The following is a 72,089-nucleotide window of genomic DNA, read 5'->3' on the forward strand; positions in this document are numbered from 1 at the left end:
TTTGAGGGTGTGGGATGTTGAAACAGGCAAGCAGGTTAAGAAGATGGCTGAGCACTCATCGTTTGTCAACTCATGTTGCCCGTCACGCAAGTGGCCACCTCTTGTTGTGAGCGGATCGGACGATGGTACAGCGAAGCTATGGGACCTGCGCCAGAGAGGGGCTATCCAAACACTTCCAGACAAGTACCAAATTACTGCGGTGAGCTTCTCAGAGGCTGCAGATAAGGTTTTCACTGGTGGCCTGGACAACGACGTCAAGTGGTGGGATCTTCGCAAGAATGAAGTCACGGAAACTCTCAAAGGACATCAGGACATGATAACTGGAATGCAGCTCAGTCCTGATGGGTCGTACCTCCTGACCAATGCGATGGACAATGAGCTGAAAATCTGGGATCTGCGCCCTTATGCACCAGAGAACCGGAACATCAAGACCCTTACAGGCCACCAGCACAACTTTGAGAAGACTCTGTTGAAGTGCAGCTGGTCACCTGACAATCGCAAGGTCACTGCTGGTAGTGCTGACCGCATGGTCTACATCTGGGACACAACATCGAGGCGGATTCTGTACAAGCTTCCCGGCCACAACGGTTCTGTCAATGAGACTGCTTTCCACCCCACCGAGCCTATCATTGGATCCTGCGGCAGCGACAAGCAGATTTATCTTGGGGAGCTTTAGATCACCGTTACTTCCTCAGCTAGGAGTTCCTGTAATATTTGGGGTATGAAAGAGGACAGACAACCATTGGTACCGTGTTACTCGGTCTGAGACTTGAATGCTGGATCGCTGATTGAATCTCTCCTTTGTAGATTGTATTCTGGCATTTGCAAACTGCTCCTTGCTCTGCACCTTCAGTTTTTCTGCTAATTGTTTGGCTAATGTGCTGAGTCATGTGCCTGTTTGTTTTCCAGAGTTTGCCTCACTATATTTAGGCAACTTTCAGACAGTAGGCCAATGTTCTGATCCTATCTATGTTTAGACATGTCGTTTCTTGGGAACACAGATGGAGAACAGAACAAGTTTATGGTACGATTTCATTTGGTATGGTCAGTTTGTGGCTTGGATTTTTAACTGCGACAAGTTAAAGTCTTTGTTAAATTGTGTTATCGTTGGTAAACACATCGTAAGCACACGTGCTTTCTGAACTCCTAGCTCATTTTTGAGAGGAGAACTTCCTTACTCATTTGGGTTTGTAGATTCCACACTTCCGAGAATTTAGAGTATTGTAATTCCTAGAGAAGCTTTCTTTATGTGTTCTTTGACTTGTAGGATAGTTTTGTGACACACCAGAAATTCAGTTTTCATTGACCCAGGCCTCTGAGTGATCCGTATGTCTTTCTTATGATGCAATGGGACATTTAATTCAGAAAGAAGTCCAAATAACCCCCTAAGTATTGGGTTTGGGAGTAGAGCTCCCAGAAGCAGAGGTCGGCAAAAACCACTTTCCACGTGGACCAAAACAGCTACTAAAATAGCCAGCGGGGTAAATTGCCTGGTACTTGATACTTAGGGGGTTAAATGCTCCAATCTAAACTTACGAGGGTTAGCATCCCAATACTTAGGGGTTATTTGGACATCTTTCTTTTAATCATGTAGTAGTTCTATGATACTATAATTAAGATAACATGGTTTTGTTCAGAATTTTCTTTTTTTCCTTATGATCTTTCGGAATCATGTGGATCAAAAAGTTTTTTTTTTTTGCTCTGTGTGGTCTGCTGTTCAAATAGCCTCTGATCTTTATCCACCGCATTTTGGTTCGTACGTTTGGGAGCCGGCTGCGTGGTTTAGATAAAAGATGTGAGGTCTCTTATTCTTGTTGGAGCAGCATGATTTTTTGTTGGGTGCTGTGACTATGCAAGAACGAGGTGGTGCTTAACAGAAGGAATGTTTGTTCACACACAAAAAATATGAGTACGTGTCATCAAATAGTAAGCAAGCTTTTTACTGAGCTTAAATGGAAGTCTAGTCTTTGAATATATAGGCGCTTTGCATCTTTCTTCTTCATTTTTTTATTTTTAATTTAAAACTTGTGTGACTGTGTAACTTCTAGTCCGAGAGCTGGCCTGAAGCCCGAACTCTTGCGATTATATCATTTCGGTTGAGGCCAATAAAGACTTTCACCGAAAAAACTGCAATTTTCTCGTGTTGAAATGTGAAAGGCCGCCCACGATGTACTCCTAATTTAATCAAGAGGAAAGCCGGCCATAAAGATAGCAATGAGTAGGGTATGGGCAGGTATAGCAATGTCATCGGGCTGGTCACGCTCGCCCACCTCTTAGCCATCGCCGGGTCCTGCTTCACCGGCCAGTTTTGCAAAGTGGAGTACATCTTCGACGTCATCTTCGCCAACCCTTTCCTCTTAGCCTTCATCTTATGCATATCTGTGCTGAGTGTGTGCACCCTATAGATTGCAGGTATAGCAATGTCATACCTATACATGTATAATCAATGGGTATAAACTGCTACCCATACTACCTATGGCTATAAAATTTTAAGGATGGGGACTTCTTGACGGCAAGATGTCCTAAGAGGGCCTCATATACGTGGAAGGGCATCATCCATGGCCGAGATCTTCTCAAAGCGGGACTCATTTGGCGTATTGGGGATGGGCGCTCGGTCAGTGTCAGCGATGACAACTGGATACCGAGGAGTGGGTCTCAGCGTCCACTGGGACGGAGAGAGTCAGAGTGCCCGGATGAATTACATGAATTCATCAATCAGGAGGAGGGTACGTGGAATGAAGAGATGGTGAGAAAGTTTTTCTTTGATGTGGATGTGGTGGATATTTTGCAAATTCCAATTGGAAGGCCGAGTACCCAGGATTTCCTTACATGGAATTACACAAAAAATGGGGTTTCCTCGGTTAAGTCTGCGTACCATCTTGCGATGGAGAGAAAGCGTGCGGCTAAGGGGACAGTGGAATCTTCGCGCTCTTTCAATGATCATAGAGGATGGTTAGCTTTGTGGGCTGTCCAGGTGCCGGGGAAGATTAAAGTTCACATGTGGCGCTTAGTGGAGAATGGTCTAGCGGTTGGATCCGAACTCAGTCATAGGAAAATCAAAGACGACGTTGTCTGTCTCGTGTGCGGCAGAACAGAGAGTTTGATCCACCGTTTTTGGTCATGCCCTCAATCAGCGGAAGCATGGGAATTTCTGAGGGAGAGAACAGGGATAAAGTTTGAAGCCCCGCCAAAAAACTGTCGTGTCATGCGGAGCTAAAGGGCTGGCTGCTTGATTGGATTGGAAAGGAGCCAAAAGGCCAAGCGGAGCTTTTCTTCACTTTGGTTTACAACCTTTGGCAGGCTCGAAATGATGGTCGGGAGTCTGGTACAATCCAAGATCCCACTGCTGTAGTAGGAAGAACGGTGGCAGGGGCAGAGGAATGGCGTAATCTGTACACCAAGTCACATGCGATAACGGCTAGAGGAGAGGAAAAATGGACACCGTCGGAAACTGGGTGGTGTAAAATCAATACAGATGGAGCTTTTCGCCAAGCTGAAGGCAACGGAGGGGGGGGGGGGGGGCGTGGTCGTTCGTGATCACCATGGCGGCTTCCTAGCGGGGGCATGCCATTTTTTCACCCATGTTGCAGATGCGGAGGCGGCTGAACTCCTTGGCTATCGAAGTGGTTTACTCCTGGCGCGGGAATTGCAGGTGACAAGGGTGGTGCTGGAGACGGACAGTACAGTGATGGCTTCGAAAATACGGCAGAGGGACAAGGATAGATCACTCCATGGTCCTCTGGTGGAGGAGGTGAAGGAACTCATGTGTGAGTTTGATGAGATCACGGTGCTGGCTAAGGAGGGCTGCGATAATAAGCTGTCTAGGTCTTGGCTTGGTGTTCCACCGGCTGTTATTGTAAGTGTTTTGGATTCCGACGTTTCGGTGAATTAATATATCGCAGCTATCTTTTCAAAAAAAAAAAAGATTTATACATACCTACACCCATACCCAACGGTAGGGGTGGGCATTCGGTCATGACCGAAAATTCGGTTTTTGTATTTCGGTCTATTTCAAATTCGGTCAGAAAAAAATGAAGACCGAAATATACTTGTTACTTTTACTACCCGACAAATTCGGGTACACAATAATTCGGGTTCGGGTTCGGTCATGACCGAACAGTGTGGCCGACGTTGTCAACGCAAAACTTAGACATTATTTAGTAAAAGGTTGGTAACATTTTAGATATTTTTTGGATGTTTTTTTCATTGCATATATTATTATCAATTGGCACGAATAAATGTTCCACAATCTAAACAAAATGTAACAACGCTAGAAAAGTTTATCAGCATTCAACAATATCACATCTCACACACATCACAAAATCTATAGATTGGGACAGTCTTACGTAAAATTCGGTCAGTTCGGTCTATTCGGTTACTCAGAACAAAATGATCGAATTGGCCAAACTTAATTCGGTCTATAAAATTTTCTACCCAATATTTTATCGGTCATTTCGGTCTCGGTCTTTTCGGTTTCGGTCTTCGGTCATCGGTTTTTTTGCCCACCGTGACCCAACGGGTATCCGTACCCACTGGGTATCCGGCGGGTAGGTCAAATACTACAAACTTATTCATAATTTTACATTTGTCGATAGAAATTTGATGGAAAAAATAATTATGTCAACTCAACAACAGGCAGTTGAGCATATAACAATAATAAAAATGTAGAAGATCACATTCGCATATTCTAACTCATAAGTCAACAAAAGTAGACGTGTCACATGGCAAAATTGACAATAAACAGGTAGAGTATGGGTATACCTGTGGGTACGAGGCTATGTCCGTACTCTATCCATGGCTTAGCGGGTAGGATATAGGTACTACCCATGGGTATAAAAGTGTATCATACCCTTTCCATGGCGGTACGATACCCGATACCCGTGGGTAAAATTGCCATCCTTAGAACATCTCCAGCAGGCCGACACATTTCGGACGTCAAAGGTGACCGTGCACTTCCGTTTGCGTCAGCCTGCAGACGCGAAATTGGCCTTCGGGCCACGATTGTCCGTTTGCGTCAGACTGCAGACGCGAAATTGGCCTCGGGCCACGATTGTCCGTTTGCATCCGAGGGTGCCCCAGCGGCAGGACACATTGTACTTTTTTTGACTTGATTTTCATTGATAGATAGGCATATTACATACGTTTTGAACGAATTTAAAACAGTGTAAAATGATGAAACCTAACTAGCGCCATCTTCGCTACGGAAAAAGAACATCCAGTCACCCAAACTAGAGGGGTCTGTGCTTTCTCTCTGAACTAGCTCGGATGGAAGAATATCAAAAAACCTACACTAGTGACCTTAATCGTCCTGCACATCTTCACTGCAAAGAAGGGACACCCTAGGAACCTGCAGCTGGCCGTCACCGCTGTCACTGGTGCCGTCGGCGTCGTTGGAGTCATCAAACACCTTAACACTCATCTCGCCGTTAGCTTCGTAGAAGAAGTGCAACATGCACCCGATTTCCAGGTTGTGATCACGGGCAAACTTGTCAAAGCCCCGTCCGAGGTACATGGCTCCTTGCCCGTCGAAAAGGACCTCGACAGGCCAGCGGCAAATGCCGCAGCTGGCTTCCTGGAGGTGCACCTCGGCCGGCTCCTGACCGGCAAGAAACTCCGCGAACTTGTCTAGGAGCCTCTTCCTGCCGAGAGGGTCATCCGTGATGGGGAGGACGAACTCGGAATACATGGCGTGTGGGCACCCCTAGTCAGTAGGGGAGGGAGAGCGCGCAGGCGACGTGAGCGTGAAGGCGCGACAGATCCAGCAAGGCCGCCCTTGCCCCTTCCCTGGCCACGGAAGCAGCGGCTGCAACCTCGGCCCCTAGGACCCACCATGAAGATCGTGGGGAGAGGTAGACGGAGAGAAGGTGGGTGGCGGCGCTAGGTTTGGGGAATGGGGATGCGGCTACGGTTGTGTGAGTTGTGTGAGGGAATGGATGTGCCAGCGCCCCATTCTATACGCTGGAGGCAGCCAAGGTGGCGGTTGCCCGCATTAAGGCCGGCACCCATTGCTAGGCCTAAGGAACCTACATCGCTGCGATGTGCGCCATTAATTTGGTGTGCAGAAGGCAGTACTGCGGTGCCGCTTAGAAGAGGAAGCGAACGGTGTCGCTGAGGTTAAAAGGAGCGGTCATGCGTTGCGTCCGCACGCGCATTCTCAACGCAAATTTAGGCCTTGTTTGCATCCGATGAACAGCCCGTCAATTATGCGTTGGACTGTTGGACTAGGGTGCAGACCCATTTTTAAACAATGCGGACACAAACCGATCACTTTACGTCTATTTATGTCGGGTGTTGGACATGCCATTAGCCGGCCGGCTACATCATGTGATGTGCACCTACAATATAACAATAATTTTTTTTGGCCTCAGTTCATTTGCAGCCAACTACGACTAGGTTCCTATCTAGTACCAAGCTGATTGCTCTCCTTCATTCTCCTGAGCCAGCGACCGCCGTTGACTAGCAGCTCGCAGGCCGTCTTCAGGTTAGTGCCTTCCCCATGCCTCTCCTTCGAGTCTATCAGATGGTTCTATGGAAGTCCAGGCATCTTTGTTATCATTGTAGCTCTTTTCAACTGTCAGATCCACAACTTGTTTGATTTTGCTCTAAATGTAAATCGCCATGTAGATCTTTTCTGTATAACCTGGAAAAGATATGTTCATCCCAAAGATTTCCTTCTCTATATTGTATTTTGGATCTTATTGGTGCAAGATAGATTCATCCGTTGGTAGGGGTCAATAAGTAGAAGAGGGCTCACGCTTCACACAAGTTTTTAGTGCTAGCTTATTCGACCAGTAAATATACACACAAGTTTTCTTTCTTTCTACCCGGAAAAGCAACAGCATGGACGATGCTAGTTCAGAGCCGATGATTATGTCGCTTGATTATGGGTGCCTAGCAAAGCCTGGGCACCTCCTCCCTTTTCGTTGTTTTCGTGTACAGTTTTTCAGTCTGCGCAGTTTCTTACAGTTTTTGTAAATCTTCTCTCTACTTTTCCTGGCATTTGTCCCGCTTTCCTCTTATGAAATGAAGTAGTCTCCCTTCCGTCAAAAAACATTGAGGTGGATCCTCAGATCCTGTACGAGCTTGGTGGGGAATAATTCTACAGGACCTAGTTCACAAATTGACCTGCGTGGGCCAACTCTACCAGTTAACACGTGGGCAGGAGAGAGAAAAATTACAGAAATTTGTTGTCAACCGCTGAAGTTAATCTAGGGGGGGGGGGGGGGTAACGGGGGTGAATTTGTGAACCGGGCTTCATAGAATTATTTTCTAGCTTGCTTGGCATAACGGTTCTGTCAACGAGACTGCTTTCCACCCCACTGAACCTATCATTGGATCTTGCGACAGTGACAAACAGATTTATATCGGGGAGCTGTAGGTCAATATCAGTTCCTCTCAACTAGAAGATCTTGTAGTATTTGGGGATGAAAGCAAACAGAGAACCGTCGTGTGTCTTTGACTGCCGTGTTAACTAGCTGGAATTACGCGTCTGTAGATTAAACTTAGGCCAGAGTGGTCTACCGTTTGCAAAACTCCTCCATACCTTCCGTTTTTTCTGCTGTATTGTTTTGTTTTGTTGATAAATAATTATGTTATGTGGTTGTACTAAGTTTTTTGACCTGTTTGTTTGCCGAATCTGGGGTTTGACCAAGTTAGATGCGTTGTTTATTCGAGTCACTGATCCATAACTGAATGTTTGTGGTAAAATTCTGTTAGAAAGGTTGATTGTGGTTTCAACACTTTTGGCCACGATTTTGGCAAGCTAAAATCATTTGTAAATTTTCATACGGATATACTCAATCCACATTTTTCTAATGCACGAAGAGACTGTCATCCGAAAAAGTCTATTCGTATTTGCGGTCAGAAGTTTTTCCTGCAATTTCCCCATGCTGAAAGATGTGGATGGTGAGCGTTTGGTCTAGATTTTTTTTGTTATTTTTTGTGGTTAAAGGCAATTGTACTCTCATCCGAAAAGATCCTCGGCATCCAACTTGCACCGTCCGCGTCGTGGTGTTCGCCCGTCCGCGCGATATCCTTGTTGTATGATAAAGTTTCAAATTAGAAAAGCTACAAAATGATATTTACTCGCAAATTTGGAGACATAAATACTTCCCGTTTCATAAAACATTGTCTTAGATTTGTCTAAATTTAAATGTATCTAGATAGGAAATAAAGCCGGCTTCTTTTTTAGCTTCTAGTCAGATTTGTGGTCCACCACTGCCCAAGCTTAAAAATAAAGGTCCAGACTTATTTTCACCGAAATCGTGTGCAAACACAGAATCGGTCTAGAAGATACTTTAATTCCCGTGATTCTCTACTCTAGGCCAAGACGGTATCTGCAGATGCCCCTTTTCTTGCCCGTATTTATAGGTAAATGGTACTGCAGAGAAAATAATTGGAGTGGTAAAAGGAAAAGAAAAAAGAAGTCATCGTTTCGGCCGTACGCTCATGTAATTCCACATGCCTGTAAGCTCGACCGGAACGAGTCCCAGCTAGGGTTCTTCCGTCACCGCCACCATCCGCCGCAAAGAATAGAATTAACCTGCTTCTATGAACTTCTCTCCACCACAATTTTTTTTTCATAATATTAAAAGCTATTTTTTCTAAAAATATAAGCTAATTAAAAAGAAGATAGCCTTAATAGCATGTAAATTTATATATTTCATATTTCGTATTCCGCAGTCCACGCGAGCTACTCGGAAACCAAAATATCTCCAAGTTCACATTCCGCAGTCCACGAGCTCCTCGGCTCTTCCTGATTCGTTGCGGTTCGTGGGGTTCCTGCTCGAGGTCAAAATTGCTCGCAAGTGTGAAGCTAGCTTATTCTAGCTCAAATATATTAACAAGCGATTTTGTCTTTCTTTCTACCAGGAAAATCAACGGCATGGACGATGCAAGTGCGGAGCCACTGGTTATGCCGCTGGATTTATTACGACGAATTACAAATAATTTCTCCGAGGAGCGGAAGCTTGGCAGCGGTTCGTATGGAAAGGTTTACATGGTAAGATTAAATATGGACATGCATGGCTACATGTAGTCATATCATCTCATGTAATGCCTATTACCTGTGTGCTTGTGTCTGCTAATTAAACTTCGGCCAAACTTTTAGAAAAAAAGAGTTAACAATTATAATACGAAAATACATTTTATGATATATTTATTTTGTATTTTAAATGTTAGTTTTTCTTTTATTTTACATGTTAATATTTTATTTAAAAAACTTGGTCAAATTTACCTAAGTTTGACTTAATAAAAGTAAAGTTTTATTCACTTAAATGGATGCACTCCCTCCGTTTTAAAATAAGTGTCACGGCTTTATTTAGATTCACACGTAATACATACTAAAATATGTTTAGATACACGAAATGTAGTAAATTTACAACAGAGGGAGTAGTAACTAATAGTCCTAGCTGCCAGCGGAGCACAGAAATAAATAAAGCAAAGTAGCGGCATGATTAATGGCTTCATGAGCAATTTCTTACATTAGCAAATGTAGCATAGAGGGCTGCAAAACGCAAAAGATATATTCCTATATCCCCACAACCAGTCACTTATGAACCCAGTTTCCTAGGAAATGATTTCCACTCCGCGCCTCAAAGTTATGCAAATTTTCTCACCCTCAATAATTCACAAGAGTGTTTTGGTGGCCTTCGCATGATCCACTTGGGCACTTGGCCTTCCCATGCGTTTCACAAGAAAGTTTGCGGGTGCCTTAGAGCATCTCCACCGGCGCCCCTTATATTGGCCCCGATAGCGATTTGGGAGACGGGAGTGAAAATGGGCTCACACTGACGTGTCCCAAACGGCGCCGGCGATTTTTGGAGCCCAATAGAAGCACCGGCAACCCCGTGCCGGCCCCTTGGCCAAGGCGCAAATCGGACGCGCGTCTCGCGGAACGATGGCTTTCGCGGGTGGGGACGTCTTTCGCGGGTGGGGACGTCTTGTTAGCGGGAGGACGTGGCAGTTCGCATCGGAAACGACGCGGGGAGGTTGGTCGTCGGCGTTAATGGCCTCCCGCACAGAAACCCAAACGGCAAGGGCGGCGACTGGCCATGCGACGTCCACCTACCTTACCCACGCGCCTTCAATGCGCGTCCGCCGCATTCCTTAAAAACCCAGCGCCGCGCACTTCTCTCTGTTCGCCCACTGTCCAACCCTAGCAGCCGACGATCAACCACCGCGCAAACCTCCCACACACCCCGCCATGGCGCACAACGACCAGGCCAGCGGCAGCGGTGACGGCGTGCTGCCCTCGTTGCAGCTTAGCCTCGACGAGGCTAACGTAGTGTACTGGCACCGCATCCCCGTGCCAGTACAGTACAAACTGCCGCACGTCTAGCACGTCTCCAACGGCGGCTTCGCCGTGCCGCTGCCACCACCGCCAGGAGCACAGACGCGGGCCCTCACCAGGGAACGGCGGAGCCTGATGACGCCGGAGGAGAGGAGCTTGCCAGACAACGCTCTCGATAGCCCGTGTTGGGCGCTGCGTTTCGAACACGATCGCGCCGTCGAGCTCGCGCGGACGGCCAACCGCTCAGGCGGCCGTTTCAACACCGTCGGCTGCCGTGCCTGGTGGCACGGCCACGACGTCGACAACACGCTCCGCCAGTACGGCTTCCGCCAGCGCGTCTGTGGCGACATGCAACGTGAGCCGGTGTACTTCCCGCAAGCGGTGTGCATGGCGCTGGGGCCGACACTGAAGAGGGTGCCAGAAAATACCACGGCGTCCGGAAGCTCGCACACCGGATCGTCGTCTGCCATCACGCGCACGCGCTCGGCCGCACCCGCGCCTCCTTCCGGAGGCGTCGTCATCCGCGACGAGGTGGGGGCTCCGGCCCGTCGGACGACGGGGTCGGGCCGCCGTCCCCGCGTCAAGGAGGAGGACGCCGCGACCTCGCCACCACTTCCGCTTGCGAAGAAGACATGGTGGGAGAAGGAGGCAGAGGCGCAGGCAGCCCTCCTTGGCGACGGCGACGACGAGGAGTTCCCTGCCTATAGTTCATTGTCGGCCGCTCCGTCGACGAAGACTATCGGCACATTATGCTGGACCCATGGCAGGCGGCGGTGTGGTCCGCGAGGGACCACGGCGCCAACTACGTCGACCTCGCCGGACCATCGGAGCTGCCGGCGCCAAAGGAGGTGAAGGCCGACGAGGACGACAGCTGGTCCTTCGGGCCATCCAGCAACGACAGCGACAACCTAGACTTCAGCGCCTTCGACTCCCAGCGCTGCTAGATGTCTTTTTTTTTTTCAGTTTTTTAGTCTGAACTCGCGTTAAATTTGTACAAATTTCGTTCGAACTTCATATGAATATCGTTTTCAAAATTTGAATTTAACTTTGTAAATCTATCGGGGCCGTCGATCTGGGGGCACCGGTGTGGGAGCAGCATCCCTAAATAGAGGATGCTCTCCCCCCATACGGCAGTGTTGACGCCTATTTGGGAGACGCCGGTAGAGATGCTCTTAGATCTCCGTTGGCCTTGCCATGCTTGGATCACCACGAAGAAGATTTGGGTGGGGTTGTGGAACCCGTGTTCAGAGGATCAGAGGATAGCATGTAGCCCTTCAACGTCGCAACTCAAATGTGTTAAGCTTCATGCATTAGCCACTTGAATCAAAAGTCCGAACTAATGGAAAGGGCTACGCAATCCACATATACACTTCACAACACCCCCACTCGCGTGTGACGGGAGAAGAGAAAGTCAACACGTAAAAGAAGAAGAGCACACCGAAACAGCGGTGGCTAAAGAGGGGGACAACAGCAATTTTTAGGCTTAATTGCGAAACCACGTGAAAGCCAGGATTTGAACTCAAGACCTGGGGCTCTGATACCATGTTAAGCTTCATGCACTAGCCACTTGAATCAAAAGTCCGAACTAATGGAAAGGGCTAGGCAATCCACATATACACTTCACAACAAAATGAATGTTCACCTATCTTTTTCCTTGATCATTCATGCTCCCACGCTTCCTCCAACTGTGTGTCTGCTCCCTCTCTCTCTCGTCTCCACTGCCGAAGCACTTTTCCGAGGGATAGAGAACGTACCTTCTACGGACTGTTATTCTTCCAGGAGTATCTGTCAGAAAAGGGGGAATAAAACCATAAATGACAAACGAAACGCTCTTTTGGGCATTCGTCAAAGAGTTTGATGATTTTCAGTCGGGAAACGCAAACCAATCTCCCCTAAGAAACAAGTCAACATCTGATTGATACTTTGGCTGTCATGCACTCTGATTTACATGAGTGGGATAGGAGAGTTCTCAAGGGGCCAAAGAAAAGAATAAATAAACTTAAGACTGAGCTAGAGGAGCTTAGAAGAGGACCAATGAGCGATGAGGCGCTCGGTCGACAACAAGAGATTTTGACTAAGCTTGAAAACCTTTTTGAACAAGAAGAGGTGACTTGGCTACAACGTGGACGTGCGAATTGGCTTCGACACGGAGACAGAAATACAAGTTTCTTCCATCACTTTGCTTCAGAGAGGAAGAAAAGGAATCTGATTAAACGCTTAGTCAATGACAATGGGGATATCATAGAAGGAAATATTGATCTAGCCACATTCATTAGTGGCTATTTCGGTGATCTGTTTACCTCGGATACTGGAGATCCGGATCAAGGCTTGTTGAGCAAAGTAAAACATAAGGTGACACCAGCGATGAATGAAACATTTCTTGCACCGTTCTCGGCAGAGGAGGTGAAAAAAGCGTTATTTGGGATTGGAGACATGAAGGCACCAGGGCCGGATGGCTTACATGCTATTTTTTATAAACGTTTTTGGCCAATGGTAGAGGAAGATTTAATTGCTGAAGTCTTGCAGGCCCTTAATTCTGCGAAGATACCGGTAGGGTGGAATGATACAATTATTGTACTAATTCCTAAAAATGAGGACCCAAAGAAGGTGACGGAGTATAGGCCTATAAGTTTATGTAATGTTATATACAAAATCATAAGTAAGCTTTTAGCAAATCGGCTGAAAGGTATTCTACCAGAGATCACTAGTGAAGAGCAAAGTGCTTTTGTACCAGGAAGGATGATCACAGATAATATTCTTGTGGCCTATGAGTGTGTTCATACAATCAAGAGGAAGTCTGGTAAACAAGGTATTTGTGCGGTCAAATTAGATATGCACAAAGCATACGACCGAGTGGAGTGGAAATTCCTGAAAGCTATGATGCTGAAGCTGGGTTTTGACATCCGATGGATAAACCTAATGATGGAGTGTGTATCTTCGGTAAGATACCGAGTTCGTTTTAATTCTTATGAAACTGACCAATTTGTTCCTACCAGGGGTTTACGACAGGGAGATCCTCTATCCCCATATCTCTTCTTGATTTGTTCGGAAGGATTGTCAAGCTTGTTATCTCACGCGGAAGAGGATGGATCTTTAATGGGTATCAAAGTTTGTCGTGATGCTCCATCTGTTTCTCATCTTCTTTTTGCCGATGACTCACTTATTTTGATGAAAGCGAATGATGCAAATGCAAAGTGCTTGAAGGATATCTTGGATATTTATTGTGCATCTTCAGGACAACTTGTTAGTGTTGGTAAATCTAGTGTATATTTCAGTCCTAACACCGGGGCTGAAGTAAGAGAGGAGGTTTGCACAATTCTTGATATTATGACAAAAGCTATATCAGATAGGTACCTTGGACTACCATCTATTGTGGGAGCGGACATAAGTGATTGTTTCAAGTATTTGGTTGAGAGAGTACAAAAAATCATCAACGGATGGAAAGAAAAAACTTTATCAATGGGTGGTAAGGAGGTTCTTCTTAAAGCAGTGGCACAAGCAATATCAGTATATGCGATGTCTGTATTCAAAATTCTGAAAAGTATTTGCAAAGGAATAACCGATGCAATCTCGCAGTTCTGGTGGGGTGATGATGTCAATGATAAGAAGATGCATTGGTTTGCGTGGTGGAAGTTATGTATTCCCAAGAAGAGAGGAGGACTTGGGTTCCGAGATCCTCATTGTTTCAACTTGGCAATGCTAGCAAAGCAGGCTTGGAGGTTACTATGTGAACCTGATTCTTTATATGCTAGAGTTCTGCGAGCAAAATATTACCCAGATGGTAAACTTTTAAAAGCCAAAATGAAGATTGGAGCTTCGTTTACTTGGCAAAGTATCTTGGCGGGTATCCAAACTTTCAATAGAGGTTGCATATGGCGAGTGGGAGATGCGTCTCAAATTGATATCTGGAATGACCCATGGATACAGAATAGCCCAGATGGTATGGTTATTACTCCCAGAGGAAACATAGTACTATCAAAAGTGGAGGAGCTTATTAGTCCAATTACCGGTGATTGGGATGAGGATATTGTTAGAGAAAACTTTTTGACTATTGATGCTAACAGGATTCTTGCTATACCACTATCAACAAACGGTATGGAGGATTTTGTGGCATGGAGATACACAAAGAATTCTCTTTTCACTGTTGGTTCAGCTTATCACGGCGAGTGGAAACACCAGTTTGGGAGTAGGGAGAGAAATATTCATGCTCCAGGGCAGTCAAGCATAAATAATGTATGGGATTCTCTATGGAAATCTTCGGTTTTGGCAAAGGTAAAAATATTTGCATGGAAATCTCTTCATGGTATTCTTCCTTGTTATGGTGTCTTTGCAAATAGACATGTGCCATTATCTAGCCAATGCCCACGATGTGACATCCATTGTGAAGATATACGACATACTCTCTTTGGTTGTGACAGTTCTTTGGAAGTTTGGAGGAAACTTGGACTAGCAGATAAGATAGAAGATGCAATGCTAGTTGACCGAGCAGGTAGTGCTGTTCTTGAAGAATTGATAGTGAATCAGCAGGTTGAAAATACAAGGGAATTGATTCTTACCGCCTTCTGGTATATATGGTGGATGCGCCGCCAACTTGTGCATGGTGAGAAAGTACCTACAAGTTCGATTGCTGCGATGTCCATTCGAGTAATTACAACAAATAATATAAGGGCAATCAGAAAGAATTCAGAAAATGAGAAGAGTGCATGGACAAAAGCGAAATAAGGACATGTTATGGTCAATGTCGATGCAAGTTTCAATCCAGTGAATCTTACAGGTGGAATTGGAGCGGTCATTAGAGATGATCATGGGCGATTTATTGCTGCATGTAATGTTTCGGTCCAATATGCCATTGATGCAAACACCTTGGAAGCTCAAGCGATTAGTAGAGGCATTGCCTTAGCCAATGAGGTGGGTTGTTCGCGTATTAGTATTCAATCCGATTGTCTACAAGTGATTGAAGCCCTACAGACGGGAAGTTTCCCATCAACGGCGGCGGCTGCTCTTTTTGATGATATTTATATCCAAGCTTCTACATTTTCTAGTTGTGAGTTTAGTTTCTGTAATAGGGAAGCAAACTTTGTTGCTGATTGCTTATCGAGAGAGACGGATTCATTCCCATGTGTGTGGGTAGATGATCCGCCGAGTTTTATTGTTTCCCTTTTAATTGACGATGTATCTGTTATTTAATTAATAAAGCTTGCAGCAGAGTCCTGCTGTTTCTCTCAAAAAAATCTCCCCTAAGAAAATCTGTCAAAAAAAAAATCTCCCCTAAGAAAAGGCAAACCAATGGGGAAGTAGTTTGCACTATCTCCTGTATTGGACCCCTAGGAGTAATCTTGTTGACTTCCAGTGTACATCATGATATCGTGGGGCACTGGCGGAGCTTGAAAAAAATTCATGAGCCGGCCAAGCTACAAAACACACAATTTTTTTTTCAAACCACGTATCATTTGACATTAGTCATTGCTCAGATCTTTTTTTTGTGGTTCCCATTGGTTGCTGAAGGATATTTAATTTCACGTGTCTTATCCTTTTTTGTTTTCAAGACAAAATTAATTTTACTATGAGTGGCATTTTCCACCGCTGCCTATTAATTTTGGCTGTTGCAATTCGTAAAATTGAAAAAAAATCCCAATTCAGTGAATAAACAACATATACTGTAAATTGCTAACGATTTGGGGAAAGAAAGAAGATCACATAGGCAGGGAGATTGGAGAAGTTAAGGGGATGGATTCCACATACAGCAATCACAGCGTCGGCTGCCGGCTCCGTGCCCGCGATATGGGGCCATGGCGCCATGCCTATGGGATGCCGGTGCGGCGACCACCTAGTCGAGCCCCGAATGCTGGCGGCGGCGCGACGCAGCTATCCTCCGCTTTTCCACCGCCTCCCCATATGATTCTCCCTCCATTTTGTCCAAATTCCTATACCTAGCGTTTAGTGAGGCAACTTCATGGTTTATGTCGAGAGCGTGAGACGAATAACAGGGAACCGATGACATGAAGCAGGGTAAGCTAGGACCAATGCGTGTTGGTGGGCTAGGCCATACATGCATAAGAGTTAATAATTTTTTAGCAAAAGATCTAAGCAGGCCATGGCCCAGTTTAGGAGAATTTTTTTAAAATATTACGTTTTTTTATCAATTTTACAAGTAGTACACGATTTCAAAAAAAAGTACTCGAATTTAGGGACTCGGTCGGTGGAACAGCTGCGGATCGGCTGGTCAGCTGCCGATCGGCAGACTGGCTGCTGACAGGGTTGCTATTTGGGTCATGTTCATGTACAAACCGTACATGATGTGATGGCTTTGGGTCATGGTCAAGTACAAATCGTACAGCTTGTGATGGCTATGCATGCCTCACATCTGGTCGGCCACCAGAAGGCCGATCGGCACCAGCCGACCGAGTCCTAACTTCGAAAATTTATGAAATCACGTATTATTTATAAAATTGATCAAAAAATTGTGAACATAAAATTGAAACATGTGATGTGTTTGGTAGGGAGTGCATCAAGACAAGGAAAAGATTGCTGTGAAGTTACTCTACGATATGCCAGGAGTTGATGAAAAGCAATTTCACAACGAATTTAAAAATCTTACAAGGGTCCGACACCAAAATGTAGTACGGTTAGTTGGCTACTGCCACGATATCCAGGAAGTACAGGTAAAGTATGAAGGTAAATTAGTTATTGCTGAAAGGACACATAGGGCGCTTTGCTTGGAGTATATGTCTAATGGAAGCCTTGCTGGGTATCTTTCTGGTATGATGATGTTCCCCCTTTTAGTAAGCATGTTATTGTATTATTCTTAAATTTTACATCTCAATAGTTGTCCTCATTTGGTGTTGCAGATGAATGTGATAGATACGATTGGCACACAGGCTATCGTATAATTAAGGGGATTTGTAATGGTTTGAAATACCTCCACAATGAATTAAAACCTCCTATTTATCATTTAGATTTAAAGCCAGCCAATATATTGCTGGATGCGAATATGGTTCCGAGAATTGCAGATTTTGGGATGTCAAGGCTCTTCAAAGATGAGCAAACACAAACGACAAATAGTTCTTTAGGAACAATGTAAGCATTTTATTTCACGTGAACTGAAATTTGTGAAGGCAACTTTTTTTTTCTGGATTAGATGTGTAGTAATATTTATCTATGATGTGTGGTGCAGCGGGTACTTACCGCCAGAATACATATGCAACAACCTAGTCTCAAACAAGTTCGACATATACAGTTTGGGCGTCGTAATTATAAAGATAATGGCAGGACGTGCAGGCTACTCAAATAGCGCTGAAATGTCTTCCCAGGAAATCACTAATCTTGTAAGCAAACTTATCATTTTGTTGATAGCATGTATACATATCTGGAGAAGTAATATTTTAGTTATTCTGATATGTTACCACATTTTGGTACTCTAACTGGGTAGGTGCAGGAAAATTGGACGAATAGGATACTTGAAACATCCAATCTGAAGAACGCGTATTCCGAACAAGTGAAGATATGCATTGCAATAGGTTTAAGTTGTGTGCAGGAGGATCGACACAAAAGGCCAACTATACAGGATATTGTCGATAGGCTGACCGAGACAGAAACTAAATGTACTTATGCGGTAAGAAATGACTCGTTAATTTACCTGGTGGAACTAATCGCTATTGACATAGTACCTGCCTCTTAAACTCTTTTTTTTTTTTTTTGAAAAAGACAGCCTCAGCCTCTTCATTAAGCGATACATATGGCCTTTATTAAAGTATGTTTTCCAGAGTATCACCAGTTATTACAAATAATGGAACATAAATAGTGGATACATGAATGAGCCATCTAGAAAATCCAAAAAACACGCCTTGTATCCACACGTTAACCTTCTATCAAACCACGAGTCGAAGGGGTTGTACAAATCCTGTGCTATTATTGCCAAATAGCTGCACCCAATGTCCATGGCATGGAGCTCCTCCACCAGCTGGAGAGAAGACCACATATATATCCAATGGATTGCCAAAAAAATAACCTACAAAAATGAGGAAATATTTTCTTTGTAAAATACACATTCATTTTTCCCGTGAAAGAAAAGCCTGAAAATATGTGGTGCCCCACAGAAATATTATGCTAATTTCCATGAATTTTCTTAGTTTGATTTTGTAGTAATCTATTTTTAGAAGATTTTAACTATAGATACGAGGGTGTGTGTATGTGTAATATCAGTATCTACTATAACAATTGATTATTTTTAGCACTAAGCTGATTTATTATACCGAGGAAAGTTTAGGCAATATAAAAAACCAGGAAACGTATCCAATACCAATCTCCTGTCAAGAGACAACCCTTCGACATCTTACAATATGGTATGGTACCATGGTCCTGCATTAACATTGTTGCTCCATATATGATTATTTCCTATTTACAGGAGGCTGATGTGAACATTGTCCCTGAGTATACAGAAGATCGAAATGATGGGCATGTCGAGCTATACGTTGGATCCACTTTTAATCAGTACGCTCTGTTTATATTTTGACATTTTATTAATTACCAGCCAGTCAGATATCTCATTAACATAGACAGATGTTGACCTCTGTTGCTTGCATGGGATGTACCTTCCAGGAATATAGTAGCTACTACTCACTCTAATCATTCTAAAGAAAATGCTGATCCTACAGAATCAAGATTAGATGTTGACTCTCGGAATGATAATCAAAAGTACTCCGGTGATGGTAAAGAAATAGCTACTTATTTAACTAGAAAATACTCCAAATCATATCTATTGATACAACCATACTTTTAACCTAGGATTTTTATTACCTGGTATTGAGGGATATCAAATTGTTGGCAATCCTAGACCAGGATTTACTTTAAGAGCATGTGGTTTTCCTATAAATGGTACTACACTTTGCAGTTTTCAGGTATGTTATGTTCTGACTAGGATTTGATTATGCATCTTTGCTGCAAGTTTTGAGATTCTGCAATAAACCTTTCACGTGGAAATGTTGTTTTCAGTGGATTCGCTTGTTTGAAGGTGGCACATGGCAATCTATTCAGGGTAAAGAAGGGAGTTTTTCCTAGAAAACCCATGTGATAATGTTCAGAGAAAATTAACGTACTGACTAGTTATATTTGGTTTGCAATTCAGGTGCTACAATGTATGACTTTGTGGTTACTGCAGATGATGTTGGAGCTCTTCTTGCCGTAGACTTCACTCCTATGGATGATAATGGTTTGCAGGTTGTTTGCAAGTATAATTTAAAGGCAATATCGTTTTTCATACTACAAGATCATGTGGTCAATCTAAGCAAAGTTTGTATAATTCTCAAGTCTAGAAGTTACCAAACACAGTATAAACAACATCTATTTGCAAATGGAAGAAGCATACACCTATTGATAGAAACATTTGTCCAAGGACCCCTAGGAAAATACTAATTATACCAGCAACAATTGATACACATTTGCACTATTTCGTCGAAAATAGTGGAAGTGAGATTTTTTTGCAGCTCATAAAAAACTTAAAGCGGCACAATTTTTTTTCTAGAACTGATTTTTTTCTGGACCTCTTGTGTAGTGCATTTTACTTTAATTTAATCACGCTAACTATGGAGGGCCAATTCCCCTCCTTTGTACTTATTGAAATGTTGGTCCTGCAATTTGAAATATTCAGATTATTTACCACTATATTTATTGAAAGCTGATTTTCCATCCTCAAGTTTTGAATCATTTTGTGTCTTTTCTTGTTATTTGTATATGCGTCATAAGTCTCACCCCTCCCATTTTCATACACTAGTTGGTGTTATTAGCTTGGTATCCTGATAGGCGGATCTTGTTTGTTGTTTTTGTTTCACCACTTGTTGCATTGTGAACCATAGACTTCATGATAAATAACATATTAAACACAACTCTATCCATTAAAATGCTATTTCTTGATTTTGTATATGCATACGCCCACAACCTTGTGACTTACTTGCGAATGCCTAGTTGTGTATTTCTTAGTTCTTGTAGTTTTTAAAATGATAGATAGCTCAGGAATTTAACATGCTAATTTTCATTGATGGTTTATTTTTACTTCCAAACATGAAATTACTAAGCACATGCTCTTAAAGTAAATTCTCTACACCACTGACGCATTAATTTTCATTGACGAAAGAAATTTACTTGCATTTTTTTCCCAATGCTTGGGTCTGAAATGAAATTATCTACACCACTGATACATTAATTTGTTGTGCAGATAGTTTTGCATTGATTTTTCCCGAAGTGCTCTTGTTTGAAATTTTGAGTTTCATGAGTTGCTCCTCTTAATTGTAGGGTGATTTGGTGACGGAGGTTGCTAACAATGGGAACTGTATAACTTGTGGTAAGCTTATGTTGTATGTATTGTTACCTTTTCTGGATTAATTGATAGAGTAACATAGCGAATTTACATGTATTAAAGTTCATCCATATTATGCAGATCCAGAGATGCAAAATGACATCAATACATGTATTTGGAGGGGAAGAGCCGACTTCAATGTTTATGTCTGGGTATGTCTTCCTAATAAAGACATTTAAAAATAAACATATATTGTGATTTCAAAAAAAAAACTGTATTGCTAGAACTAGTGGGCTGGGCCTCCAGGGATGCACTATAGATTGATGAAGTCACTTAAACTGTGTTTTTAATGGCAGTCAGTTGGTTTTCTAGTCGGAGCACCAGCGTTAACCTTCCTTACATCATTGTGTTGAGATGGGATTAGAATATATGAGAACTCATTTCATTTGCACCATGCTAGTTGACTGACTGTTGTATATCCAGAATTCGAGTCTGACTTCCGCCTTCCCTGTGCACACTATTACACCAGGAGTATTCCGCTGATGAAAGGGAACAGGCCAACCTCAAAGAAAAAGAATGGGAAGCGGCGACGTTGGTGCTTAGACGAACTGGATATCAAATTAACAACTATAAGGATGAGTGTGTAATCGAGGAGAAATATTCACCAAATCTACAGGTACATCCTCTGACATGCTTATTGTTCGCTCAGTATTTATGGTTGCGCTGACATATATTATCTGTACTTATTTTCTTTGCAGATAAAAATTGCCGAGGGACTAACTACTCAGTTTGTTTTAGTAAGTTCTGAGGGTATACATATTCCATTTAGTACACAAGGAATAACAGAGGCCAATAACAAGGGTACGGAAGCCGCAGGCTTTGCGATTTCGCGGAGAAGTAATGAGGCTAACGATGTTAGGTGCAAACTGTTACCACCTCTTCTCCTCTTTTTTTTTTCTTGAAAGAACAGCGGCGGGGAAACCCCACGGGATAGCTGGGTTGTATACTTACTATACTAGCTAACCTTATGCTTAATGCATTATTTTATTGAAAAGGGATGATAATCCATAGATCTGATTAAGTGTTAATTACTTCTGTAGGCTACGGGATATAATCGTATTGGTCATGAGATCTTTCCAGCAAATGGTATCTCTCACCAATAGGGCATTTCTGTTGTTAAACCTTTTTTTTGTGTGTACGATCTTTGGTTTGTTTTCTTACTTACTATATACTGTACTAACTGCATTGGATTTAATGCAGGCATTAGATTCTACTGATTTAAATGCTACGGGAATATCGCACACAGAATACTCCCTCTCCACCTCCTTCGGTGAGAAGCTCAGCATACAAGAACTAAATTAGACACTTCTTTAAAATGAAAGGCAACGCCTAGATGCCTTAAACAGGAGATTCCCCTTTAGAAGAGGGAGTTCTGCTCATTGTTATTGTGCAGTTCGCTTTTTCTTTGCCACGAGATTACTGGACTTCTTGATTATACCACGAATTCTAAGAGATGTGTCTAGAGGTGTGAAGCTACAGAAAAGGTTGGGTTTTTTTTTTCGAAACGGAGGAAATATGAACCCAGTTCTTTGGATGCACACGGTTTTTTTAGTAGATTATTCACAAAACCTTACAAGAACAATACAAAAGATCAAACTCAAAGCCGCCTCACTAAACCTACACTGGGATGAAGGTGGTAACAATACACCAACTCACATCATCCAAAAACCAAATGCCTTCCTAAACCGTCCAATAGTAGATGAGAAAACACATCCAGTCAAGCAGACTCTCAGCGCACGCCAACTCACACGCCACAGAAGTTGCTACCGCAGTCTTCCTCGACTCCATCTTCAAGAGAGATCATCACATTAACCTTGCAAGACCTGCCGTCGATGCCACCATGACGCCAGACGGCTCCACCATCCTGCACGCATACATCATCCCGCATCCGTCGTCGATACCCTGCAGCACCATGCCACCGAGACACAACGCTAACAATGTGGTAGATGAACACCACTCCACCAACATCCGCCAACATCCAGCAGCTGCTCCAAAAATGATGCCCCAAGAGGTAGAACGACACAGGTAGCGCTGCCATCGTTCGATCCGGAGACCTAGATCTAGGGTTTCCCCCGAAACAGCACGAGTGGGTAGATGCAGGTTGCGATGGCGATGCCTTCAAGAAGGTAATGACGCATAACGTCGCCATCGCGCGCCATGTCCAGGGTCGGAGCACGATTTTCACCGGCAACCGCAGATCTCCAACTCGCCGAGTGGAGTGACGAGACAAGAAAAGACGATGCCTTCGACATGGTAACGACGCCAAGCGACACGGCCATCGTCCGCCAAGCCCAAGAGCGAAGCACAGTTTTCACCGACTGCCCCGTCACCCAAAACTCGTCGTCGACTGGATCTTCACCGCCGGAGATCTGTGTGGGATCCCAAGATCCCCCACCCCAGATCCCAACGAGGCCGTCCACCTCCGAGGAGAAGGTCGCCGCCGCCATGCCCGGGGCCGCTGCCCCGGCTCCCATATGATGCGGACGGAGCATCCCGTCGCGCGGAGGAGAAGGCGCAGCAGCCGGCCGCCTCCAGGCCCAAGGGCTAAGATCCGGCCACTCCAACACCGCCGCCGCCTCGCCGTCCGGCCGCTGACGCCGCGCACCACCACCACCACAAGAAGGATCAGGATCGCCGCCCGCACCCCTCATGATCGCGACCATCTGAAACCCCCGCCGCCGCCATGTCACGCGGGCTTTGCCCGGCGACACCTCCGGCGGTGGCGGCAAGGGGAGGGAGGGGCTGGAGGGGGCCGGAGGCCGGGAGGGACTCCCCGGAGTGGCGCGGTGCCGCCACCCGGGGGAGGGTTAGGTCACCTAATGAATTGTGTCAGAAAAAAATTGTAATTTTCTGGAGCATCTTCTTTTCTTTCCACCTATATTTCTCTTTTGCACTATTGCTTATCTCTCTATGTTGGTTAAACTTGAGCAAGAAAATTAATGTAATCATTTTCTGAGGTGTATTCGATAGGAGTGATAATTCGGCAGTATAGGTGCTGGTACAGGGGGCAAGCGTTCCAGCAAAGTGGATGCAAGGGTTGTAGCTTGCTGATATAGCGCGCTGAGATATATCTCTGAATTTCCGTAATGGTTAAGCTTGTACACTTTCAGATATCTCGGAGATTTATCCTGGCCAAAGTTACACTTGAGCTGATGTCTCACGACTCGCCGTTTCATGCATCAGGGTCACTACTTTTGACTGCATCTCCCGTCGTCGGGTGGATCATCCTCCAGGCTTGCCCCAGAGGAACGTGAAGGATTCGTCTTCGTCAATGTGCCTGTCTCCAACCAGATGGAACAAGCATTGTCGCGAAGGATTTGGTCGAGGCGTGCATCAAGCTAGATGCAGGGCCAAGGCGTCACGCCACTGCGCCGGATCATTGGATATCGCAAGTCCGGGTATTATAATGAGAATTCCCTCCCTGACACTTAACCCGCCAGACCTGAATTAATTTTTTTTTTATCGCGTAGTGTTTAATTACGTGCACATGCAGCTGTGTGTTCATACTAACAGCTTGTGTTCATACTTGCAAGTTGCATACAGCTCAGAGTGTTCACACTGCATGCATGCACAGTCTTATGAGTTTGCATTTAATGAGCCAACTTTTCAGCATGAGAGAGAGGCTCTCACACTGCATCTCGCTCTTTTTTTTTCCAGCACGAGGCATTCTCTCAATTCTCTTTATTTTCAATTCTCTTTTAGTTGGTTATTTGGTACGCTAATTAATGTTTCTTTCGATGATTTTATTATTATTACGGGTCTACTTTTAACAATTCTCTTTTGACAATACTTTTTTTTGCAATTCCCTTTTTTGTTGTTATTTCATACGGTAATTCATTTTTTAGATTATTTTTTATAATTTCCTTTTTCGGGCTAGTGGTTTTTAGGGGAGTAAATAACGGGTGGGGAATTCACTTGCAACTCAAATGAACTACCACTTGCTACTCAAATTAAATACTGTTTTAAGTTCTAAGCTAACAAAAGTTGCTAAAATATTCTAAATTAAATTTACTTTTTAGCGTTGCTAGGTATTTAAATTTACAGTTGATAAATAAGTAAATAACAGGGTACCAGGTTGATAACTTGTAAACAAAAAAAGAATCGCTAAAATATTATAAATAAAATTAACTTTTTATGGTTGATAGTTATTTTATATTTACTATTGATAAATAACGGGTCACTGGGTTGGTAGCTTGTAAACTAAAAAAGAGTTGCTAAAATATTCTAAATGAAATACTTGTAGGGTTGGTAGTTATTTATATTTACTGTTGATACATAACGGGGCACTGGGTTGATAGCTTGTAAAATAAATAAAAAAGTCATACATATTCTAATGAAATACTACTTAGGGTTGATAGTTATTTATATTTACCGTTGATAAATAACTAGACACCAGGTTGATGGTTATTTATTTTTACTGTTGATAAATAACGGGACACCAGGTTGATAACTTGTAAACAAAAAAGTGTCGCTAAAATATTCTAAACTAAATTAACTTTTTAGGGTTGATAGTTATTTATATTTATCATTGATAAATTACGAGTGAAATTAACTTTTTAAGGTTGATAGTTATTTATAATTACCGTTGATAAATAATGGGGCAGCGGGTTGATAGCTTCTAAACTAGAAAAGAGTTCCTAAAATATTTAAAATGAAATTGGCTTTTTAAGGTTTATAGGTATTTATATTTATCGTTGATAAATAACGAGGCAGCGGGTTGATAGGTTCTAAACTAAAAAGAGTCACTAAAATATTCAAAATGAAATTAGTTTTTTTAGGGTTGGTAGTTATTTATATTTAGGGCTGATAAATAACAGGACACCGGGTTGATAGCTTGTAAACTAAAAAAGATTCGTTAAAATATTCTAAATGAAACTAGCTTTTTTACGGTTGGTAATTATTTATATTTACCGTTGATAAATAACGATGCACCGAGTTGATAGCTTGTAAACTAAAAAAATAGTCGCTAAAATATTCAAATAAAATTAGCGTTTTGGGTTGGTAAATTTTTAAATTTACGGTTGATAAATGACGTATTTCAGGGTTGATAACTTTTACCCAAAAAAAATTATCGAAACATATTAACATGGGTGCTAGTTTTGAAGATTTGAGTTTATTAGTGAAAACGTATCTTAAATTGAAGTTATCATTTGGGAGATAAAATATTTTAAATTTTAGAATTAAGAAAGATTCTCGCTAACATCATTCTTTTTGTCTCGTAGGAAAATGCATGCAATATTTTCTATAAATAGAAAATTTCGTTAAACAATTAGAAAAGGAAATATCAATAATTCATCAAAATAATTCAAATAAAATTAACTTTAGGGGTTGAGAATTTTATACAGTTACCGTTGATCACTCAAGTACGGAGGTTTGATTATTCAAATAGAGATGATTGATAACTTCTAGCCCAGAAAAAAAGTTGTCGAAACATATTAACATGGGTGCTAGTTTTGAAGATCTCATCGAGACCGACTTATTGGTGAAAGCGGATTTAAAATCGGAATAGTTGTTTGAAAGATAAAATATTTTAAATGTTTGTTTTCGTTGCATGCATGAGAGTTGGATGCATGCACATGCGTAATTATGGATTAATTAGAGAGGCATCCAAGCAGGATCGGATAAAGAAAGAAAGAAGGACACATAATCTTTTGGCTTCCATGTGAAAGGAAATGGAGGAGCCAGTCATGCATTTTGTCATTTAGTGATTAGTAGTGAATAGAGGACCACAGTATGGTATGTCAAAAACTGACCACCCTAGTGTTCGACCGCCAGCTAGGGACGCGCATTATAACGTTCGTTACATCACTATGAAAAACAACAGAAAACCGTCCGTACCATGTTCCTCGACAGAAACTCTGAATGTTGTATTGCTGATCGAAACCTCTCCTCTGTAGATTGCACTAAACGTGTGACAACTCTGCCATTTAATCACTAATTGCATGGGTTGTCTAGAAAACTCAATTCGCCTGTTCTCTTCTGAGTTACTTTGTCTAATGTATTAAATCAACTGGTGGTAGGGTTTGTGAGCTTATCTATTTCTATTAGAAGAGTTCAAACTTCGTTTGTGATAAATGTTGGGTCCTTACGTTTTTAAGGTTAATCAGAATAAATATAAGCTAAATAAATCCATAAATGGAAAACATGATGTCACTTTAAAAAGCTAGTGGAATGAGACACTTGGTTAGAGCGTTGGATGTACAACCTCACCAAAACACACATGATCCAGATTGTCCATAAGTCATTGCCTTTCTTTTTGTTCCCATCTAGTGCTGCGTGCTGCCTGCACATACATAGCTCACACCCACCACGGTTTGTGGTGATTATTAGTTAGCCAGAATAGCTCACACCCACCTTGGTTTACGTTGATTATTGCCTTATTGGCTAGCCAGAATAGCTCGCATCCACCTTGGTTCATATATAGTGATCACAAGCAGGTACCAAATGGACATATACATATCCATCTCTAGTGAGTTAGCCACCATTATTATAAACCTCATCAAGACAACTCCCCTCATTTTTGTTCTGCTAAAGTTGTTTTGTTGAAATACAAAAATATGCTGCGCCACACATGCACACGTACTGTCACAAATACGTTAGACTTGGGAGACGTCAGGAACATATCAACTTGTAGGTTCTAGATGTTCCACGCTGCATCAGCTCCGCACCATTACTCTATGGTGGCTCGATGCACAATGACAGATGTGTGCACAAGATATTCTGTAATCAAGAGTAACCGGGGCCGTCTTGTCCACAGATAGAATCTGCAAGGTTGGTTTGGTGCCAAATTCTGGCTCGCTGATATTTTCTGCAAGCCCGAAATAGAAGCTATCAATTAGTCAGCTAGTGAATTGGCTTTCTAATGATTTCTGCAAACTTGTCATTTATTGGCAAGTTTTGGTCATGTCAGACATCACGGTCATATGTCAAATGTCCGACACTTAGGGTCTTTCTACAACTCTGTGTGCTGGTTCCTGCAATACAAGAGTGGTAGAAAACGAAGTAGACTGATCTATGTGGAGCAATGCATGTTCTTCACTCACGGTGATGCCATATAGAGTGGTTTCGTTTCTTTCTTGGATAAGTAATAGCTGGATTGCAAGATATTAGTCAAAGTTTCTCACCTCTTTGATGCTGCTATGCTGTCGCTAACTAATAGTATTTGTTTTTCCAAAATGGCTCATAGAAATCTGAACAATTTTCGTAATGTTAGAGTGTGTATATCCGTAGTGACATATTGGCTCCAGAAATAGGGTGTGGCTACACCAGGCACTGTATTGTCTTCCGCAGTGCCCCTCCCAAAAATAGTAAAAGTTCTGGTCCCCTCGGCTGATGCTTCCCAGAATAGAAAGTCCGGTCCCCAGGCCACCTCCCTGCCTAATTAATCTTACTAAGGACATCTCCAGCGGCGCGACGCATTTCGGACGCCCAAATTGTCCGCGGGCGTCCGTTTGCGTCGCCTGGCGGACACCGAAATGGTCGTGCGTCCGTTTGCGTCTGGGGTTGGCTCCAGCGGGGCGACGCATTTTCGGCGCAGGCCAGAATTCATAAAAGATGAACTAGCGTCGACTTTGCATGAAATTACAGCCGCAAATTGAGGGCTGAAACAAGTTTATCACACTTTGCAGCTCGTACGGCGCAAAGTGGAGCAAAAGGGGCACAACAAGGCCTGAACAGCAATAAAAAAAAGTCCAAAAGTAGGCCAAGGTGCTGGGCGCATGGCGCCGGCGATCAGGCGTCTCGCGCGCGGATTTCGGCGCGCCTCTTCATGAACCATGCCCTGGTGTCGTCGTCGACGCCGCTCAAGTCGGCACGCATGATCCTTGTGTCTTCTACACGCAATTTGGCCTCGGCGTCTGCCTTTTTGGCCTCGATGTCTAGCCTTTGGGCATCGAGGACCTCCTTGGCGAGGTTCTGGTAGATGGCAGCTGCGGCCTCTTTTTCCAAACGCCTCTTCTCGTCCCTAGCAGCCATGGCGGCACGGTTGTCGGCCATTATCTTCTCCATGCTCTGCGTGAAAGCATTGGCCTGCGCCTCCCGGACGAGATTGGCCGTCTGAATCATGGCGGTCCTTCCAATAGTCCTACGAACGATCGGACATTAGAAGCATGATACACGGCACTCGCACACATTGACAGAGCTCACGTACCGGGTCGTCCATCGTCGGGGCAGGCTGCGCCATTTCGTCGAATAGGTTGCGGGGCTGCGGCATGCTCTCCTCCGGCACCTGGCACGTCTTCTGTGTCGCGCGCGGGCAGGAGTCACCGCTTCTACGCGTCCGGTTGAGGTCGGGAACCGGAGCCCCGGTCAACTTCACCGGCGGCAGGCCGGAGCCGAACCGCGACGCCGCGTGGCCCTGCAAGGGAGCGGGAGTTCCAGGGCGCAGCTGCGAACTTACCGAGCTGACCGAAGAGGCCAGAGGAGCGACGCCGGCGATCCCCTCTCTCTTGACGAGCATGTAGCCCTCCCCTAAGGTCGGATGGACGGCTACTTGCGCGACGCCGGCTTTGATCTGCATCTGCCAGGCCTGGTGGTTGGCGGCCGCGGCAGTCTTGATCTTCTGGTTCTTTCGCCGCCCGCGACGCTTCGCGGCCTCCACGATTTTCTCCTCCGCGGAGAGCACCTTCTTTGCCGTCTTCGGCTTTGCCTCCCGGCCGCCGCCGGTGGCAGCCCGCTTTGCTTCCGCCGGAGCTGCAGCCTCCATTCTGGCTATGGTCGTGGCTACGGGGGAGTGTGGGGCGGTTGCGGGTGTTAGGGTTTGCTCCGCATCCATTGTGGTAGCTGCGGCGGCGAGGACGTCCATCGCTTCTGGATTGCTCGCGCCGGTCTAGTTTGCAATTTGACGCGGGGGAATGGCCAGTGGCGGGAATAATATCGGCCTCCAGCCACTGACGCGCGGGTCCTACGTCTTTTTCGGCGGACACTCGGCGCGACCACCGAGCGTCCGCGGAGACGCAAACCTGGCGCATATTTGGGCCAGGTTTGCGTCTCCGCGGACGGCCCGGTCACTTTGTGTCGCCCCACTGGAACATGCCCCAGACGCATTTCCGGTCACGGCGGACGAAAACGATCGCTGAGCGACCGTTTGCGTCGCGCCGCTGGAGATGCCCTAAGACTTCTTTGACTCCACGGGAGACCCCACACCGAAGTTTACCCTTTCTTCCACTAGTACACATGATTGAGGGCATACGTCCAATTTTCTAGAAAAAGGCAATTCAAAATTCGGTAATTTGTAAATTTCTACTTCTTCGATGTAACAACAAACATAATTATAAATACATCACCACATTTCTCTCTCTTACTAACACAAAAAATGTGACTTGATTGAGAGCAGATTAAATTTGTAAAATGACTTGATTGTGGGCATGAAAAACACTACGGATGCACAGACGCACTAATTAAATTTGGAAAAGTGACAATATTTTATATGTAGCAACGGAAAGTAAGAAGCATAGAAAATTGCATGTTTATCCATTGCATCTAAGAAAACTTCATTACGGTACAACCAGCCTTTTGAGAGAACTACATCTCTATATCGTAAAACTTCAAGAACCAAAAATACATCAAACTGATCAAAAAATACATGGAACTGAACCTGAAGAACAGAGCGAGGTCATTAATATAATTTACTACATCCTATGCTATTGACAAAATAGTTCTTCCCCAATGCTTGAAGCTAATTAGATGTAAAAAAATACTAATTAGATGTAACAAAATGTTAATTAGGTGTAAAAAAAGTAGTTAGATGTACAAAAAATCAGAGATCTCCAACTGCTTGTTAGATGTACTAAAATAGTGCTTACATGTAATAAAAAGGTACTTGGATGTAACAAAATTCAGAGATGTACGCAACACAGTCTTGGATGGAAGAAAAATAGATGAATCTGTGCGAAACTACATGCTCAATCCGAAAAAATACATAGAATATGTTTTAGGTCCAGGAGACTGTGCCCACCTGTGGCCGTCATAGATCCACAGTAGCCTGTACATGTTTAAGAAAAGTAAAACAATTTTCCAAGACATTAACCCTTTTTTTATTAGTCATGAAATAAAAAATTGAAACGTAAATATTTTGTAAACATCCATGAGACAATTTTTTAAGTGTGAACCATTTTTAAGCCATGTAAATTTTTTACGAACATGAGGTCTAGAAGAGTAAATATTTTGTAAACATCGATGAACCATTTTCTCAGCAGTGTCATTGAAAGTTTGGAAGGAATGCGTGGGGAATTTTTTCGATTGGCACGACAGAGCCAGGAGGCAGCGCCTGGTGCATGTGTTTGGACTTTGGACAGTTAAAAAATATGAATGGGCCTTTCACTTGAGCCCACATGTGTAGCACTGCAGCCCAATTTCCTTTCTCATCCTCAACATGTACCGCTTGGAAGGGAAAACAAACCGAAGCTATTTGTCTGTTCGTTAATGGCGGCCGGCCGTCCGCCCGAGATGCAGACCTGCTGAGGTGGGATGCCCTGCTCCGAGCCGAGAGACCAGGGGCGGCCGTCCCTGATCGCCCCCGATAGGTCCGCCATTGCGAGAAACGGAAAGAGATTTCGACCAGGTTCTAGTCAGTCCGACCCGCAGTATGTAAAAGAAAATTCTCAAAAATTCTGGGTGGGCCACGGCCCCCTCGGCCCACCCGCTGGGTACGCCCATGGAGCACACGGGAGTAGAGGAAAAGCAGAGGAGAAGACAATACTGATGCAGAGAACAGAGTCACACACACATAGAGATGGTTTCAGGAGTCGTTTTCGGCAGAACGCAATTTTCCGAGACGAGGGCGGTTTCGCTGCCTTGGAACCGCTCCAGCGAAAGGGAACTCGGCGGCGCTGCCCCCAACTACAGCAGCCAACTCGCCGGTCCCTGCCTCCTCCGTCGGCCGCTCCGGCGACGGGAGGGGGTGGGGACCCGGAGTAACGGCTCCGGCCTGTAGTGGGTTGGCCTAGTGCTTTCTTGAGGTGCTGCTTCTATGGAGGAGACTGCGCCGCGTCGAAATAATCTGCCTCTGCTCTTCCTCCGTCTCGGTGTCGCTCTAACCGGCAGCGTCGTGGGGCAGGTGGCCTGGTTGTCTCGCCGGTCTCTAGATCTGGTGAGAATTGTGTCCGGTGGTTGGTGTTCGGCACTCTCGTGGGTGTTGATCGCACCGACTACTGCAGTTGTGTGTGTTGGCTTGCAGTTGGGCGCGTGGATGACGGCAGGCGGCGGCGTTTCTCTTCTTCGACTATGTCGGGTGAAGTTGACGGTGTTGGGATTTGGTGACCACGGGGAAGATCCCCGGCCGACGTGCCACAAAGTCTCGGGTTCGTCGTTTGCGGCGGCCCGGTTCATCGGCTCAAAAAGCATCCTTGAATGCGATGGTGCTCTCCCAGATCTAGGTACGGCGGCTATTCGCCTCTTTTTTCGGTGCTACCATGGTGGCGGCGAAGGACGATGGACGATGTTTCGGCGAGGCACGGGTTTTCCTAAGAGTGAAATTGTAATTTTACTTCTTGTGGAGTTCCTTGTGCAAAGTTGCTTGACATGTATATTTGTCTCGTGTCGTGACTATATGTATAATCTCTGTAAAAGGATTATCCAATGAATATATATGGTTGTTTAAAAAAAAAAAGAGATAGTTTCAGGCAACGAACGCATTTTTTTATTGTTAATTCAACTGTAACAAGTACATCAAATATCAAACAACGAATTCTCTAGCTCCTTATTACTCCTCCAGTTCATATTAATTGACTCTAATATGGATGTATCTAGACATATTTCAGTTCTAGATACATCCATATTGAAGTCAATTAATATGAATCGGAGGGAGTAATACAAGTTTGTAAACCGCTGTCATTCTAAGCATCTACTTTTTTTAGAAATATTTTTAGAAACACAGCACAAACGTAAACGTTCACATACACACACCGCACACCCTACCTCTGTAAGCACTTCCGAAAGATTGAGTCGATAGATTGAATCTTGAAATTGACAAAGTCATCACATGTGTCTCGCTGTCGACGGGAACGTCGCCTCCCATAGCGATCAATCTAGACCATTTCTTTCATCAAGTACTAAATATCTCAAGGCTGTACTGTATGAAAGACATGGTGTTGCTGTTCTAAGATCTGATATGTTGAAAAAGAGTACACAAGATTTAATCAAGGCGATTGCCAAATATCAGCGTGTTATTGATGATGCTAATAGAAGCCTTCCATGATTGTAATTTTTTTATTTGGGTATTAATTGCCTTGTAATTTTTCTAATTATTTTATTTTGGACAGAATGCTAGATAGAATGTGTATATAATTGGTTATATCATTTGATATCCGCTTTTAACTTTAATTGGCTTTCGTAATTAGTTTAGCAGGTCCATAAAATTTAATGAGCCTTCTCATAAGCCTAACTGGACGGGCCCAGAATGCAAGTTGACTAGTCAAATGATCAAGGCCCTAGCACTTACTTACTAGACCGGGCCACTTATTGTAAGTGGGTCCCACTATTATTTTTTGGGCCGATCCACTTACTTATTGGGCCAGTCCACAGGCTTTAAGGTGGACCCCACTTACTAACTGGACCGGCCCGATAACAGGAAAGTGGGCCCCATGTGCTTATTTGGCCGGCCTGTTTATCCTGTTGACCGATCAAACAAAGACATTCGGGACCCACATGCTTATTGGGCTGGCCCGTTTGTCTGTGGACCGGTCAAACAAAGACATTTGGCTCGATCCACATGCTTATTGGCCGATCCGGTTTGCCAGTTGATCGGTCAAACAAAGACATTCGGCCCGGCTCACATGACTATTGGGCCGACCCATTATCGTGTTGACCAGTCAAAAGAAGACATTCGGCCCGGCCCACATGACTATTAGGCCGGCCCATTTATCGTGTTGATCGGTCAAACAAAGACATTTGGCTCGGCCCACTTGTTCAGTGGGCCCGCCCAGCTATCCTTTTGACCGGTCAAACGAAGGCATTCGGCCTGTCCCACGTGTTTAGTGGGCCGGCCGATTTAAGTTTTGACCAGTCAACCTAAGAGGTTAGGCCTGGCCCACGTACCTAATAGCCCAGCCCAGTTATATAGTTGCCCGGTCAAACTAAGTCAGCTGGCCCGGCACGCAAACTAAATGGGACGACCTTGTGTGGGCCTACCATCTACCACGGGGTTTCAGCCGGTTAACAGCGTTAACTGAGAGTTAACGGTGTCTGACACGTGTCAGTTTGCATGACGTCAGCAGTCAACGGCCTCCCGAAAACTCTTCTGCAGCGGTCCGATTTTTCGTGGCCAAAGGGCGCCCAAACACGACGCACTGAAAAAATCGTGGTAGGCCTTTTCCTGATGCAGTATGGACCACATAACTCATATTGTTGGGTTAGGCCCATAGGCGACGAAAAAGGGCCCATACCTAACGAAAATTTAACGTTGAGGATGAGAACTTTTCTTGTAATGATCATCGTCGATGAGGCGTCAAGGTCAATGGCGCCATCTTGATGGTTGTCCACCGCTTGTAACAACTATTACAATATGATGTGAAACAAAATTTAAAGACAACCATAAGGCTCCTGCCGGTTGCCAGACAATAAGGATCATCTCATACATCAAATATTATCATAATCACATCATGGCCATATCACATCACCAACCCCTGCAAAAACAAGTTAGACGTCTCTAATTTTATTTGCATATTTTACGTGGCTTGGGGTTTCGAGTAAGATCCGATCTAGCTACGAGCAAGAACCACAACGTTGATACAGTTGTTGTCAAGCCACTAATGTAAACTGAACCTTAACTATGGTGAAAGAGACAGACACCCGCAAAGCGACTTGTGCAATACGAGTTGCACGTCAAGTGTGGAGCAAATGTCATGAACGCGGTCATGTAATGTTAACCCGAGCCGCTTCATCCCACCATGCCGCAAGATGCAAAGTACACAAGAAGTGATAACAAAAGTATCAACGCCCACAAAATCATTGTATTCTTCTCGTACAAAATTATCATTTTGCTGCACTTAAAATATACGTTATTTCGGTTGTATATTTTCACGATTATAGTGTACATAATTGGCTACATGCAAAAAAAAAATTGAACTAGCGATGTGGCCCTCGCAAGGGCCGTGTCTTAAAATGTCTAGAAAATATGTTTCTATGGTTCTATAGAAACTTGGAGTATAAAGCTATTAGAACTAGATGATCCCAACGCGTTATTGTGGAAGTATCGGTTACATAATTTTAAAATAAATGCCCTAAAATAATTTGTAGAGCTGGTAAAAAAATCTGGATTGTTGTTGAAATGCAAATAAAAATGAAGCATGAAACACAAAAAAATATTTAATTTCTGAGGAGTTACAGTTGATTTGAAATATCATATCCACTTGTATTCGGAAGCGAAGTTACGTTGTTAATGCCAAGGAAGAAAATGGAGATTGTAGATGAGATTATGTGTGAATGAGATAGTGAAATTCATATTCTGAATCCTTTCTAACAAACGTACTGATTTACTAAAGCTTAGAGAACTCATCTCGTATAAAATGGGTTCTTAAATCTCACGAGACCAGCATTAAGAATAAACAACATATAGACTGTATATTGAGTGTACAGGGAGTAGGTGGTTCATTATTAACACAACCTACCAGATTAGTTTATACATGCGTCAGTTTGTAAACAAAAAGTACCGCAGTACCTACATACAGTTGAGTTAGCTGCCTTCCTGACAGTATGCACTGAACACTGACGATGGCTCCAGTTCTGCTTATATTGACAAAACAATGCTGAATTTAGTCTGCACTTCGGATACACCCATGTGGCTTATAGAAAGCTACTTAGCGGAAAGTACCATGTGCACATGAGCACAAGTGCTCCTTGAACTTTTGGATTTTTGAAAATTTTCAAAACCTTGCTCTTTTATGTCTTAAAAAATTATGACATTAAATATGTAGATAGATTTAGACACGAGGAGTGTAGTTAAAAAAGTCCCATTAAAATATACTTTGTATTTTGGAAAATATAAAAAAGACAAAATTTTGACTCTAAATTAGTCAGAAATTTGTCTTTTTTGCATCTCCCAAAATATAATATATTTTTTGACGAGACTTTTTTGATTCCAATCCTCGTATACACATCTATTTACATACACTACCCGAAACGAGGAAAATCCTGACGTCCGGGCACGTTCTCGACGGCCCCGAACGGTCCGTCGCGAGAGCGAGCCGTTTCCCGACGTGGACGTGGGATTGACGCGAAAGCTGGAAACATCCGCGACGTACGGGTCGATAACCTTCACGATTGTTTCGAACCGTCGCGAGCGTCTTTTTCTTTCGTGTCGAGCGGTTCCTTTCCGTCGCGACTGATTTTTGGCTGCTCGCGGACCATTGTGCGCGCGGAACTGATGAAATTATTGGGCCCTTCGCGCCAAAGAGTGGGCTCTCGCGACGTGGACCGAGCCCAGCGTCAGGAAAGAACCATGAACTTATAGTCAATCCCTAGCTAGTTCATCGAACTGTCCACTCCCCTCACGACCGAGCTACGCCGCCCCGTCCATGGCGAACTGCGCCGACGCCGCATCGTCGTCCGCGTAGAAGCTCCCCTGTCCAGCCACCGGGCCCTCCTCCGGAAAGCCGCAACACCACGCGAACTCCTTCCCTCCACTGACCAGGCTGGGAGGACGCCACGCCTGCCTAATTTCCAGCGAACCACCTGCTCCGCATCGATCCTCTCCGGCTCCCCTCGATCTGATCTACATCGCCCCTCCAGGTAAATATCTGATCTTCTTCTGCTCTTAATCTCTCCTCTCTTTCTCAGAATTTTTTTTCCTGATTTCAGTTCAGCGGCTGACGAATCGATCTACTCCGGTCCTCACTGCAAACTACGCGCCCCCTTCCGTCGCTTGCCTGTGCACCATCTCTTCTTTCCTGCTTCAGGTACATCATACTGACTATCAACTCAAGCAGCAAATAGGGCAGTTGGGCATGTATGTAATATTTTAGTAGATGAAACTGAATGTAAACAAGGAAACTGGGAATCACCTTTACCTCCAGATCCGTCCCATGTATAAGTTACAACAACAGCACCCTGAATAATTCAAGTCAGGTTGCGATGAATGGCAATCTGCAGCTGATTAGGTAGTTGTGTTGATTAGTTAACTTCCAAGTCTTTGTTTATTTAGAGGAAAGTCAAGATCATTGGTTTGTAGAGCATGGTCAAGAATATCTAATATTAACTTACGGTTTACTGATGCCATTGCTGCCATTGTTTATGATACCACCTTTTACTGCATTGTAATGATGCCATTGAGAACATTGTTTAGTGATCCCATTGCAACTCACTCATTAGTAGAGAGCAGGCCTTGATTATTTTATCCTTATGGTCAGATGAGTGATTTTTATATGATTGCACTGCAGATCACACGCTTTACTAATGTAGTAAGTTTTGCTCGATTGCGTTCCAGTAGTCGCGTCTACACATGTACTCTAAATCTTTATTTTTTCTGAATAAAGGCAATTAGTAATCTAATATGTTTGTCCTTGGCAGGCAAGATCGCTCCAAGTGTGCTGACGTGCCATGGCTGCTGATGGTGAAACTTCGGTATGGATGTGATATGGCATTCCTTTATGTTTATAATTTTTTATTTCCATTTCGTTGCTGCATTCTGATATTTGGTTGCAATATTTTATTAATTGTAAAAAACAGAATGATTGAGGTTGGATGTATAGTGGTTGGAAACGTGGTAAATCAACAGATGAGTGGTATGAAAACACAAAAGAATTCTTAGATTTTGCTTTCTCTGCTCAAGCCAATGTAGTGCAGAATGGAAAGATCAAATGTCCATGCGCAGACTGTCGTAACTATATTACGAAGGATAGAGATGATGTGGAGTTAGATTTGTGTGGCTTTGGTTTCAAGCGGAATTACAATGTTTGGACAGAACATGGTGAGGGTGTCCATCAAACAGACCATGGAGGTGCTGATGTGGATGATAATGATAGGATGGACGATATGATGACTGACTTAGCTGCTTCTAACCCTCTAGTAGGAGAGGAACCAATAGAATCTGCCAAAGCTTTTTATAGGATGCTTGATAGTGTGAAAGAGTTGGTGCATGAAAACACAAGCCAGTCAACTATGTCTGCCATACACGGTTGTTGACCATAAAGTCAATGAACAACCAATCCGAATCTGCTTATAATGATACGCTTCAGCTGATACATGAGCTGCTGCCTAGCAATTCATCCTTGCCGATGAATTTCTATAGGTACAAGAATACTTTAAATCTCGTGGGCTTGGCAAACTCTCACACACATCATCACTAGACGATGTTGCACAAAACAGAGGTGGATCTCGAAATTTCGCTTGCACCAAAGAGTACATTGTGAGTCACCTTCGGTTTCATGTGTTTTTTTGTAGTTCTAGATGTGGCAGCGTGATAAAACATCATGGTTTCATATGCAGGGAAAGACATTTGGGCCTGAACAAGCAACAACCATGAACACTTACAAGTGCATGAAAGTAGGAGCTAAGAAGTATAAAGAGAATGGTAGCAACACCTCCATCGAGAACCTGAAGGCTAAAAAGCGCCTTGTAAGTTACACCGAACTTTGCTCTTTCTTCAATAGGACTATCTGTAGTAATCTGAAACGTTATATGCTTTTTATCATGTTGCAAGGATGACTACGAGAAGGGTCTTAAAAGTGCATATCCAGAAGATTGGCAGGAGCGTGATCTTGATCCCGCTGTACTGTACTCCACCGGTGGTGGCATGCCTCATGGACGGTTTCTGATAGGTGATGGCGCATTCAGGAAGTCAGAAGTTGTTGCTGCTGCTAAAAGAAGCAACATAAAGCCAGCAAACTCCATGTCGTATCAAGATTTGTTGAGGAGAAACACATTATTGGAAAAGAAAAATAAGAATTATGCTAAACATATGAGAGTAAGTTCTCTGATATGCATATATTGTGAATTCTCAGTTGCCCAAATTAACCTGAACTAATACTTGAGCACAACAGGTTTTTTATACCAATGCTGGACTTCCTGTCCCGGAAGACCTTCAAGATGACTCGATGGAAGATGGTGTGCATGTAAGTACTAAAAACCAATAGTATCCATCTTTTTATTAGTTGCGTGAGGTGCGCTGCTGCTGTTTCAATAGCTTTTTGTTTGAGAAGCACCTTGCAGCAGCAAATGCAAATCATGGGTACCCTGACTGCAGTTTCTTTTTTGTTTTTCTCACGAGTAATGAATCAATCTACAGATCATTGAAATTTTGGGAGTTTAGTAGGCAGTGATGGAATTCTTGAAAATGTCACCTGTGTCATGTTCTGAACAATATGCGGTGTGATATCTATGCGCTTTCTAGAATGAACAGACGTATATATACTAGCGATTTCTGTGTAGGTGAGTAGTTGTCATGTTCATTTCCATACCAAGCATCCATAATTAACATGTACGTACTAGATTCCATGATATGCATGCAGACCATCTAGTACTGCCTAAGGGACCGATGCTTGATTGTATTATCTTGGTCATTGCACTAGAAAGCCAATCCTCCTTAAGTTCTAGTTATTTATTCTATTAGTATTACTGCTGCATAGTACATGTCGTATGCATACCATCTACTACCTATATGTATGCAGGGTATATAACTACAAAGTTACAGAACTGTACTTGTACTTATGCATACCATCTAGTACCTATATGTATGCAGGGTATATAACTACTTCAAAGTTACAGAACTGTACTTGTACTGTTACTAGCACAATTTAAAACAACGTTTCTTCATGTTGGTTTTTGTAGGTGAATCAATCTTCACCATCTACAGAAAATGGCGGCACTCAAGTGATGGCATCGTCTCGTGCCGCAGAGCAAAGTGATACGACCCCATCAGGCCAGCTTCATACAACTCATGCAAGGGAGGAGTCACCTTTCTTGGATGAATAATAAGCATTAATATAGCAGTTACACATGTAGCTACCATGTTGGAATTTGACTTTCTTTTGTGAGTAGTTGTGAACCTGAATGTTTCTATATTTGCTTCTTCTCTATGTTGCCAAAAACAAGTGGCTGTTATGGATATAGTACGTGTCATTATGGAATACTGTGTGATATTTTGTTCAATGAGAAAAATGTATTGAATGTGATTTGTGAATCTGATTTGTGTGGTGATTTGATAATGGCAAAATATATTTATATATCGATGTCAATTTTTATGTTTTCCAATTGATTTTTGGGCTCCATTTGGGAAATGCTTCAGCACGCACATTCCTGACGGATGGCTTACATTCCTGACGTTTGTGCTGGAGCACCCAAAATGTGCTTTCCTGAAGGCTGAACATGCTTCCTGACGTAGAGCTAGAGCGTCAGGGTTTATTGCGAATTCCTGACGGCCGTGGTCTCTGACGGGCTTTCCTGACGCTCAGACCGACGGGAATGTTTCTTTCCGTGGCTCCCGTGCAACGTCAGGAAAATTCGTCAGGAATACTCTTTCCCGTCGGTCACCGTCAGCAATGAGCATCTTTCCTGACACCTTATTACCGACGGCTGGTTCCTGACGGAGACCGTCACGAATACGTATTCCTGACGGAATTCGGGTTATTTCCGACGGAAATCGGCCGTCAGGAATATTCCTGTCTGGGGTAGTGATATTTAATGTCATAATTCTTGAAAGCAGAGAAATATGAGAATCTAAAATTTTTAAAAATCCAAAAGTGAAGGGAGCACTGACTCCCATGTGCACAAAATCCTCGTCCGCTACTTAGACCATAGACTGATAGTCAATATCGGAAGCCTAAATTAGAACAAAGACATGCTGTGGCACGAAAGGTTGAGATTATGTGATGTGAACAACCGAGGCATAAATATGCAGCTTTGATCTGACAATGCATTGATGCTTCCTTTGCTGCTAGAAATGCAAAATATATCTGCACAATTCGAGTTTCCATCTTTCTCCTGAAGTTCACAACCTAGAGCCCAAATAAATATCAGGCTTGCAGACTAAATCTCCGATGAATCTTGCATATAAGAGAACAAAATTGAGAAATAATTGACCACAACATATAAATAGTTTTTTTTAATAAATGGCGATTTCATTACTTCCGGTCTCTGCATGGCTAAGATGCACACAACCGCAAACCAAACGAAGCAAGTATAATAGATACATTGAAACTAGCAGGACGCGGCTGCTGCCTCCTGCAGCGGTCTGGCTGGGTTCGCTACTCAGGCGTGTGGTGGGTGTTTGGTTGACGGCAACAAGGTCCCCTGCTCGGCTGGCCACGCCTACTGCCAGGGCCTACGATGGGCCTGACGACTGCGTTGCCACTCTAGGCGAAAGCTTCGCACCATTGCCGATGTTGGCGGTGCCCCTTGGTACCATTCTCCCTGTAGAGGGATTCATCAGGGAGCTTGGTCTCCTGTCGTCGCGAGTTGATGCGTTCTACGGGTGAAAACCTCTGCTCCTCGGAGTGGGCGGCGGCGACACACTGTGCCATTACCTTCTTGAAGGCGCCGCTTTTGGAGTCTGTGTCCCTCGTGGTGTGGTAGATGTGTGGCAGCTGTGCATGGTTGCCTTGTCGTCGAGGGTGGTGGATGCCGGGGGGGGGGGCGGACGGTTGACGTGCGCCGACGCAGCGGCCTCGGATGGTCTTGCAGCGATGACTTCACGGTCTAGCAAGGCATGGGTGGCGTGTTGGTGCTACGTGGGTAGCGAGCTCGTCGACCTGGCCTACACGACGGGCCGGTCAGTGTGGCTGGCATGACGGGGCGGCAGCTGATGGCGTGTATTTCACACGTTCGTTGGGCAACCCCAAGAGGAAGGTATGATGAGCACAGCAGCAAGTTTTCCCTCAGAAAGAAACCAAGGTTTATCGAACCAGGAGGAGCCAAGAAGCACGTTGAAGGTTGATGGCGGCGGGATGTAGTGCGGCGCAACACCGAGAGATTCCGGCGCCAACGTGGAACTCGCACAACACAACCAAAGTACTTTGCCCCAACGAAACGGTGAGGTTGTCAATCTCACCGGCTTGTCTGTAACAAAGGATTAACCGTATTGTGTGGAAGATGATTGTTTGCGAGAGAAAACGGTAAAAACAAGTATTGCGATAGATTGTATTTCGATAAAGAGAATTGGACCGGGTTCCACGAGTTCACTAGAGGTGTCTCTCCCATAAGACGAACGAGCATGTTGGGTGAACAAATTACGAGTTGGGCAATTGACAAATAAAGAGAGCATGACAATGCACATACATATCATGATGAGTATAGTGAGATTTAATTGGGCATTACGACAAAGTACATAGACCGCCATCCAACTGCATCTATGCCTAAAAAGTCCACCTTCGGGTTATCATCCGAACCCCCTCCGGTATTAAGTTGCAAAGCAACGGACAATTGCATTAAGTATGGTGCGTAATGTAACTAGTGACTACATCCTTGAACATAGCACTAATGTTTTATCCCTAGTGGCAACGAGCACAACACAACCTTAGAACTTTCACGTCATTCGTCCCGGGTGTCAATGCGGGCATGAACCCACTATCGAGCATAAGTACTCCCTCTTGGAGTTAAAAGCATCTACTTGGCCGGAGCATCTACTAGTAACGGAGAGCATGCAAGATCATAAATAACACATAAGCATAACTTCGATAATCAACATAACAAGTATTCTCTATTCATCGGATCCCAACAAACGCAACATATAGAATTACGAGATAGATGATCTTGATCATGATAGGCAGCTCACAAGATCCGACAATGATAGCACAATGGGGAGAAGACAACCATCTAGCTACTGCTATGGACCCATAGTCCGGGGGTAGACTACTCACTCATCACTCCGGAGGCGACCATGGCGGCGTAGAGTCCTCCGGGAGATGAATCCCCTCTCGGCGGGGTGCCGGAGGCGATCTCCGAGGATCCCCGAGATGGGATCGGCGGCGACGGCGTCTCGGTAAGGTTTTCGGTATCGTGGCTCTCGGTGCTGGAAGTTTCGTCACGGAGGCTTTAAGTAGGCGGAAGGGCAAGTCGAGAGGGGGCACGGGGGCCCCGGATGACGGGCGGCGCGGCCAAGGGGGGCCGCGCCGCCCTAGGGTTTGGCTCCCCTGTGGCCCCACTTCGTTTCGTCTTCGGTCTTCGGAAGCTTCGTGAGAAAATAGGCCTCCGGGCTTTTATTTCGTCCAATTCCGAGAATATTTCTTTACTAGGATTTCTGAAACCAAAAACAGCGAGAAAACAAGAATCGGCACTTCGGCATCTTGTTAATAGGTTAGTTCCGGAAAATGCACGAATATGACATAAAGTGTGCATAAAACATGTAGATAACATCAATAATGTGGCATGGAACACAAGAAATTATCGATACGTTGGAGACGTATCGGCATCCCCAAGCTTAGTTACGCTCGTCCCGAGCGGTGTAAAACGATAACAAAGATAATTTCTGGAGTGACATGCCATCATAAACTTGATCATACTATTTCTAAAGCATATGTAGTGAATGCAGCGATCAAAACAATGTGTATGACATGAGTAAACAAGTGAATCATAAAGCAAAGACTTTTCATGAATAGCACTTCAAGACAAGCATCAATAAGTCTTGCATAAGAGTTAACTCATAAAGCAATAATTCAAAGTAAAGGTATTGAAGCAACACAAAAGAAGATTAAGTTTCAGCGGTTGCTTTCAACTTGTAACATGTATATCTCATGGATATTGTCAACATAGAGTAACATAATAAGTGCAATAAGCAAGTATGTAGGAATCAATGCACAGTTCACACAAGTGTTTGCTTCTTGAGGTGGAGAGAAATAGGTGAAGCTGACTCAACATTGAAAGTAAAAGAATGGTCCTCATAGAGGAAAAGCATCGATTGCTATATTTGTGCTAGAGCTTTGATTTTGAAAACATGAAACAATTTTGTCAACGGTAGTAATAAAGCATATGCATCATGTAAATTATATCTTATAAGTTGCAAGCCTCATGCATAGTGTACTAATAGTGCCCGCACCTTGTCCTAATTAGCTTGGACTACCCGGATTATCACCGCAATACATATGCTTTAACCAAGTTTCACAAAGGGGTACCTCTATGCCGCCTGTACAAAGGTCTAAGGAGAAAGCTCGCATTTGGATTTCTCGCTTTTGATTATTCTCAACTTAGACATCCATACCGGGACAACATAGACAACGAGATAATGGACTCCTCTTTTAATGCTTTAAGCATTTGACAACAATTAATTCTTTTCTCATTAGAGATTTGAGGATATTTGTCCAAAACTGAAACTTCCACCATGAATCATGGCTTTAGTTAGCGGCCCAATGTTCTTCTCTCACAATATGCATGCTCAAACCATTCAACTCGGTGTAGATCGCCCTTACTTCGGACAAGACGAACATGCATAGCAACTCACATGAAATTCAACAATGAGTTGATGGCGTTCCCCGATAAACATGGTTATCGCACAACAAGCAACTTAATAAGAGATAAAGTGCATAATTACATATTCAATACCACAATAGTTTTTAAGCTATTTGTCCCATGAGCTATATATTGCAAAGGTAAATGATGGAATTTTAAAGGTAGCACTCAAGCAATTTACTTTGGAATGGCGGGAAAATACCATGTAGTATAGGTAGGTATGGTGGACACAAATGGCATAGTGGTTGGCTCAAGTATTTTGGATGCATGAGAAGTATTCCCTCTCGATACAAGGTTTAGGCTAGCAAGGCTATTTGAAACAAACACAAGGATGAACGGTACAGCAAAACTCACATAAAAGACATATTGTAAACATTATAAGACTCTACACCGTCTTCCTTGTTGTTCAAACTCAATACTAGAAATCATCTAGACCTTAGAGAAACCAAATATGCAAACCAAATTTTAGCATGCTCTATGTATTTCTTCATTAATGGGTGCAAAGCATATGATGCAAGAGCTTAAACATGAGCACAACAATTGCCAAGTATCACATTACCCAAGACATTTATAGCAATTACTACATGTATCATTTTCCAATTCCAACCATATAACAATTTAACGAAGGAGAAACTTCGCCATGAATACTATGAGTAGAAACCAAGGACATATTTGTCCATATGCTACAGCGGAGCGTGTATCTCTCCCATAAAGTGAATGCTAGGATCCATTTTATTCAAACAAAACAAAAAACAAAAACAAACCGACGCTCCAAGAAAAAGCACATAAGATGTGGCCGAATAAAAATATAGTTTCAGGGGAGGAACCTGATAATTTGTCGATGAAGAAGGGGATGCCTTGGGCATCCCCAAGCTTAGACGCTTGAGTCTTCTTGATATATGCAGGGGTGAACCACCGGGTGCATCCCCAAGCTTAGAGCTTTCACTCTTCTTGATCATGTTGCATCATACTCCTCTCTTGATCCTTGAAAACTTCCTCCACACCAAACTCGAAACAACTCATTAGAGGGTTAGTGCACAATATAAATTGACATATTCAGAGGTGACACAATCATTCTTAACACTTCTGGACATTGCATAATGCTACTGGACATTAATGGATCAAAGAAATTCATCCAACATAGCAAAAGAGGCAATGCGAAATAAAAGGCAGAATCTGTCAAAACAGAACAGTTCGTATTGACGAATTTTAAAATGGCACCAGACTTGCTCAAATGAAAATGCTCAAATTGAATGAAAGTTGCGTACATATCTGAGGATCATGCTCGTAAATTGGCGTAATTTTCTGAGCTACCTACAGGGAGGTGGACCCAGATTCGTGACAGCAAAGAAATCTGTTTCTGCGCAGTAATCCAAATCTAGTACTTACTTTTCTATCAAAGACTTTACTTGGCACAACAAAACATAAAACTAAGATAAGGAGAGGTTGCTACAGTAGTAAACAACTTCCAAGACACAAATATAAAACAAAATACTGTAGCAAAATAACACATGGGTTATCTCCCAAAAAGTTCTTTCTTTATAGCCGTTAAGATGGGCTCGAGCGGTTTTAATGATGCACTCGCAAAAGATAGTATGTGAAGCAAAAGAGAGCATCAAGAGGCAAATTCAAAACATATTTAAGTCTAACATGCTTCCTATGCATAGGAATCTTGTAAATAAACAAGTTCATGAAGAGCAAAGTAACAAGCATAGGAAGATAAAACAAGTATAGCTTCAAAAATTTCAGCACATAGAGAGGTGTTTTAGTAACATGAAAATTTCTACAACCATATTTTCCTCTCTCATAATAACTTTCAGTAGCAACATGAGCAAACTCAACATTATAACTATCACATAAAGCATTCTTATCATGAGTCTCATGTATAAAATTATTACTCTCCACATAAGCATAATCAGTTTTATTAGTTGTAGTGGGAGCAAATTCAACAAAGTAGCTATCATTATTATTCTCATCAAGTGTAAGAGGCATATTGTAATCATAAAAGAAAATTTCCTCCTCAATGCTTGGGGGACTAAAAAGATCATGCTCATCGAGCCGGCTTCCCCAAGCTTAGAATTTTCCATAGCATTAGAAACAATGGTGTTCAAAGCATCCATAGTAATAACATTCCCATTAGCATGCATATAAAGTTCCATGGGTTTTTTAATTCTCTCTTCAAACACATCATGTCCTAATTCAAGATAAAGTTCATAAAGATCTCTCATATTTTTGTTGTTTTCCATTATGCTTAACTAGTGATATAAAAACATGCATGATATTAAGTAAAGTAAAACAAGTAACTAATTTTTTTGTGTGTTTTTGATATAGCAAACAAGATAGCAAATAAAGTAAAGCTAGCAACTAATTTTTTTGTGTTTTGATATAATGCAGCAAACAAAGTAGTAAATAAAATAAAGCAAGACAAAAACAAAGTAAAGAGATTGGGAAGTGGAGACTCCCCTTGCAGCGTGTCTTGATCTCCCCGGCAACGGCGCCAGAAAATATGCTTGATGGCGTGTATTTCACACGTCCGTTGGGCAACCCCAAGAGGAAGGTATGATGAGCACAGCAGCAAGTTTTCCCTCGAAAAGAAACCAAGGTTTATCGAACCAGGAGGAGCCAAGAAGCACGTTGAAGGTTGATGGCGGCGGGATGTAGTGCGGCGCAACACCGGAGATTCGGCGCCAACGTGGAACCTGCACAACACAACCAAAGTACTTTGCCCCAACGAAACAGTGAGGTTGTCAATCTCACCGGCTTGCTTGTAACAAAAGATTAACCGTATTGTGTGGAAGATGATTGTTTGCAGAGAAAACGAGTAAAAACAAGTATTGCGGTAGATTGTATTTCGGTAAAGAGAATTGGACCGGGGTCCACAGTTCACTAGAGGTGTCTCTCCCATAAGACGAACGAGCATGTTGGGTGAACAAATTACAGTTGGGCAATTGACAAATAAAGAGAGCATGACAATGCACATACATATCATGATGAGTATAGTGAGATTTAATTGGGCATTACGACAAAGTACATAGACCGCCATCCAACTGCATCTATGCCTAAAAAGTTCACCTTCAGGTTATCATCCGAACCCCCTCCAGTATTAAGTTGCAAAGCAACAGACAATTGCATTAAGTATGGTGCGTAATGTAACTAGTGACTACATCCTTGAACATAGCACTAATGTTTTATCCCTAGTGGCAATAGCACAACACAACCTTAGAACTTTCTGTCACTGTCCCAGGTGTCAATACAGGCATGAACCCACTATCGAGCATAAGTACTCCCTCTTGGAGTTAAAAGCATCTACTAGTAACGGAGAGCATGCAAGATCATAAATAACACATAAGCATAACTTCGATAATCAACATAACAAGTATTCTCTATTCATCGGATCCCAACAAACGCAACATATAGAATTACGGATAGATGATCTTGATCATGATAGGCAGCTCACAAGATCCGACAATGATAGCACAATGGGGAGAAGACAACCATCTAGCTACTGCTATGGACCCATAGTCCGGGGGTAGACTACTCACTCATCACTCCGGAGGCGACCATGGCGGCGTAGAGTCCTCCGGGAGATGAATCCCCTCTCCGGCAGGGTGCCGGAGGCGATCTCCGAGGATCCCCGAGATGGGATCGGCGGCGACGGCGTCTCGGTGAGGTTTTCCGTATCGTGGCTCTCGGTGCTGGAAGTTTCGTCACGGAGGCTTTAAGTAGGCGGAAGGGCAAGTCGAGAGGGGGCACGGGGGCCCCGGATGACGGGCGGCGCGGCCAAGGGGGGCCGCGCCGCCCTAGGGTTTGGCTCCCCGTGGCCCCACTTCGTTTCGTCTTCGGTCTTCCGGAAGCTTCGTGAGAAAATAGGCCTCCGGCTTTTATTTCGTCCAATTCGAGAATATTTCTTTACTAGGATTTCGAAACCAAAAACAGCGAGAAAACGACAAGCGGCACTTCGGCATCTTGTTAATAGGTTAGTTCCAGAAAATGCACGAATATGACATAAAGTGTGCATAAAACATGTAGATAACATCAATAATGTGGCATGGAACACAAGAAATTATCGATACGTTGGAGACGTATCAGCAGCCCCGGATCTTTTGGCGCGGCGTTCGTTGTCTGCGGGTGGTCGCCTTGGTAGTTTGGGCTACAAGACGTCCATGCCGTGCGGCGTTGCGGCTCTCCTCCGAGCAGGGGATGTCGGAGCAGCGGCTCCGGGTTTGGTGGCGTGTGTTTGGTCGTCGGCGGTCTGGTATCGTGTGGGTGATGAGGCTCCGATATTTGTGCGGTTTTTGGGCCGGTTTTCCTTATAAACTCGGCCGCTCTGTATGTTTTTTTGGGCCCGGTTTCCCTAATTAACTGAGCCAAATCTTCTTCTATTAATATATCGTGCAGCTCACCTGCCGAATTCTCAAAAAAAAAAAATAGCAGGACGCAGCTAGAAACACTAGGGGTGCGGCGGAACAATCCTGAGATGTTGGATGATAAAATCCGTCGCCGTGTCCGTCAACTGTGTACAACCCTCCGTAAAGAGGTCGCGATTCTCCATACGCTGAAGCGATGACCATGAATGGAGCTAACTGGTGCACCGGTAGACAACCTGCATGAGAGAAGCATTTTTGTTATTAAAAATTTTGTTATTTCTACATAGCCAAAGCGACTGCTCCCACCCTAATAAGTATTTTGAACCTACGATCCACCCCATTAGCCAATTGCCAAAAATATTAGTGATGCTACGTGGAGGATATAAGGTAGAACCCATTTGGATGATTGACCATATAGATTTCGCGAACCGGCACTGGAACAATAAGTACTTAATAAGTATTTAATTATCTCCTCATGATGACAAAAAACACACGTTTTACTTCCTTGCCAGTTGCGTTTAGCAATGTTGTCTTTAGTAAGGATGACCCCCCACCCCACGACGAAAATACCATGCAATTTTTTTTTGTCTTTAGATGTATTTTCATCTTCCAAATAAGCTTATTATTGAATACCTGCTCCACAGGTTGGATCAAAGCCTTATAAATGGAGTCAACTGAGAATTTTCCATTCTTATTTAGATTCAAACGAAATTCACCTGGCCCTTGCGTTAGATGGATGGATGCCAAACACAGTAGCAGGTCATTTCAAGATGCTAGCCTTGGCCCAACAAGATTCCTTGTAAACATCATAGAGGGTGGCGAGGACCCCATTACCTTGGATAAGGTGTCTCCTCATGCCGCACAATATTATATAAGGCCGAATATTGCTCTCGGAGAGTGGAATCCCCGAGCCACTTATCCTCCCAGAATCTTACCTGTGACCCATCCTTGATAGAAAAAGAATAAAATGGGAAGAAGTGTCGTTTCGTCACCATAAGGCCAGCCTCAAAAGTGTGAGTCCTCTAGTTTCCATAAGACCTAGGATATTTTCTTTGAGCCGGCGTACTTTCTCTTCAAAATGGTTTGCTAGACCCCTTCTTCAGTGAGAAGTTTAGCGAGCCCTTTACCAAGCAAAGCCCTGTTCTTTAACCTCAAGATCATGAACACCGAGCCCTCCTTGATCCTTTGGCCGACACACAACTCCCCTCTTAGGTAACCTGTATTTCTTCTTCTCGCTATTCCCTTGCCAAAAGAATCTTGATCGTAGATAATACAAGCGATGCAAAACCCCCTTAGGTAGTTGGAAGAATGCCATCATATCTTGTACCATATTAGTTAGTACTGAATTAACGAGGACCAATCTTCCACCCAGAGATGGCAATTTACCATTCCAACTACTTAAACATTTTTGTAGTCTTTCCTCGACTTGTTTCCATTCCGCCAACGTAAGTCTCCGAAGATGAATCGGAATGCCTAAGTAGAAATAGGTCGTGTTCCATGAATAGAATTGTATCATCGGCGTATTGAAGGATATATAACCCACCATCCACGATGGGAACCACCCCTTCAATTTGCCCATCGGCTTTAGGTGGCTCTATCATGATTGCAAGCATACCCACTATATTGAGTAGAATGAGAGATAATTGGTCGCCTTGCCTTAAAACCATTTTTCGTATGTATCAACATCATCATTGACTTTGATGATGACACTTCATCCAAAAAGATATATCGGAGACAACCCAACAACCCGGAGGCAAGCAGAGGGGAACGACGCTAGACCGGCGTCGGACGGCTTGTGCCCTAGGAGAGGAGAGCAAGATCGCTTTATCTCTCTAGCGGATGCCCACCTGCCCAGTTATCCAGGAGCACACAGGCATTAGACGTGTTCACAAAATTCAAAGAACCGTTGGGAATTTCAGGGAATAATACCCACATCTTCTCAAAACTCCATGTATACACACACGTATCCCATAGTCTACACTCTACACCTCACCACGCTTTCAAAATTCAAATCGCGCGGCATATTCCATTCTGATCCTCCTTTCCCGTACACAAGAGATGGCACGAGAAGGGCAACTGGAAAAGCGAAGGAGAAGATTTCGGCGTTTTGCTCAAAACAGCCACGCTCCTCCTGATGATCGTCGTCATGGCCACCAGACGACGAAGAACAGGAGCTCGCTCTGCTTCTGGGCTCCGGCCCCACCTGCCAGCCTCCCGTTGGCAGGCAAGATATTTCGTAAACCGCAAGCCACTTTGACCGGTCGCGCGCGGAGAGAGAGCCACTGCAGGTGGGCCCGGACGGAACCACTCCGGTGCTCGCCATTCCGCCGCGTTCCCGCCCGTTCCAGGCCACCTTTTTCCTGCCATCGCCAAAGCATCCAAGGCGGGCGCCCGCCGCAGCAGCCCTCCTCAAAGCCCCCACCTTTCTCCCCTCTCCGCCTCCGTCCATCTCGTCCGCCGCCACCACCCTCCCGAAAACCCTAGCCCCCAACGTTCCCCTCGCTCCACCACTCTCTCACCCCTCGCCTTGTCCGCCCGCGCCCATGTCGCCGCCGGTGACGCCCTCCCGGGCCACCGGGACCGACCCGAGGCGCTCCGCCCGGCTGCGGCCCAAACCAGCCTACGCGGACCCCGACCCCGACGCCGACGCCGAGCTCGGACGCGGGGCGTCGCGCTCGCGCCGCAAGCGCCAGCGCAAAGCGGCAGCTGGTGCCCGTGGCCGTGGGAGCGCGGCCAAGGACGACGACGAACAGCCTGTGGGTGTGGGGGCGGCGGATGCGCCGAGGACGATGGAGGCGGACGGCGCGATCAGCGACGACATCTGCGCGGACGAGCCGGACGCGGAGGAGATGCGGATGGGCGACGACGACGAGGAGGCGCCGGACGGCGTCGCGGCGACGGGTGGAGGAGGCGAAGGGACCGCGGAGACGGGTGCCGCCAGAAAGAAGCGGGCTGTTGCGCAGCCGACCTCCAACTCCGACGCCTCCACCCAGGACCACTTCGTGGGCGAGCCAATACCAGACGCCGAGGCGCGGCAGCGCTGGCCGGAGCGGTACGCCGCCAAGGTGCCCAAGGTAACAATCTCGTGCCTGCCTTACTGCTGTCCCAGCCTCTGATGCCTGCTCAACGCATGCTTAGCTGGTAGATCGAGATGTTCTTCCATGTTCGGACACCGTGGCTGACAAAAATCTTGCACCTTTTTGATCGATCGCAGGGTTCCGGTTCAAAGGCGGCTAAGAGGTACGTACGTGCGCATCTCTGCATTGTTGCAATGTTCGCCTAGATTGTTGTACTGCCTGCAAAGGGATCCAGCTCTCCTTTGCGTTTGCGCGCGGTGCTCAAGGATTTTCTGTTTCTGCAGGTCCGATGCCGAGGAGGAAATTCGGGCCCTGCGCCACTACAGGACAGTTTGTGTGGACGAGGCCAACTTTCATCTTGGTGATGACGTCCACGTCAAGGTCAGCCACGATCGCCTGCTTTTAGCTCTACTGCTTATTGGCTGATCGATTGCTGTTGTTCTGCTTAGCTTATTGTTGTGTAGGAAGAAGCGATTCATACAGTTTGGGTTCTAATTTTTCGTTTTGCTAACTGTTCAAGGTGTCCTCTTATTTTGTTTCTGCCGTGCTGTTAACTTCCATGCATTCAGTTTGTGGCAACAGAATGTGCTCGGGTGCATGCGTGCTAGGTTCCTTGTGCCAATTCAATACTGTACCGTCCTCCATCATGAGAATAATTAAAGATATGAATGTAAATCAAGTTCTGAATTTTATGATTTTTGCTACACTAGGACTACAAAGTTTGTCTGATCAAGTCATTTTGCGTTATACCAAGAGGCTTTCTAGTTTACTCCAGTATGTAAGTCAAGTTCTGAATTTTATGATTTGATACACTAGGACTACAAGTTTGTCTGGTGGAGTCCTTTTGCATTATACCAAGAGGCTCTCTAGTTTACTCCACTGGGTTTTGTTAATCTTTTCATGCATTACTAACTTACTCTGTGCCCATGTATTCTTAGTTTAGAGGGTCATTTATATTTTTAATTAAGTAGCTTCTTCTTGATTTTATCAACATACAACACACCCTTTTCCTCGTGTTATATATCTTCGATTCAAATGTTAGTTTGCACTGTTCCATAATATGTGTGAATCTGATCTGTGATATTTAGCAATTCAGGAAATGTCTTGGCTATATACTTTGCAGACTGCTTATTGATTATTTCCTTTTGCATGGACCATATGAAGGGTGTGGTTCCTAAATATTCTAGTTTTCTCTCCTGCATTTATCAACATACAACGCCCTTTTTCTGTGTTATACATCTTCGATTCAAATGTTAGTTTGCACTGTTCCATATTATGTGTGAATCTGATCTGTGATGTTTAGCACTTCAGGAAATCTCTTGGATATATACTTTGCAGACTGCTTATTGTTTGTTTCCTTTTGCATGGACCATGAAGGGTGTGGTTCCAGAATATTCTAGTTTTCTCTCCTGCATTTTATGTTGTTGACTACCTCTACTTTAACCAACTACGGTAATCATGTTCTTTCTATTGTGAGTCGCTGCAGGCTGCCCCTGGTGTGGAAAATTACATTGGCCGGATCACAGAGTTGTTTGAAGGAAGCGATCATGGATCACACTTCACTTGTCGCTGGTTCTTCCGTGTGGAAGATACGGTATGTGTGTCAAGCATGCATGTGTTCTTATTCTTTTTTCTGAAGGCAATTCCTCATGTGCCTAACACAAATTTGCAGGTCATCTCACCCAGTTTGCTGGAGGTTAATGATCATAAGCATGATCCTAAGCGTGTTTTCCTTTCAGAGGAAAAGAATGATAATCTGATTGAGTCAATTATCTCTAAAGCAAATACCATTTATGTTGGCCCAAATGTAAGTGCTCCGTTCATGCTTTCAAGTTCATGAATGTGTACTACATACTACTTGTCATGTTTCTACTCATCTTTACATGTTTGCTTTGTGAAACAACTACAGATGACACCCACGGCTAAAGCTCAGCTGATCTCAAAGTGTGATTTCTATTATGACATGTCATATTCGGTAGCATATTCCACGTTTGCGAATATGCCACCAGGTAATCATCTGTAGATATTATTTTCCCTTTGTTGCAACCATCATAAGTGCTCTGTCAAGCTTGTCTTTTTTGTTTCCTGTATGCAACTTATATTAACATAAAAAATGCAGTAGACTTGGATGGTCTGATCATAATTTGAAATGGCACAATACAATGATAATTTTTGATGATACTTCCGGGAAGTACATTTGGCAAACTAAAAACTCATTGATATAGTGTACCATGATATATCTCCTCATGTATTTTTGACCAGTTAAACTCTTGTAGAAAATGGTGGTGCGATGGGCAGTGAAGCAGATGCTGACTCTTCTAAGAAAAAACCAATTGCTGACATTGTGGCACCACCTGATGAACAAATGGAAACAGCAACACTGCTGGATCTTTACTCTGGGTGTGGTGCCATGTCTACTGGTCTATGCCTGGGTGCTGCATGGTCTGGCTTAAAACTGAATACAGTAAGTTTTCTTCTTAGAATGTCTTAGGACTTTCACTGCTGCTGAAGGCACTGTAACTGACAATCTTATTATTATCTTTTGCAGAAATGGGCTGTAGACATTAACACAGATGCTTGCAACAGTCTAAAGCATAACCACACAGACACACAGGTAGCTAGTAACTACAATTGGCACTGAATTGCATTCCCTGTTTTGTTAACCAGGCATAATGAGTTGTATGATTTTACCTCTAATTTGTAGGTACGGAATGAGAAGGCTGAGGATTTCCTTTCCCTCCTTCAGAACTGGGATGCCCTCTGTAAGAAATATGACGTCCATAATAGCAACTCTCTACCACAAACTTCGAACAATGATGAAGATGATGAAAATGAAAATCTCCCGGAGGGTACATTTGAAGTAGAGAAACTGGTTGATATTTGCTATGGTGATCCAAATGGCACTGGAAATACTGGTTTGTGGTTTAAGGTACTGCATACAGCGTTGGTTTTTCAAAGTACCTATTTTGTGTAATTATTTTGGATTTCAAGGCTATTTTTAGTCTTCTCTTGTATGTTTAATTTTACACTTGATAATTTAGAACATTCATGTATTTATGTAGGTACGGTGGAAAACTTATGATGCTAGTTATGATAGTTGGGAGCCAAGTGATGGCCTTAGGTTGGTATCTGTTTCATTACGTTCCTCCTTATTTTGTTTTGTCAATAGTGCCTTAACCTAGTTAACATTTCAGTGATTCCCCTGAATGCATTAAAGAATTTGTTGAGAATGGATACAGGGAATCCATTTTACCCTTGCCTGTACGTATATCCCTCCTTGTTCCTTTTGGATTCTTGTACTTGTGCTACGTATTAATGTATTTCTAATTCCAAAGGGATGCGTCGATGTTATCTGTGGGGGTCCTCCTTGCCAAGGCATCAGTGGATTGAACAGATTCAGGAATTATGAACATCCACTGACGGATGAAAGAAACAAACAACTGGTTGTCTTTATGGATATTGTGAACTACCTAAGACCCAAATATGTTCTTATGGAGAATGTCGTAGATATTCTGAAATTTGCAGATGGGTTACTTGGGCGTTATGCATTGAGCCGCCTTGTCGCCATGAGCTACCAAGCTAGACTTGGGCTCATGGTTGCAGGATCTTATGGGCTACCACAGTTCAGGATGCGAGCGTTTCTCTGGGGAGCGCTTCCTTCTGTGGTACCTCTCTTTTTCCTATGATCCTTGCTCTATTGTACCTTGTAACACTACTGCTAAGAAAGGTTCATCTGGCAATGTAGGTACTTCCAAAGTTTCCGCTTCCCACCCATGATGTTATTAATCGAGGAGTAGTGCCAAATGCATTCTCGGTATGAGAACATATTACTATCACCACGTTTATGTTAATATTACATTTTACTGAAATTATGTTCTTTTTTCAGCAATGTCTGGTTGCATATAATGAAACTGAAGATAAACACTTGAATGAAGCTCTTGTCATTAGAGATGCTATATCCGATTTACCAGAAGTTTGCACTGGCCTTTTCCCTCCCCTACTCAATTATTTGTGGAGTGCTGCCTGAACATCAGTGGTTTTCTCTGTCCTGATAAGTTATATTCTTTTCTACAGGTTGGAAACCATCAACCTAATGATGTGATGGACCATCGTATTGGACCCAAAACAGAATTCCAACACTACATCCGGCTCAACCGTAAAGGTAAACCCACTAGTCTGACCCTTTGAATGTTTACATTTAGTATCTGCATGTTTTTCTTATATTGTTGGTCATGTTGGTGGTTCAATGATGTCACGATACCATAGTTTGCACCATATTATTATCTGTTTGTGACTTCTTGGTTATACTGCTACTCTGAGTTATTTGGTGCCATTCTGAGTTATCTTGTTCTGTAAATCACCCATTCTGAGTTATCTTGTTCTGTAAATCATGTTAAGACATGAAGGATTACTCACTTGGAGATGCTACTCGCAAGGAAGGTCAGCTATTTGATCATCAACCCCTACAATTAAACAACGACGATTATGAAAGAGTGCAGCAGATTCCCGTAAAAAAGGTAAGCTAAGTCTGAACATGTGTCATGCCCTTTCTCTTTTTACCCAGTCCTACAATTTCTGAGCAATTACTGTATTTCAGGGGGGCAACTTCCGTGATTTGAAAGGTGTCCGGGTTGGGGAAAACAATACCGTTGAGTTTGATCCAGATATTCCTCGCGTACTTCTGTCTTCTGGGAAGCCTTTGGTACTACTTATATCTGGTGTGCTTTTATCAGCTGTAATCTACATATTTCCCATGTTTTAACCATCCTTGCTTCTCTTGTAGGTACCTAGCTATGCCATGACCTTTATCAAGGGCAAGTCACTGAAGTAAGTATACCGAATATTGGTTTGTATTATTCGTAAAACTTGATTGATAATCCTTGTTGTGTTGCTTTGCAGACCATTTGGACGCCTGTGGTGGGATGAAACTGTTGCAACTGTTGTCACCAGAGCTGAGCCTCATAACCAAGTGAGCTATTAATAAAATTTCTGGTTCTTTTATGAGTTTGTAACTTGCCGGTATCTTTTATTTTCATCGAGCATGGATGGACTTTTGCAGATTGTTTTGCATCCCACCCAGAACCGAGTTCTGACCATCCGCGAAAACGCGAGGCTACAAGGCTTCCCAGACTATTACAAGTTGTTTGGTCCTATAAAACAGAAGTAAGTTCAGCTAACTTGACACCATAACTGTTTGATTTTTGTAAGGACAGTAGCTCTGAACCTCTAGGCCTTCTTTAGTATGTTGATTTATTTGTGATGTGCATGCTCTATATAGATATATCCAAGTGGGCAATGCGGTAGCAGTCCCTGTTGCTCGAGCATTGGGGTATTCCCTTGGACAGGCGTACCAGGGCGAATATGATGGTGACTATCCCCTGTTCAAATTGCCAGGGAATTTTATTCCTATGGATCAAGCAACACTCACAAGATTGTCTGAAGGAACTTGTAGAGGCGAAGTAAGGGAGGCAAACTAAGTTTGTGACTGAGTGTGTTGATTTTGGTCATATACTTGCATAGGTAGCTGTCAAAACATTGTCATTTCCGAATTGCATACCTGTCTGTTCCTTCAAATTCAGAACCTTTTTTGAGGAAATTTGCTGTTGGAAGATATGTGAGTTTTCTCTTAAGTCTATTATTCAGGATACTCTGAATTTGCTTGGGTTATGCACCAAGTCAGTTCACCATTGGTGCTGCAACATCTCTACACATCTTGTAATTCTGAAGTAGTGATATGCCATTTGATCGAGTGACACATAATAGATATGTAAATCCTCATTGCACTGACATGTTTTGTTGTTCTGAGACAAAGTTGTGTGACAAATGATGGAGGATGTGAGGTATTTAGAAACGGCAGGGTGAAACATTGGTCAAGTTGGTCAGCGACCACTTCTGCTGGGATTATTTCGTGTGTTATTACCATGATCCTCTTTCCTGGCAAGCATTCTCCTCTTTTAGTCAGTCATCAGGTTGACTTCTTGTCAATAGCTTTGCTGTTCGTTAATGTGGCATATGCCATAGAACCGTGATTCATGGTGGCTCTCCATGAGCATGCTAATAGTGCTGCCCTGCACATCTATCTTGGGAGACCCAGCAAATTCTACCTCATCTTGCTCTTTAGTTTTAAAACTGTGGTTACCAAGTAGGTATACTTCATTTCTCAAGGTATTTGGGTTTGCTTGACAGAACTGACGGACTAAGAGGGTAAATCTGAAGGTATCCAATTTACTTGTATTTGTTTCCATTCAGATTTTAACGCATCTGTTCACTCACCAATACGATCAACGTGTATGTATATTGTTCAGCACCTTAGTTAGCAGATCTAAATTATTTGTAGGTATGGACAGTTTCATAGACAATAGTTCCCTATGAACTCCAGACAGCTTCCTTTCACGTCTTCTCGCGATTCCTACTTCCTCTTTTTATGACCAACTTTGTAAGGGCATCATCTATAATGAGATTGAGAGTGTCCAAAAATTAAAATTTATGGTTTAATTTCATGGATATTTGTTTATGTGATACAAAATAGGACGGTTCCATAACCACCAGAAAAATTATGTTAAATAAAAATTTGCACAGTAACAACTTTACTTGGCCATAATCTGTGAGAGAATGATTGCTATGGGATTGCGGGAGTGATTCTGTGGCATTGTCCTTCAGATAGTGGTGGCCTGGTGGGGTGTCTGCCTTTGCCAATGAATAACATGGTCTTCGAGCAGATCACTCTTTGGCTATTGGTGAAGAATATATCAGGGCTTGTCACTTCCTAGAGGTTCTATGTGAATGGAAGGGAAGAGATGACACTCTTGTAGATCAGTAGAGGAACTTGTGGGCGCCTATAGTTAGGTACTGCATGAACATATTAGACAGTGAAAAATGTTGCCTAAATCATCCTTGCATGTGTAGTTTAATTTTAAGACCTGTTAGTGCATTATTCAGAAAAAAAATCCACACGAAGCATGTGCTCCACCATCAAAGATAACTAAACAGAGTCGTTTATGTTCAGTACACCCCCTGGGGCAAAGAAAGCTAAATAAGAATACAAATAAGAGTCCAAAGAAGAACGTCAAGGAACCAGCCTATACACATAGCACAGACAAGATTTCCACTCAAGCACCACAACTAGAACATGACCAAAACTAAATAACCGACCACAAACAAAAGCAACTAGCCTCTACCACCAGAAGGAACATAAGTTTTGAGAAAATCTACAAAATTTTACAAGCCTAGACTAAGAGAACCCAACAGAACCTAGCCATCATAGTTTCTCTCAGTCAACAACTTCATAGGATCTCCTCCCGCACCCGCGCGGCGGCGCCGCGCCACGCGGGGCGGCCCCTAGCGACTCCCCTCCCCTCCTCCCCAGCGGCTTCCCTCCTCCCGCCGCCGCTGCCTGAGGCGCCGCCGGGCAAAGCCCCGGAGGTGTGGCGGCGGTGGCGATCAGAGGAGGGAGAGGATCTCCATCGTTTTGGCGGGCGGCGGCAGTGGTTCGGGTCCGATCTGGGTCCTGACGGGCTCGGGTGGGCAGCGATCATCATGCTGCGTTGACAACGATGCCGGCTTCATGCATGCTTCTGGGTTTGTTCCGAGGCACGAGGACACCATGGGCGGCTGTCCTGGGCATAGGGGTGGCGGCCTCCTCCTTCGCCGGAGGTGGTCGGCTGGTTGCTGGGGTGGCGGATCACGAGATCCGTCTACTCCGACGATGAAGATCTAGTCGACGACGAGCTAGCGGTGAAGGGGCCACCGGTGAAAACCGTGCCTTGACATCGCTCTTGGCGGATGATGGCGGCGGCTATTGGCGTCGTTCCCTTGTGACGGCATCATCTTTGCTGGCCTCTCCACTGTCTCTTTCCGAGTTGGGGACTAGCGGCTGTCGGTGAAAACCGTGCCACGATTGGCGGGCGATGGCGGCGTTAAGCGTCTCTTCCTTCTTGAAGGCATTGTCGTCGCAGTCTGCGGCTACTCACTCGTTCTGCTCTGGGGAAACCCTAGATCCGGGTCTCCCGGATCGGATGATGATGGCGCTTCCTGCGTCGTTCTACCTCTTGGGGCATCATTTTTGGAGCAGCGGCTGGATGGAGGTGGATCTTCTTGACGTTGATGATTCTCGGTGGCGTGGAGCTGCAGGGTATCGAAGACGGGCGCGGAATGTTGGACACGTGCAGGATGGTGGAGCTGTCTGGCGTCATGGTGACATCGACGGCAGGTCTGACAAGGCCAGTGCGGTGATCCCTCTTGAAGATGGGTGCGAGGAAGACGGCGGTAGCGATTTCTGTGGCATGCGTGTTGGCGTGCGCTGAGAGTCTGCTTGACTGGATGTGCTTCTCACCTTCTATTGGGTGGCTTGGGAAGGTATTTGGTTGTTTGGATGACGTGAGTTGGTGTTTTGTCTCCCCCTTCATCCCTCTGTAGGTTTAGCGAGGTGGGTTAGAGTTTGATCTTTTGTATTTCTCTTGTAAGATGTTATGAATAATCTAATAAAAAAGCCGTGTGCATCCCGTGGATGCAGAAGCTTAGGGTTTGATCTTTTGTATTTCTCTTGTAAGATGTTATGAATAATCTAATAAAAAAGCCGTGTGCATCCCTTGGATGCAGAAGCTGGGGTGATTTTCCCCATTTCGAGAAAAAAACAACTTCATTTGGTTCAAACATCCGGTTCTTCGTCCCCAATTTAAGCCTGCTCTTCGTCCTCCTGGTCATCTTGATGCTCCTCGGTCCGAAGAGATCTGCTACCTTGAGAAGTATGAAGTGATAGTGCCATGTCCTGCAACATCTGCATCTGTTAGTATTTCACTTGTTTTCATTAACTGATTGAAAACCCTGCAAAGTATGCTAATAAAGAACAGGAATAACAAATGATCTCGGCAGGTGATTTCATAAGCTTAAACACAAAACAAGATCTATTTCTCAACTTCCACATAGACCAACACATAGCTGATACCCCAACAACATGCAAGTTAGTTTTCCAGGTAAGATTCTTTCTATCCACCTAAAGTACTGAGTACAGGTATTACTAGCACCCAAATACATACTCAGAATACTCCACATATATTTTGCAGCTGGGAAATCAAAGAAAAGATGCTGTATTATCTCAAATTCATCGCAAAATACACATTTAAAGCCTCCAATACAGCCCCTCTTTTTCATATTATCTTTATTTACAATTGCATTGTGCCAGATTAACCATAGCCAAACTTTTATTTTTAGAGGCATCTTAGTTTTCCGAGTAAATTACAAGCAACTACCGCAGTTGAGACGAATTCGACGGATCAGTACCGATTTTGTTAATTTTTTCAAGTCAATACCATTTCTGAGACATGGAGCAACAAATTGCACTAATTCTATACAGACAGCGTTTTAATCTCTGCGGCCCCACTACCAGTGATGATGTGGACTAACGGTATCACCCGCCGTTTAAACTAGCTGGTGAATATCTGATCTGGTGGCGTTGACCGATTTGGCCAGGAAACGCGGCCGTGCTGCAACGGTAGAAGTAGCCTGTGACGTGCGCGGAAGGGTCGCCGGAGAGCTCTTGAAGCTGGCGCTCGAGCCTGACGAGCGCGGCCGCGGCCAGCGCGCCGTCGTCCGCGCCCCCACTGAAGGAGCACGCGCATGCGGCCAGCGGGACACGCCCCAGTTCCATCGGCGTCGCTGCAGCTCCCGGCCCGCACGCATCCGCCGCAGCTCAAGCACGCGTCTTGCACCGTCTCCTCGCCTCCGCATGAAAGGCAGCGCCAGGGTGGTTGTGACAGACCGCGCAAGGACAAAGACGATTGGCACCGACCTGGTGCTGCGCAGCCCGGCATGGCCTCAAGGCTAGCGAAGTCGGCGCCGTCGACGTGGAGTACAAGGCGGCGCGCATGGCGGCACAGGGGCACCAGCGCCGGCAAGCACGCGATTCCCTAGACCACCACCTCCTGTGCGAGCGCCGTCACAGAGGTGAGGCCGGCGTTCCGGCGCGGCGGCAAGCGCGCAACGCCATGGTCCGCGACCTTCTCTACTGGCGCGACGGCAGTGGCAAGCACGCGATGCCCTAGTCTGCGACCTCCTATGCGGGCGCCTTCCCACAGGTGAGGCCGGCATTCCGACGCAGCGGTCCGGGAACTCATGGCGGCCGGGTCTAGCACCGGTGGGTTCCTCGCGGCGGTGATGTTCGCGCGCGGCATGGAGTTGTCGCTCGCAGCAGGACGGGACCCGTGGCGCGGCATGGATTTGGTGTTCGCAGATGGAGAGAGGTTCCCTTCATCCGAGCCGCAGCAGGACCGGCGCGGCTGGGGGCATCGCCGGCGCGAGCGGAGCGTAGCATTGGAGGAGCTGGGACGCGCGCAAAGGACGTGGATGCGGACGGGCGCGAAGCGGGTGAGCGGCGCTCGGCCGGAGGAGCTGGGCGACAAGGCGAGCAGGGCCGGTCTTCGAAGGTAGGTCCTCCGGACCTTATGGCGCCAGCACCTTATCCTGCACCGTTGAAACGTGCCTGTCGTTGACTGCTATACACCATTGTCAGGTATCTGTACCAAAGCCTACAACTGCATGTGAGGTATTGCACTGTTTGCTGTACCATCGGCGGTACCACTATGTCCTTTCCTGACTCAAGGTGGTACCAGCAGAGTACACCACCCAGGCCCCGTGTACCTGATAAGGCTAGTTGATTTTGTTTGCTTGTTTTGTTTTTTCAGTTCGATTCATCTTGATTTCGGAATTTTCGTCTTAACCAAAAATGTTTGTCTCTTTTTTTCGAACATAATGCATGTAAAGATCGCTGGCTACGTATAAAGTTCTTTGAAAAATATGTGAAGAGTAACCAATAGCACAACTCAAGAGTACAATCCACATTAGGTTCTTTACGTTTCTGATGTTGATTATCTGGATTGTTTAATAAAATGTTCCATACCGCACTCTCACGTTCTAAAACGATATAAGTATTTCGAGCATTGTTGTCATGGTTGATCTTTGTCGGGTCAATATGGTTGATCTTTATTCACGAGAAGTAGCACAAAAAGACCGTCAATGGGCAAATAGCCTACCGTTTCCAGTCGCGTGCGCAGGCCCGTTAATGTTATCTCGACAGTGGTATGGGTTACTTGTCGCGTGCTGCCAATCAGTTTAAAGGCAGCGCGTTGCTGGCACACTGCTAGTACATGTTTACTGGCGGTGCTCTGCCCGCATGCTGCCAGTACTTCTAGAGTTGTATGAATGCATATGTTGTCGTTTCTCCGAATACGTCGGTGCCTAAGAAGTTCTTGTTTGAGCTAATAAGATATCCAATTATATGTCTCAAAGTAACCGCTAGTGGTGTATCGCTAACCATGATTTCAATATCAATCATTGTCGAATTGAAAATTGTTCGGTGCCTAAGTTGTTTTGGGAGCTAATAAAATATCCAACCATGTGTCTCTAACCACATTTCAATAGCAACATCATAGTTAGATTGAAACTCGTTCGGTGCCTCAAATGTTCTAATCCAAACTAAATAGCTAATCCAAACTAAATAGTTATCCAAGCACATAAAATTGGAGCCTATTGAAGATTGTAGCACATAAACTCTAAGGCGTTGATATCACAGTTTTGTATAATGAGGTACATCAAAATAGAGATAAGATCACCATAGATGCTTACTATGGTCGTTTACATACTAATGTTGTCGGTTAGGTCCTTTAATCTTAGGCGATATAATCCTACAGTTTTAGTGTGGATATCCACATTGACGTGGACATGTATTCGTCGCATGTGGTATTGATAACGCCATTTTGACATGTGTGAAAAAAGATCTTACTGATGTATCATAGGTAACCATTCATCCCAAATTCATTAATAGCAAACATCTATGGCAATGTTATCTATGTTTTGAAGGACCTAACCATGCAACACTTATATATCATTCCATAGAGTTTATCTGCCTTGTGACTACCAATGTGTTCCACGTCGAGGTGGTTGCCTATATTACAAATTTAGGATATCAACCCATTGGGTTCACCTATTACACGGTTACTTATGAGTCGATGCCCACACATCGAAACGAGCCTTACATGGGTGTGATATATGACTTAGCAGATATTAAGATACCCGGTGATGGTAAGCCTTGTCTACCAGAAAACCTAATCCTGATAGAATTGTATTGTTTGTTACATGGACATCATTAAATCAAATTGTTATATGAAACTATACTACATTTATGTCATATAGTAGCCTGGATAAGTCCTTCAAAATAGTGGCAAAAGTATCCTAAAGTTAAAATATAGGTAACCACCTCGACATGGACCACAAGGGTAACTCGAAGGTAAATAAACTCTGAGGCATTGATATCACAATGTTGTTTGGTGAGGTCCTTCAAAACATAGATAACATCGCCATAGATGCTTACTATGGTCGTGGATACCATAAGACATGTTGTTTACGTCCTTTAATCTTGGGGGACATCCTAAAGCTTTAGTTTAGATATCCACATTGACGTGGACATGCATTCTCCGCGTGTGCTATTGATAAGGTCATTTCGATATTTGTGAAAAAAAATCCAACCGTTGTACCATAGGTAACCGGGTAAGGCTCATTTCGATATTTGTGAAAAAAGATCTTGTACCATAGGTAACCGTGTAAGGCTCATTTTGACATGTGGGCACCAACTTATAAGTAACCGGGCAATAGATGAACCCAATGCAATGATACCTTACAGTTGCATGGTGAAATCCTTCTAATTAATGTTCACGAAGATATCCTGAAGTTGTAATATAGATAACCACCTCGACTGGAACACATAGGTAACCATGAGGTAGATAAACTCTCTAAGGCATTGATATCACAGTGTTGTATAATGAGGTGCATCAAAATATAGATAAGATCACCATAGATACCTACTATGGTTGCAGATATCGAAAGGTTGTCGGTTAGGTCCTTTAGTCTTGGGTGAAGGAATCCTGAAGTTGTAGTGTGGATATCCACATTGATGTGGACATGCCAAGGTGGTTACCTATATTACAACTGTAGGAATGACCATAGCAATACCACACACGATGAATCGATGTCCACTTGCAGGTGGATATCTACACTAAAGCTTTAGGACCCATTCGCTCAATTTCAAAGGACATAATTAACCCGGCATCCTTACGCCACAACCGTAGTAGCATATATATATGGTGATGTTAACTATGTTTTGAAGGACCTGAACATGCAACAACCATAGTAGCCTTAGAGTTTACCTACCTCACGGATACCTTCGCCAACATTAGAAGGACTTCACCATGCAACTATAAGATATCAATCATCACCATAGAATCTTACTATGGTTGTGTATATCATTTTGACATATGTGAAAAAGGATCCTACCGTTGTATCATAGGTAACCGTGAGGTAGATAAACTGTAAGACATTGATATCGCAGTGTTGTATGGTGAGATCCTACAAAACGTATATAACATTGCCATAGTTTCTTACAATGGATGTGGATATTGAAAGGTGGCGGGTTAGGTCCTTTGATCTTGTGCAAAGGCATCGGAAAGATTTAGTGCAAATATCCACTGTGACGTGGACATCCATTCGTCAAATGTGGTATTTCTAAGGCCCATTTTGACATGTGGGCACCTACTCATTAGTAGCCGTGTGATAGATGAATATAATGCATTGATATCTTCCCGTTGAAGTCCCTCTAAGGTTGGCGAAGTTATCCAGAAGTTGTAATATAGGTAACCACCTTGACGTGGAACACATAGGAATCTTACTCCTGAGCCATGTATTTTTTGAGCTAATAAGATATCCAGGCATGTATCTCAGAGTAACCACACTTTGGTGGTGTATTGCTAACCATGATTTCAATATTAACATCATATTCAAATAGAAAATCGTTTCGTGCCTAAGAGGTTATTTTTTCCGAGTTGATAAGATATCCAAGCATGTGTCTCAAAGTAACAGTGGGTGGTGCATCGCTAACCATGATTCCAACACTTATATCGTAGTTATATCCGCGTGATAGATGAACCCAGTGCATTGATATTTTATAGTTCCCCGGTGAAGTCCTTTAAATGTTGGTGAAAGTATTCTAAGTTGGAATATAGGTAACCACCTCGATGTGGACAAATAGGTATCCTAATCTTAGGCATGAGAAGTTCATTTTTGAGCTAATAAGATATCTAGTCATGTATCTCGAAGTAACCGTAACCATCGGTGGTGTATCGCTAACCATATTTCAATAGTAATATCGTAATAAGTTGAAAATTTGTTGGTGCCTAAGAAGTTCTTGTTTAAGATAATAAGATATCCAAGTATGGGTCTCAAAGTAACCGCTAATGGTGTATCGCTAACCATGATTTCAATAGTAATATCGTTGTCGAATCGAAAATCGTTCGGTGCCTAAGTTCTTTTCAAGGATGATAAAATATCCAACCATGTGTATCTAACCACATTTCAGTAGTAACAAGCCTGGTATGTGATGAACCCAATGCAATGATACCTTACAGTTGCATGGTGAAGTCCTTCTAATTAATGTTCGCGAAGGTATCCTGAAATTGTAATGTAGATAACCACCTCGACTGGAACACATAGGTAACCATGAGGTAGATAAACTCTCCAAGGCATTGATATCACAGTGTTGTATAATGAGGTGCATCAAAATATAGATAAGATCACCATAAATGCCTACTATGGTTGCGAATATCGGAAGATTATCAGTTATGTCCTTTAATCTTGGGTGAAGAAATCCTAAAGTTATAGTGTGAATATCCACATTGACGTGGACATGCTGAGATGGTTACCTATATTACAACTGTAGGAATCCACCGCCATGGATACTTATGAATCGGTTCCCACGGATACCTATGATATAATGATATTATCCTTTTTCACATATGTTGAAATGACAATAGCGATACCACACACGATGAATGGATGTCCACTTGCAGGTGGATATCTACACTAGAGCTTTAGGATGCCTTCGTTCAAGATCAAATGACCTAATTAATCCGGCATCCTTACGCCACAACCATAGTAGCATCTATGGTGATGTTAACTATGTTTTGAAGGACCTGAACATGCAACAACCATAGTAGCCTTAGAGTTTATCTACCTCACGGATACCTTCGCTAACATTAGAAGGACTTCACCATGCAACAATAAGATCTCAATCATCACTATAGATGCTTACTATGGTTGTGTATATCGTAGGCTCATTTTGACATATGTGAAAAAGGATCCTACCGTTGTATCATAGGTAACCGTGAGGTAGATAAACTGTAAGACATTGATATCGCGGTGTTGTATGGTGAGGTCCTACAAACCATATATAACATCGCCATAGTTTCTTACTATGGTTGTGGATATCGTAAGGTGGCGGGTTAGGTCCTTCGATCTTGTGCAAAGGCATCGTAAAGATTTAGTGCAAATATCCACCGTGACGTGGACATCCATTCGTCAAGTGTGGTATTGCTAAGACTCATTTTGACATGTGGGCACCTACTCATTAGTAACCGCGTGATAGATGAATATAATGCATTTATATCTTCCCCTTGACATCCTTTTAAGGTTGGCGAAGGTATCCAGAAGTTGTAATATAGGTAACCACCTTGACGTGGAACACATAGGTATCTTACTCTTGAGCCATCTATTTTTTGAGCTAATAAGATATCCAGGCATGTATCTCAGAGTAACCATACATTGGTGGTGTATTGCTAACCATGATTTCAATATTAACATCATATTCAAATAGAAAATTGTTTGGTGCCTAAGAAATTATTTTCCGAGTTGATAAGATATCCAAGCATGTGTCTCAAAGTAACCGTGGGTGGTGCATCACTAACCATGATTTCAATAGTTATATTGTAGTCATATCCGCGTGATAGATGAACCCAGCATTGATATTTTATAGTTCCCCGGTGAAGTCCTTTTAATGTTGGCGAAAGTATCCTAAGTTGCAATATAGGTAACCACCTCGATGTGGAACAAATAGGTATCCTACTCTTAGGCATTAGAAGTTCTTTTTTGAGCTAATAAGATATCCAGGCATGTATCTCGAAGTAACCATAAACATCGGTGGTGTATCGCTAACCATATTTCAATAGTAATATCATAATAAGTTGAAAATTTGTCAGTGCCTAAGAAGTTCTTGTTTAAGCTAATAAGGTATCCAAGTATGGGTCTCAAAGTAACCTCTAATGGTGTATCGCTAACCATGATTTCAATAGTAATATCGTTGTCGAATCAAAAATCGTTCGGTGCCTAAGTTCTTTTCACAGTTCTTTTCAGGGTTGATAAAATATCCAACCATGTGTCTCTAACCACATTTCAATAGTAACAAGCATGGTACGTGATGAACCCAATGCAATGATACCTTACAATTGCATGGTGAAGTCCTTCTAATTAATGTGTTTGGTGTCTAAGAAGTTATTTTTCAAGTTGATAAGATATCCAATCATGTGTTTCAAACTAACCGTGGGTGGTGCATCGCTAACCATGATTTCAATAGTTATATTGTAGTCATATCTGCATGATAGATGAACCCAGTGCATTGATATTTTATAGTTCCCCGGTGAAGTCCTTTTAATGTTGGCGAAAGTATCCTATGTTTCAATATAGGCAACCACCTCGATGTGGAACAAATAGGTATCCTAATCTTGGGTTGATAATATCACCATAGATGCCTACTATGGTTGCGGATATCTAAAGGTTGTCGGTTAGGTCCTTTAATCTTGGGTGAAGGGATCCTAAAGTTATAGTGTGGATATCCACATTGACGTGGACATGCCGAGGTGGTTACCTATATTACAACTATAGTAATCCACCACCATGGATACTTATGAATCGATTCCCACGGATACCTATGATATAATGATATTTTCCTTTTTTCACATATGTTGAAATGACCATAGCAATACCACACACGATGAATGGATGTCCACTTGTAGGTGGATATCTACACTAAAGCTTTGGGATTCCTTCGCTCAAGATCAAAGGACCTAATTAACTCGGCATCCTTACGCCACAACTATAGTAGCATCTATGATGATGTTAACTATGTTTTGAATGACCTCAACATGCAACAACCATAGTAGCCTTAGAGTTTATCTACCTCACGGATACCTTCGCCAACATTAGAAGGACTTCACCATGCAACTATAACATAACAATCATCACCATAGATTCTTACTAAGGTTCTGTATATCGTAGGCTCGTTTTGACATATGTGAAAAAGGACCCTACGGTTGTATCATAGGTAACCGTGAGGTAGATAAACTCAGTGTTGTATGGTGAGGTCCTACAAAACATATATAACATCGCCATAGTTTCTTACTATGGTTATTGATATCATAAGGTGGCGGGTTAGGTCCTTTGATCTCGTGCAAAGGCATCGTAAAGATTTAGTGCAAATATCCACCGTGACGTGGACATCCATTCATCCAGTGTGGTATTGCTAAGGCTCATTTTAACATGTGGGCACCTTCTCATTAGTAACCACGTGATAGATGAATATAATGCATTGATATCTTCCCGTTGAAGTCCTTCTAAGGTTGGCGAAGGCATCCATAAGTTGTAATATAGGTAACCACCTTGACGTGGAACACATAGGTACCTTACTCCTGAGCCATGTCTTTTTTGAGGTAATAAGATATCCAGGCATGTATCTCAGAGTAACCACGCGTTGGTGGTGTATTGCTAACCATGATTTCAATATTTACCTCATATTCAATATAAAATCGTTTGGTGCCTAAGAAGTTATTTTCCGAGTTGATAAGATATCCAAGCATGTGTCTCAAAATAACCGTGGGTAGTGCATCGCTAACCATGATTTCAGTAGTTATATCATAGTCATATTCGCGTGATAGATGAACCCAGTGCATTGATATTTTATAGTTCCCCGGTGAAGTCCTTTTAATGTTAGTATCCTAAGTTGTAATATAGGTAACCACCTCGATGTGGAACAAATAGGTATTCTAATCTTGGGCATGAGTTCATTTTTGAGCTAATAAGATATCCTAGCATGTATCTCGAAGTAACCGTAACCATCGATGATGTGGTGTATCGCTAACCATATTTCAATTGTAATTTCGTAATAAGTTGAAATTTATCTGTGTCTAAGAAGTTCTTGTTTAAGCTAATAAGATATCCAAATATGGGTCTCAAAGTATCCGCTAATGGTGTATATCTAACCATGATTTCAATAGTAATATCGTTGTCGAATTGAAAATCGTACGGCACCTAAGTTCTTTTTAGAGCTAATAAAATATCCAACCATGTGTCTCCAACCACATTTCAATAGCAACTAACTAAATAGATATCCAAGCACATAAAACTGGAGCCTATTGAAGATAGTAGCACATAAATGCATACAACAACCACATCTGCTTGTTCACAAAACAAGAACTTATCATAATGTAGTACTACATCAGATTCAGAGACATCCCTTAAGGACGGGAAGGGATATTAAATTCAGTTTGAACTCCCTTTCTAGAGGGTTTAAAGTAATCACTACATAACAAAAAAAAAACAATTCATCCCTCTGGTTTTGGGATAGATACCTTCCTTCAAAAATCAAAACAACATCCTTCGAGTATCTCGGTAAGTCGATACAACAATATACTGGTAGCAATTATATGGCACAGACCAGATCTCCCGTCGCTCTCCTCTTGCAGACACAGGGTTTGGCTTCAGCGCAACATTATTAGCTGTAGTCCAAGCCAAGCCTGGTTCTCGGGCTCCTTCTTGACCGGTGTTGCATCTGAAGGAGAATCTTGATATGGGGCCTTTGCATGCAGACTACAAGAACACAAAAGCACATGTTAGATCCACAAACTTCAGCGATAAGAGATGAACATGTTGTGAATCATGAGTTCATGACAAAAGGAGCAGCTTACCGATCCTTTCTCTTCTCAAGAAATCGATGAAGTGACGCCTTCCTAGCAATTGACATATCTAAAAAGACAGAAAAGGTTTGATCATTAATCAAGATAAGTACGATTCAGTAAGATGCATGCTAAACAATCAAAATATATTCCACAATAAGAAAGCACAGGGTAATTACCAGAAGTTTTCGCGTGAGCAGGCTTGTGAGCATCAACCTGAGCTGCAGGCAAACTGCTCTCTAGGGCCGGGGCGGCTGCCTGGACCTTGGTAACAGTTACGGGCGCAGAGACGTTCTGAATGACAGGGTTGCCCTTGCCAGCCATCTGCATCAGGCCGTTCGCCTTGTCTGCAGGGAAGTCGTTGAACACAAGCACCTTCCCACCGTAGAAGATAGTTAGCTGCTACTTCTCTTGCTCCCTGACATTTTTTGCAGAAAAATCATCAGTATACAAGCAGACTACCACCACTTGAGTTTTGCGTTAGCCGTTAGCTGCCTACTCTATTTTCACTAGCAAGGCGAAAGGTTACTAGGGAGATTTCATTCTGGTTTCATGTATGAACTACTTCTCTTCGAGCAGAGCATCAGGCGTACGGTGTACCTTAATTGATCTTCTACAATGCAGAGCATACATAACAAGATTATTTTTTAGGTAAACAAGTCAGTACAATAAACATGGAAAACACGAGTTTTAGGCTAATATAGATACACCAGAGGAAAGAATATATTTGAGACTCCTATGAGACGTATATATGAAGAGTATCAATCAAGTAAGCTTTGTGCTTCATAATTCTAATGTAAGATTTCACCCTGGGCCAAATAAATGACCCCCTGGTAATCTGCTAGCTGCACAAACACCCCAAGCTGAAGATCGGAAGAACCACAATGGACATACCACATACACTTTCCCTCGGAATCCACATGCTCCAGGATAAGGACTCTGGGCATGCATGCTCTCAGTTTATCTATCTAAGAAGAGGGTATTTTAATCCAAAGAGCAGTTTAATTGCAACTAGTATGAAAAATAAATTCTGGCAATTACTCTCAAATAGATATCAGTCCAAGAACAATATCTCTTTGCAACATCCGGTCCCGATTCAGATAAACTGAACACGTACAAAGGTCCAACATCTGACTGTTGTGAGAGAGATTCACACGGGACTAGCAGGCGGAAGAAGCCCACAAGGCTAAAAATGGAGCAGAGGAAAGTAGCGTGGTTCGGTACCTGGTAGCATCAGGGGCAGCTGCGTCCTGCACGACACCCAGGCCGAAGCTCTGCGGGAACAACTCCATGGTCTCCTCCCTATCTCCCTCTGCTCCGGCAAAGTGGTCTTTGCCTCGGCCTCAACTGAAACAAAATCAAACAAAGCCATGGTCAGATCAGCTCAGAGAGCCGGACTCCTCAATTCGAGCCGCCCGCCTCGAGATTCCAGACCAAATCGACCAGAAACCCAAACATAAGCACAGATCTCGCATGGAGAGGTCTGCCGGATTGAGGAGGATGAAGGAAGGAGAAGAGTATGACCATGAGATCCAAATTCGAAACGGGAGGACAGGGGCAGTGAGTGGGGGTCCCGGTCAGGTCCATGCCGCGGCAGAGCAAGGACGGCGAGGACCTGCCAACGCCATGTATCTCGCATCCGCTGTGTCCTTCATAGCTCGTGTATCGCTGTCGTCCCTAGATGTATCGCTCCGGAGGTAGGGGTCAACTGCTTGAGCGAGTGGGCCCAATAGCGCGAATCTCCAATAGAACATGCAGCCACGATATGGGACGGGCGCCATAAGGTCCGCTCGTTTGATTTACCGG

The 72,089-nt window shown here is 43.7% G+C and overlaps 3 protein-coding genes and 1 pseudogene across 5 annotated transcripts in view; 3 read left to right on the top strand and 1 right to left on the bottom strand.

Moving 5' to 3' along the window:
• LOC124684360 (U5 small nuclear ribonucleoprotein 40 kDa protein-like) overlaps positions 1-739 on the top strand; it is a 2,465-nt gene extending 1,726 nt beyond the window's left edge. Inside the window, exon 2 of the mRNA XM_047218688.1 lies at positions 1-739. This exon is cut by the window's left edge and continues 392 nt beyond it. Within this exon, the coding sequence (XP_047074644.1) occupies positions 1-676 (676 nt within the window). The 3' untranslated portion in view covers positions 677-739.
• A 35,314-nt stretch (positions 740-36,053) lies between these two features.
• On the top strand, positions 36,054-39,756 carry LOC124699576. Of its 3 annotated transcripts, XM_047231857.1 has the most exons (8): positions 36,054-36,368; positions 36,438-36,535; positions 37,146-37,199; positions 37,867-37,983; positions 38,064-38,192; positions 38,278-38,541; positions 38,618-38,689; positions 39,405-39,756. In XM_047231857.1, exons 3-8 carry the CDS (start codon positions 37,176-37,178, stop codon positions 39,546-39,548), a joined length of 750 nt encoding a protein of 249 aa, XP_047087813.1. In that variant the 5' UTR covers positions 36,054-36,368; positions 36,438-36,535; positions 37,146-37,175; the 3' UTR covers positions 39,549-39,756. The 3 variants fall into 3 exon arrangements, with proteins under 3 accessions (XP_047087813.1, XP_047087819.1, XP_047087825.1); XM_047231863.1 differs by lacking the exon at positions 37,867-37,983 and having other exon boundaries at positions 36,057-36,368; XM_047231869.1 differs by lacking the exon at positions 37,867-37,983 and having other exon boundaries at positions 36,059-36,368; positions 37,146-37,188.
• An 11,169-nt stretch (positions 39,757-50,925) lies between these two features.
• On the top strand, positions 50,926-56,957 carry LOC124663125 (DNA (cytosine-5)-methyltransferase CMT1-like). Its single transcript, XM_047200869.1, has 21 exons — positions 50,926-51,456; positions 51,597-51,622; positions 51,744-51,840; positions 52,946-53,070; positions 53,146-53,266; positions 53,369-53,468; positions 53,736-53,923; positions 54,008-54,073; positions 54,164-54,388; positions 54,522-54,580; positions 54,654-54,720; positions 54,795-55,124; positions 55,205-55,273; positions 55,346-55,432; positions 55,534-55,621; positions 55,858-55,976; positions 56,057-56,161; positions 56,243-56,286; positions 56,359-56,428; positions 56,519-56,622; positions 56,738-56,957. The coding sequence occupies exons 1-21, from the start codon at positions 50,926-50,928 to the stop codon at positions 56,934-56,936; spliced, it is 2,820 nt and encodes a 939-aa protein (XP_047056825.1). The 3' UTR covers positions 56,937-56,957.
• A 12,803-nt stretch (positions 56,958-69,760) lies between these two features.
• Positions 69,761-71,943, bottom strand: LOC124684361 (annotated as a pseudogene).
• Between the last annotated feature and the right edge of the window lie 146 nt (positions 71,944-72,089).

This window comes from Lolium rigidum, chromosome 1 (assembly GCF_022539505.1).
Source record: "Lolium rigidum isolate FL_2022 chromosome 1, APGP_CSIRO_Lrig_0.1, whole genome shotgun sequence".
Lineage (NCBI taxonomy): Eukaryota > Viridiplantae > Streptophyta > Magnoliopsida > Poales > Poaceae > Lolium > Lolium rigidum.

Coding starts and splice junctions, on each gene's coding strand:
- LOC124699576 (XM_047231857.1), top strand. CDS start 37,176: ATGGCTGCTGATGGTGAAACTTCG. Junction 37,984..38,063: donor CTTGCACCAAAGAGTACATT/GTGAGTCACCTT, acceptor TTTCATATGCAG/GGAAAGACATTTGGGCCTGA. Junction 38,542..38,617: donor ATTATGCTAAACATATGAGA/GTAAGTTCTCTG, acceptor TGAGCACAACAG/GTTTTTTATACCAATGCTGG.
- LOC124663125 (XM_047200869.1), top strand. CDS start 50,926: ATGTCGCCGCCGGTGACGCCCTCCCGGGCCACCGGGACCGACCCGAGG. Junction 53,267..53,368: donor CCATTTATGTTGGCCCAAAT/GTAAGTGCTCCG, acceptor AAACAACTACAG/ATGACACCCACGGCTAAAGC. Junction 55,274..55,345: donor TAGTGCCAAATGCATTCTCG/GTATGAGAACAT, acceptor TTCTTTTTTCAG/CAATGTCTGGTTGCATATAA.